This window comes from Amblyomma americanum, chromosome 4 (assembly GCF_052857255.1).
Source record: "Amblyomma americanum isolate KBUSLIRL-KWMA chromosome 4, ASM5285725v1, whole genome shotgun sequence".
NCBI classification, from domain to species: Eukaryota; Metazoa; Arthropoda; class Arachnida; order Ixodida; family Ixodidae; genus Amblyomma; species Amblyomma americanum.
Window position 1 is genome coordinate 125,380,643 of NC_135500.1, and position 60,948 is coordinate 125,441,590.

The 60,948-nt window shown below is 44.4% G+C and overlaps 2 protein-coding genes across 2 annotated transcripts in view; both read left to right on the forward strand.

Annotated features, from left to right (window-relative positions):
* LOC144128314 (uncharacterized) overlaps nt 1-12,646 on the forward strand; it is a 14,474-nt gene extending 1,828 nt beyond the window's left edge. Inside the window, exon 2 of the mRNA XM_077661633.1 lies at nt 10,316-12,646. Coding sequence (XP_077517759.1) covers nt 10,316-11,410 — 1,095 coding nt within the window. The 3' untranslated portion in view covers nt 11,411-12,646. The remainder of the gene's footprint in view (nt 1-10,315) is intronic.
* A 20,259-nt stretch (nt 12,647-32,905) lies between these two features.
* LOC144128316 (clavesin-1-like) lies at nt 32,906-60,503 on the forward strand. Its single transcript, XM_077661634.1, has 7 exons — nt 32,906-33,156; nt 41,840-42,100; nt 44,462-44,587; nt 48,362-48,610; nt 49,196-49,389; nt 53,476-53,589; nt 58,584-60,503. The coding sequence occupies exons 3-7, from the start codon at nt 44,491-44,493 to the stop codon at nt 58,758-58,760; spliced, it is 831 nt and encodes a 276-aa protein (XP_077517760.1). The 5' UTR covers nt 32,906-33,156; nt 41,840-42,100; nt 44,462-44,490; the 3' UTR covers nt 58,761-60,503.
* The last annotated feature ends 445 nt before the right edge of the window (nt 60,504-60,948 follow it).

Consider the following 60,948-nt stretch of genomic DNA (forward strand, 5'->3'; position numbering starts at 1 on the left):
TAACATTTAACCCTTCACATGTTTGCTGGCGGTATTGTCCGCGCGCAAAGAAAGATTTGCTACCATTTCATTCTAATCATTCTAAGACGGTCAAAAGGGCTATCGCTTTACAATGTCTTTCATCGGCACTAACGAAGTCCTGTCACCACGCTGTGTACGCTGGCTTCTTGTCACAGGTCTCAAGGCTGGAAAAGGCAGGCTTCCCTGATTCCCTCATTCTTGCTGTGACGCAGTCCTTGGTCAAAAAATTGAAGGGCAGCAAGCAGAGCAACCCGAAAGACCCAACGAAGTGTTCAAGGCCGGAGGTGGTACCATACGTATACAGAACTTCCGACAACATCAAGAAGGTGGCCAAGAAGTACGGAGTAGAAGTTGTTTTTTCTGCTCCGCGAAAGTTGTCCGGTCTGTGCGCACGCATAAGAAGAAAAGAAAAACGGCAAGAGTGTGGCGTAAAACACCGTAAGCCCCACGTAACCTGCAAAAAAGGAGTTGTGTATGAGTTCCCGCTCACTTGCGGGAAGGTTTAAGTTGGGCAAACTGGACGCTGCCTCAACCAGCGCCTTCTGGAGCACAAAAATTCTTTAAAGAAGACAGGCTCCCATCTCCCGGACCATTGCCAAGAATGCACTAAGGAGACTAAGGTCGCCTGTTTTCCCCGATTATCGGACTGTAGAGTATTGTTGAGAAGCCGCGATCAGATTGAACGGGAACTGGTGGAAGCCTATTACATCAGAAAAAAAGGAGATAACTGCATCAGTGATTCGTCTGTAATGCTTCGCCGATCTGAAACGGTTTTCTTAGATAGATTTCTGTAATCGTCTACCTTTCGATTTCTTTTGGTGTTTTCTGTTACCCACGTGCTTGTGATTCGCACAGTGGCGCTTGGGTAGGCGAAAGTATATTAACGGTCTACGTCAAATAAAGCCTGTTGATAGTAAGCGCTCGTCCCTGTCTACTTCTTTGTCCGTGTGTTTTTGTTGCGCCCCTGTGTCCTCCTGAAAAGATATGAACCAACACGCCCAAATTCAAGTACTTCTGAGTTATATTTCTTCTGCATCGGGCTCTTTGCTTTGTGTTCAGCCTTCACCTACCCATGCTCCCCTGCTCATCGCAAGCATTGTGACCACGACCTGCCGAGCCAGGCTTCTTGGGTTCTACCAGCGAAAAGGCCTCATTCCAAGTGAGGTCACTGGCCTGTTCGGTCTTTTCAAACCGTCCTTCGGTCATGCCGAAAGAGTATGCAAGATCCTCCGGTCCGAACTATGGAACCAAGTGAGGTTACTTCAAGACCTTCTACGTGCGGCATGCTATGCCCAAAACCAGGAGTGGCTCGCGGGCATCAGACACCGCTAGTTCATGAAGCTCGCAGTCCAGACAACGGAAGTTTGGTGGAAGTGCTCCATCAACCAGGCGATAAGACGCCTGGAAGAATTGAGGAAAGTCAAGATGAAGGCACCGGAACGCCAAGATGTGCTAGTCTTGGGAGGAGCCGAAGTACCGGAAGAGTTTGCGTCCGTCCTAAAGGAGGGGCCGAAATTCAGCGTCCCAGCCATTCTCAAGCCTCACGAATGGCTGTCCCTGAACCGACGACTTGCCAACAGAACGGAGCAAGAAAACCAGGAAAGGTGCCTCCTGGACGGCATCGACACCATCACGAGGTCAGTCAGTAATAGGAGTACTCCAAACCACCGATCCGATCCCACCGCAAGGGTTGTTGCTTTTTTCAAAGCCAATTCGCTCGAGCTTATGGAGGCAGACAAAGAAAGCGGTTTCGTCATTATTCCGTCAGGCCTTTTCAACGAAAAGGCAGTTGAAGCCGTCACCAAGTCATTTAAGACAGTGGAAGTGAAAAGATCTTCAGTGAAGAAAAGTGCCATGACACTCTGCGAGGAACTTCAACTGCACAGACTAGCCGGCGCCATTTGGAAGGCTGAAGGGAATTGTTTATCGTTTTTTTTCACCGCAAAAACCCACAAGAGCGGCATTCCTTTTCGGACCATAGTTAGCGAAAAGGGCACATGGCAAAAGGAAGTCAGCCAGTTCCTGCTCAAGCACCTCAGGACACTGCAAGATGCGGACCCTTATGCCACTAAGAACTCTGATGAAGTGATAGCCTTTGTTCAGTCTGCGAGGAATATTAAGACTGGTTTCTCAATCGATGTTAAGGATCCTTTCTATTCTATTCCACACCAGCCCCTGTTCACCGCAGTGCGTGATTGTATGGATAGAAATGGTATCACCGCGTTTCAAAATGCCACTGGTTTGAACGTGGACAACTTCATGTCATTACTAGAGCTTTACCTGAATGCCACTTTTATTGAATTTAATGATCGTACCTATCTTCAAAAGCAAGGTATTTGCATAGGCTCTTGCGTAGCCCCGGTTCTTTCTACTATTTTTTTATCGCAAGTTGACCGCTCTTTGAGTGAAACTTTTGACTCAGGCCGTATAGCTCATGTCTTCAGATATGTAGATGACTACCTGGTTCTGTTGAAGGAAAGTGATTTTAGTTTTGACGAGGCCGTAGCTGATGTTTTAGATACGTTTGGTAGGAAAGGCATGGGGCTCACCTTTACCCATGAAAAGCCAAGCAGTGATAACCAACTGCAGTTTTTAGATATCACCTTAACATTTAACCCTTCACATGTTTGCTGGCGGTATTGTCCGCGCGCAAAGAAAGATTTGCTACCATTTCATTCTAATCATTCTAAGACGGTCAAAAGGGCTATCGCTTTACAATGTCTTTCATCGGCACTAACGAAGTCCTGTCACCACGCTGTGTACGCTGGCTTCTTGTCACAGGTCTCAAGGCTGGAAAAGGCAGGCTTCCCTGATTCCCTCATTCTTGCTGTGACGCAGTCCTTGGTCAAAAAATTGAAGGGCAGCAAGCAGAGCAACGCGAAAGACCCAACGAAGTGTTCAAGGCCGGAGGTGGTACCATACGTACACAGAACTTCCCACAACATCAAGAAGGTGGCCAAGAAGTACGGAGTAGAAGTTGTTTTTTCTGCTCCGCGAAAGTTGTCCGGTCTGTGCGCACGCATAAGAAGAAAAGAAAACGGCAAGAGTGTGGCGTAAAACACCGTAAGCCCCACGTAACCTGCAAAAAAGGAGTTGTGTATGAGTTCCCGCTCACTTGCGGGAAGGTTTACGTTGGGCAAACTGGACGCTGCCTCAACCAGCGCCTTCTGGAGCACAAAAAATTCTTTAAAGAAGACAGGCTCCCATCTCCCGGACCATTGCCAAGAATGCACTAAGAAGACTAAGGTCGCCTGTTTTCCCCGATTATCGGACTGTAGAGTATTGTTGAGAAGCCGCGATCAGATTGAACGGGAACTGGCGGAAGCCTATTACATCAGAAAAAAAGGAGACAACTGCATCAGTGATTCGTCTGTAATGTTTCGCCGATCTGAAACAGTTTTCTTAGATAGATTTCTGTAATCGTCTACCTTTCGATTTTTTTTGGTGTTTTCTGTTACCCACGTGCTTGTGATTCGCACAGTGGCGCTTGGGTAGGCGAAAGTATATTAACGGTCTACGTCAAATAAAGCCTGTTGATAGTAAGCGCTCGTCCCTGTCTACTTCTTTGTCCGTGTGTTTTTGTTGCGCCCCTGTGTCCTCCTGAAAAAATCATGTGTGAATGTTTCACGTGTCTCAATGATCGTATAACCTGGCCACACCTAACTGTTGAGGCCTGTGTGGGTCGTTTCTAACAATGCCAAACAGTTCTCCCCGGTTTAATAGAAAACGGTTTATTTAAGCAGCACAATCAAACACGGCAGGCCCATCCAGAAATAACGTCAGAATTAATTATTTAATGGAGAGAATTAAGCAGGGCCTGGGCATGTATTAAGTGGGGAAAGAACGTATACGAGAGACAGGTATGAAGCTCTTTGGGGCTAGAATTGTTGCTACGCTCAGCACTAACTCCAAGCGGCCAAATTTTTGAAAGCGCCATGCTGCGCAGACCAACAACGTGTGCTCATCCACTTGTGGGTCACCCCGCTCCAGACGCCGAAATACGACAGCTCGGTGGCCACCATGTCAAGGCAGCCGGTACAACAGCGAAGCCAACGTAGGTCTTACGACCGGGGGTGCAAGCAAGAAGCAAGCACCGGCTACAGCGCGGGCTTGAACTGAGGTTCATTTGGTCTGTGCATGCGCAGCCGACAGCTATTTCTAGATCAGCGGCTAATATTAGACGGCACGGCCTTGCCCCATAGAAAAAAAACGGCGGTGCGCTCTAGAAAAGGCTGCTGATCCCTTTACATGGTTTGTTCAGTGTGTTTCGTTTCGTTGCACACGAAGCTTATCACTATATAGCTTATCACCTAACCTAACCTAACCTAACCGAACAGAAAATTTTTGGCGGATATTTTTAAAGATTACCGTATTTAGGCGAATGTAGGATGACAGCCATTCTAAAGGTAACGTCGGTTTTGGGGGCGCTAAACTGAAAAAATGAACCGCGACCTGCATTTCAGAACTTAAGAGCCGAAAAGGTTTGATTTTGGGCCATTCTGTGCGGTTCACTATGCACGGCTATCGTTCTAAATCTGCTCAAGCTGAGCGTAACTATCCTCATCACCGCTCCGAAAGTTAGGACTTCCACGAATCCTACAAGAGCCCGACTGCAGGGTGTACAAGCAAACCCCCTGGTGTCCTTACATTTGCCAAAGGCTGTACACGCAGTAATGTTCGGTTCGTGGTTCTTACGGCAGCGGATTCGCCAATTTCATTGCCACGAACTGCTTTCCGTTTCAAGACGGTGTCCTATACTCACTGCGGAGGCGCCCGATTTTTGATGTACAGTACTCACGGATTGAAATAGGACATTCGGAGCGCCACCCTTGCAGTGCCACGCAGGCATGTGGTAAACAACAGGCCAGCTCCTTGGCTACTGGAAGGAACAATTCTGCTTTGTAGATGTTCTCCCCCTCGCGCCATACCACAATGCACCACCTTGGTTCCATGAGTATCTACGGGCGGCGCTCCATGAAGCGACGGCCACGCGCTCCGAATGTCCTATTTCAATCCGTGAGTACTGTACGCAGCAAAAACCCGATAGCAAGGCGCAGTAAAAATCGCGGCGGCGCGCACCACTGACGCTGCCATTAGGCCAGGAAGAGAACTTCGGCAGATGCCCCCGCTCTTGCTGATTTGTTCACAGGATTTCAGCGGTGGGGCTAAATGTAACCGCAGTGGTTTGTGATTTGCTTTCGTTAGAAAATCAATATTTCTGCTCGCAATAAACCTCTCCCTTCCCGAGCACCAATGACGTTTCGATGAGGAAAAGGGCGTAGTTTGGCGTGGAGGGCAAAACAACCCGCTGCTGGCGGCGTGGTGCAATAGACTTGTTGTCGTGTGGTAACAATTATATGTGTTTTAAGGCGAAAGCCCATAATGGCTCATCCTTGTCTGCCCGCCCGTCCGTCCACGAAGTTTTTCACATTATGGCGTCATCATTAGCATAATTTCTATGACCCATATACTCTTAGCAATTGCTAAGTAATGGTTGATTAGTAATTAGTTAATCAGTCATTAATCAGTGATTAGTAAAAACTAAAGGTTAGTATGAATAAAAAGTATAAAGCCAACGAATATTAAAACTTATTAAATGAAAAGTTGAAAACAAAAATAAAAAGAAATAAAATATAAAACGAGAATTAAAAATAATAAAAAGCTAGAAAGTAAAAATATAAAACGAAAAAATTCAAAACAAAGTTAGCAAAGGTTAAAAGAAGTATAAATAAAAAAATTTAGAACATGAAACGAAAAAAACTAAAATAGAAAATAAAAAATAACTAAACAAGAAATTGTACAAACATAAAAATGAAAAACAACAGAAACAAATTCAATGTCTATAGGGGCCGGGGAAAAAAAACAGCGTTCTAGAAATTTCCATGCTTTCGCACTCCTGCACGTAAGCCGACTTAAGTGCCCCCAAAATTTTTCTCATAGTCGTCGTGTGCTTCCGTGGTGGAATCGCTAATCGACTGAATATGACCAGAGGCATCTGTTTCTTTCGCTTTCCAAGTAACGAAAAGCTGCAGCAAAAAACGGAGTTTGGAGCCGTTCATAGATCAAAGTAACATACGTCAAGTGCTATCACGATCTACAACGAGTACGTGATTCTACTTATCGGTGTGTACTCAAGCGACCATGTATTTTTCGGTCAACATTGCAACACTTGTTTTGCCTTACTATCTTTCCGAACGGGCTGCGCTTGAATAATGACCGATCGAGCGCTCAGGAGCCCGGATGGTATGTAATTGCTTGAAGTGCTTTTAAGAACTTCTTGCTAACCATTTTGTTTATTCCAGTGTGCACCAAATCATCTTCAAGAAGCTGCCTTCTGTCACAAGACGGCCCGCAAGTGCAAGCCAGCAGCATGGCCGCTCATTACCGCCGCTTTCCAACCCGGAATCGCAACATACCGAGCTCGAGCGCTATAGTGTCTGAGTCGAAAAGCTGTTGAAAAGAGTCGAAAAAACTTCTGAATATTATTGTGCTCTGGATGAATATTATTTGATAGTGCACAAAACGTGCTTTGTTGGCTTATTTTGCATGCGCATCGCATTCTGTGTTCCGCACTAGACTTACCATACTTGGATGGTACACGTTCTAGCAATAGTATCATGTTCTTGTCAGGCAGAACGTAATTTAAACGAGACAAACAAGAACTGTCCATTCCTGAAAGAAAAATCACCCAGCCAAATATTCGGGGCTCGACCGTGTGCTGCTGTCTTCGCTCGCCAGAGCACACACCTCATAGGGCTCGGCAGACGCTATTGTGAACGGTCTTTAAAAAGCGGAAACCTGGTGCCAAGGTCCGAAATTACCCCGTTGCCAACATGCCCGCTTTGTACGACTTCGGTTCTTGAGAATTGTACCGGCTAGGTTTATTCTAGCTAGGTACGCGAAAATATCTCCGAAGTGCACTTGTGCCTGTCACTTGAGGTCATTTTTATTTATTTATTTATCACATACTGCGGACCAAATACTTTACAAGTAGGAGAGGCACAGTACAAAACAATAGAGTACAAAACTTCGAGCTTGAAAGAAAAAAAAAAGAAACATGACGACGAAACAAGTATTAAAAAGGACGACCAACACTTATACAACGCTAAATAGGCACAGGATGAACGAAACAATACGCAGTGTCAACAACACAGCGCGTCATAGGCAGCGCCAACCGACGGTTGAAATTACTCAGAGCAGGCAAGCAAAGGAGAATCATGAGGCAGTCGTTGCAATCAATCAATCAATCAATCAATCAATCAATCAATCAATCAATCAATCAATCAATCAATCAATCAATCAATCAGTTGGAAATTACTAATAAGTCCCGGTACTGGACTGAAGCGTGCTTGGACTTCTTATAAATATCATTAACGCACAATTTCAGGCAAAAAATACACATCGACGGCCAGCTCCGCGACGCTCCGAATAGCAGGAAGACAGAACTGGAAATCACGCTCTTGCCATCCAAGCCTGTTTTATTTCGCCGCCAATGTGCTGCCCTGACGTCATATTGTTTGCGAGCAGAGAGAGGTCTATTCATAGATGGCGCTACCAGTCGCCTCTTTACAAAAGCAAGTAAAAGAGAGGGCTACACCATGCTTCGTGATATCAAGTCAACATAGCTAACACACCTTTCTTGAGGGAAAACCAGCACTGAATGATGATGAAAGACTCACCTTTGAAGCTTTACCGCACATTAAAACCATTAAATCAAGGAGAATTTTTTTATAAGCGTTCAGTTTGTTCCTGGTTTTCTCTTTGCATCTACGTTATTTTATCTTGTCTTCACAAGCGCTTTCGCCGAAGATTCAGTTATAACACGTGTCATTACCTTTAATTTCCGTCATCAGCAGAATGTGAAACTTCCCGTTATATTCAACTGAACATTTGAGATTATTATGCCTCGCCTAAGTTTCAAAACAATTATTTCGTGTATGTTGTTTGTTAACTTTCATTTTGCTTGCAAATAACCAAGCAATCCAGGAGCAATTCGCATTTTCCTTCTCTATGAATTCCTTCATCTACTGCATTGGTCAAAATGCCGTCCTTTACAAAGCATTTAATATAACGCTTTTCCGGGTATCTACAAATTCATTCACCACAGATCTTCGTCATACGCGTGTTTGAACATGAAAGAACACGTTGATTATCTTCAGCACCTGTATCGTGTGATCTGAAGGCGTTTACCTGACGCACAAAAGCGATGAAGTCTACCATTCGTTTCTAAAAAAATAATAAATATTGGGGAAAAATTTGCTACTTAATTCACTTGCCGCCACCATGCAGCAACTACTAATATAAAGTTGCCTTCAACTTAAGTTTTAGTTCAACGTTACCCAAAACGAAGAGCACTTTTTACCAACATGTGAGGTAGTGTGTCCTCGTGTCTGTACGAAGCCGTCAGCGTTTTTGTCCTGATGTGCTGGCTTCTGTAGAACTGAACAGGGTATTTTTCTTTTCTAGTGACAAGCATTCAGAACCCCATTTAGAGAGATGTATTTCAATGCTTGTCACGTTCTTATTATGGTTACACTCTGAAGCTGCGACTCAAATTTTTAAAAATTCCATTCTGAAAGCTACACGTTGCAATGAATTTGGGCTGCGACCTTGTACTGTACTCACTAGAATTGAAAAGTGGTTGCAAAAGGGCCCTCCGCGCACGCACTGTTGCGTCAGGCTGTAGTGATGCACGGCAGGCTGTAGTGATGCACGGCCGCGGAAGCCGGTAGCACTATGACAAACTCTAATTCCGGGGGTAAATACGGTCATCAACTTTGATCTATCAACGACGCGATGCGATGAAACGGAGCAGCCTTGGTGTCGTGGCCATTTATACTAAAGTACTGCTGGTGACCCGTCGCTTTTCTTGGACGGAGCTTCGAAAAACTGAGACGAATTGCACCACTTTCGGAATTACTTGCGTCCTATGATACGTCTGAGCGGTCGATTCATTCCGGCGAAAGTACCAAGACAGGAGGCTCATGGCAAAAGGAACTCAGAGGCAAGAAAATTAAGCGAAAGGACAACGTAGGCTCAGCGCTGACCTTAATTATGTGGACAACACTCAGTTATGAGTTTGCTAGAAGCAAAGCACAAATATAGCCGCAGAAAGCAAAATATAAGTGCATTCCTACAGAGACATTATGTAAAAACTGAGGGTCAATTTGAGGAGTTAGGCCAAGTGCGAATTAAGTGCACTAGCAATTCGGTTTTCACATAGGTTACGGTGCGCAGATTCAGTGTTCACGGGTGGCAGTTGTTCGCATAGCGATAATGGGATAACGTCCACGTAAGCGGAACTGGTCATTCTCTACATTCGTAGATCCGTGGCAGTCTTCGTACCACTGCTGGCGCTGTTGTGCAGCGTTGAAATGATGCGCCACTGCACTTATAAGCAGGTTTGCCGTCGGTGGGACTTGGGTTGCTTGGGCTGGGTAGCGATACAGGTTGGTCTTGCCGAGCAGCCTGAGCTGCCTTCTGACACGGTGGCCAGGCTGCTCACGTTCCCACCTAGTAATTGGCAACTGCCCAGGGGCATACGCAGGGTTTTTCCCGAAACCCCTACAAAAATGGTCTATAGGCAGTCTATAGACTTTGTATAGACTTTATTGCCTTCCTATAGATATTTCTTTTTGCGTATTCATATTATAAGACTGTCTGTAGACAGAAGTCTACTGAAAGTGTATAGTCATGAATCTATACATTGTCTATAGACGGTTCATAGGATTTTTATTGCCTATATACTGTTCTCTAGGGCTTCTCTATAAAGAGTTGCTATCAGTTGCTAGTGCCTCAGTTTGCTAAAGACTCTCGTTGTTGTCGGCATTTTTTTTTAATTTAACATATCGCTTATATACCTTTTACTCAGCAACCCATGGGCTCGAAAAGTTATTTTAATTCCACCGAAATATTATCATCTCTTCAATAATAAACAGAAATAATCCTACATGCAAAGCAACAATCGAATTCCAGTTAAATTACTCTACGAAATACACACCAAATTCGCCGTTTCTAACCAACAGGCTTACAAAACGGAGCGTGCTGCACTCCATCCAGCGAGTTGTTACAGCGTTGCTCACAAATGTTGACCCAGCGTTACGAGACGAGGGCACAAAGAACACACATACCAAAGGATGGGCCCGTTCTGTGGTATATGCTTCCTTTGTATTCTCGTGCCGCAGCACTGGGTCAACATTTGTGAGCAATGAACCAAGAAGCCCAGACCAAAATCCTCATTTGTTACGACACACTGGAACAAGTTTTCAGCCCCTGCCTGTTTTCTTATTCGCAGGTTCACTGCTGGAACGAAGAACATGGCTGTGGTGCTGTGATGGCTGCCTCGGAGATCTCGCACCATTTCCAGCGTCAGTGCGGACACCACCCGGCTCACTGCCCCAAGTGCTCAACCACGGTTCTTTGCAGCGACGTGTGCGCGCACCTGACATCGAACTGTGCAACGCCTGGCTCACCTCTTGCGTCCGGAAGTGGCCGTCCGCCCAGTAACAATGAAGATGCGGTATCTTCAGCATCCCTACGAGAAGCCTTAGAAGAGCAGGCGGGGGAGATCAAAATATATCTGGAGCGGTTGGTTGCCGATGTCGGTACGCATGGGGATAGACTCAACGAAATGTCGCACAGCATAAACACTTTCAAAGAAACGTTGACGCAAGAGCTGACACGAGACGTGAGGCAAATTCGAGAGAGTGTGACAAAGAGTGAGCGCGAAATCAGCTTTGCGAATGAGCAGATGAAAGAGCGTTTGGTGGCGTGGAATAATAATCCGGCCAGTCTAAACGCGCTAGAAAAGACGGTCAAAGATTTCTCGGTGCACCTGAGAAGACAAAGCTCTGACAACTGTTCACGGATCGTAGCAGTCATTCAAGAGGTCAAGGAAGATTGCCGCAAGACACTGGACCGCATTATTACAATACAACGACGCGATGAGCTACGAGCAGCGCATACTGTCTTCGATGTAAGAGGAATGAAATCACTCCGCGATAAAGCGCTGAAGAACGGCTATGCAGAGTATGTGAGTGAGCCGGTGTACCTCTGCGGCTACTGCATGTCTCCAGGAATCGCGCTGGAAAAACCGGACAGCGTTGTGAAGTTATGTGCGCTCCTCTGTTTGCACAAAGGTGAAATGGACGACGTTCTACTATGGCCTTTCGAACACAAAATCAAGCTCAGCATCATACATCCACAACCAAAGCCAGAACGCCAGCTTGAACTGAAACCTTTCCGCACACTTGAGAATTACGTAAAGCCGATCAGTCCAAGCAATCAACCAGCTTTGTTTCTTACTCCTTCGCTTAATTTCGCCGATCTCTGGCGCGACGGCTACGTGAGTGAGGATCAGCTTCGAGTTAAGTGGGAGGTGCTGCCGTGAGCTACAGTTGTGCGAGGCGCGTTTTCTCGGAATTAAACATGATGTCATCAGTGCATTTTAGTGCGAAAGCACTACTTCAATAGGTCTAACCGGCTCACAAAAATTGTGTGAAGCTTGACCTTAGGAGTGACTTTGGCAGGACCATAGATAAATAAACAAACATTCGCGCGACTTGGATTCACACCCGCGGCGGCGCGAAGAGATGAGCTTCGCAGGCCACCGCACGAGAGCACAATGCTATCTCCGCAGCCGATCACACCTCGTGTTAAACACCAACGCCCTCCCGCGCCTTGCACTGCCCATCGTCTCCATCATGTAATACTACTATCGAACTGGTATCGTCACCAGACGTGCCTACGACCCAGCAAAGCAAAACCATGAGCCAGTCAGGCTGAACACATCCTTTCTCTTGTCTACTCGTTTTAACTGGGTTAAAACCCTAGTACCTTTTTTCACTCGTCAACCTTACCAACTAGCCTAACTTCGCTCATTAATTTCCACTGAAAAGGACTGGAGATGATGCAAATTTTAGACTAAAACAATCAAATGAACTCCGCTCTCTACATCGTACCTATTTAGTTGGCCGTTAATGAAGAACATAACTTTATGACTCATGTGGGAACTTGTGCCCTGCATTATGCCCTTTCGTTTGCTTCTCCGCGACACCTTCCCCTCTTCCTACTTACCTTAACTAACAAAGGAGGGCGCTCGCGTCGCAGCGAAAAAGCGCCACGGTCGGCGTGAGTGCTGCGCGCACGCGGTAGACAGCTCTCTCTCTTTTCGGCTCGAGAACTCGACACGCGCTTACGTTCCGGAGCGGCGTTCCGCTCTCCGCCAGCGGGGCGAGGCCACGGAGAGGCGGGGGGGGGGGGGGGGGTGGAGGGGGGGGGGGGATCTTTCCCGCGAGCTCGTTCCGTCCGGCCTAGGGTGTCTGCCTTGCCCTAGCGTGGGAGAACGTTTCGCCCGTGATCTTGCTGGTGAGTCGGAACACCATGATTCCTTAGCATTTTGCTGCTAGGTGGAGTTAGTGTTGTTGCAGCAATAAACGCCTTGTCTGTGTCAGCCAGAGTGTCGTTCCTTTGTTTCCCTCAGAGCAAAGCCCGCCGTGATCAGCAGCGCTCGCGATTATGGGATAGAGTCGTCGGTTTTGCACTGTTTCAGCCGTGATCAAGCGGTAAAAACGTGTTTACCCTCCAATTCAAAACCCATGCACAATACAGCTCTGATGCTGAGTACAGTGTAAATAGAGTGAGGCTAAATACAGAGTGTCCAGGTGCTACAGAGTGTCCAGGATTAAGGTGCTCCTTGGAATTTGGCGCGAAGGGAATCATGTCATCCAGGTATACAAGACGTATGCAACTTCAGATCGGCAAGAGCAGTGTCCTTGAGTCTTTTAAAGGTGGAATGCGCGGAGCAAAATCCGAAAGGTATGTCCTGGAACTCTTATAATGTGTCTAGCGCGATGAAAGCGCTCTTCTCGTGCTCCCTCCGGTCGACCTCCATTTGCCAGTACTCCAGCTTCAGGTCCATGGTAGATATATATCTGACGTCACAGAGGCGATACAAGGCGTCATCGAATCTTGGAAGAGGATAAACAACCTTGTAATGTGTAAGCATTACTTCGCTCATGCGTGCCATCCGCGGAAAGTGTGTACTGAAAGCGTTAAGAGAAAGCAGCCAATGGGAGGAATCTCGGGTAAGTTCGGAGGAGCGTCGCACCAGCTGCAGCCAATAGGAGGAAGCTCTGCTGAGTTTGGTAAGCAAGAAGTTCCTCGGGCAGATCAACATGGGCTCCACAATTCCTACGGGAGACTGAAATAACCACTTAACCGGTGCGCCACTGCGCTGGTAGTGGTATGAGGACTCGCCGCCATCTATGACTGTTAATTTGAGAATGACAAGTTCTGCACATATGGGCATTAACTCACGGAGCTTCGAATGGCGTGCTTTGGTGATCAACACGGAGGAAGTTACACAAACAACAAACGCACAAAGGGAAACAGTAGTAGTGCACAATGCTTTCGCATTCATAGTACATAAGCAGACATAAGTGCCCGCAGTAGTTTTTGTAGCGATAGCTACATTACAGTAGCATTTCGAGCCTTCAGCGTGGCGGCGGCGCCGCGCTGTCCAGTGGTTGATCACCTGGTGCGGATCAGCTGCCGGCGTCGCAGCGCTGTGGCTGATCATGTGGTTTGTCGCCTGGTTGGTCACGTGACGAGCCACGTCATGCGGAGCAGCTGCTGCTTCCGGCGGCGCTGCGCGCCGGCGACACCCAGCTGCCAGAGCTGTGCGCATGCGCCGTGTCAAGTGGGACGAAGATGAAGAAGGAACGCCCAGCGAAACAGAGCGGCGAAAGACTGACTTTGCAATTCAACTGAGCAAGTTCCACTCGGCCAGCTGTAGCTGTCGCGTCACTCCAGGTTTAACCAGAGATAAACCACCGCCAATTTTTTTTTTGACGTTGTTCAGTCGAAGGTAGTCGGCGCAAAACCGCGATGTCCCGTCATTTTTCTCTACAAGGACAACTGGCGCTGTCCATGGGCCTCGATATGGTCGAATGACGTGGGCATCCAGTCCTGAACTTGAGTCCTGATAGCAGTGCGTTCCTGACAGTGTCATCTGCCCAAGGAATTACTGCAGCCACATAAACCCACTATACCCCCTTGTCATCTCGCATACAGGTCATAGAAGCGTTTGCAAACGGCACTTCATCATGTGGTACCTAGTCGCATCCCAGAAATCTGCCAAGACATCCATCGTCTAGCGGCACGCATCCCGCAGCAAATCCGTATTGAGTGGGTCCCGCGTGACTTCCTGAGCGCACAAAGTCGCGCAGATTCTGCGACCCGCCTTTCGATCCCAACCTCGTCTTTGCCTCGAGTCTTCACTCTGGATTACATCACCCTCCTTTTAACTAGAAAGGAACACCTCCGGCGCAGCATACGTGCTCTAATCATTCCTGCGTGCGGTAACCCTCCCCCGTGGTCTTACCCGTGCAGAGGAGGTTGCGCAAGTGGCCGCATTTCAAAGATTCATATCCCTGCCCTGGGTATCCAGTCTGCAAGAGCAGAGACTGTGAGGCGGATATCCACCACCTGTTGTGGGACTGCCCGGCGCTGAAGCCGACGAGAATTCGGCACATGGCGGCAGTGGAACTCTCACCGTACAATCCGGATTGCTATATCGCCTGGACACAGGGTCCATATCATCGTTCACTTCTTGATTTCATCAAATCAGCACACCTTCTTTCATTTATTTAAGCATCTTACTCTTCTCCCACTTCATAGTTTTTATGCCCTTAGGCAATAAACATCGCTTAAAAAAAGTGCGCCAATAACAACAGCGTTGCTAAATACTGGCTCTATGTTCGTACTGAGGGCAGCACAATGAGGAAAGCAAAGATTTCCGTCTATAAAAGGCACCGTACGAGAGAGTAATTTTACCCGCTGGACACCAGTATCCTCATGAGGTGACTATGGAAATACTCTTTGGAAAAGTGCGAGCATTTTGTGTTTTTGAAACGCGCAGTGTGTCTTTCTTTGTTGCGCATTCTCGGTTGTGTTCAAGCACAAGTACTTAGCCTCCCTTGCACACCATCTTGTCTAAGCTCACACATGTCTGCAGTGTTCGCGTTTCTCTCTTGTAGTCAGCTGGTTTTTGTGTGCCTCTCTCGCTCGCGCGTGCGCGAAATGTCTATAAAAATGCTTCTGCCAAACCTAGCGTGCTCGTTCCTTATATCCGCCAGACCGGTCTCACTGGAGCTCTTCACACGGTCCGAAAGTAAATGAAATCTGAAAAGCGACAGGACGGTTGTGTGACAGAATACTACAGGACCACTGTGATAAGAACACTGTGTAACGTGAGACTGCGTTGAAGTAGAAAATTTTGGAGTGACCTCATATCAGACCTCACGGCTCGATATGGAACATTACAGTACGGGTGAACCTTTGTAGGGCGATTATCGATGACTGGAGTATTGTAAATATGGCGGTGATGAGGCAACTTCTTCGATGGCAGTCTTGATATTCACAAAAGCTTGCGCTTTGTGGCAGTTTTGTACTACCAATACAGTATACTAACACTGGATCTTTAATTCTCGCAAAGTAACTGAAAATAAACACATACATTATAAATTTGCGAACATGTCATAATATAGTAGTCTGCATGGTTGGGCGTTGTATTAACATATGCACTGAATAGTGAAGGCCGCTGTTCTCAGTCCCTGATACGCTGTAGAATATTTGGAGAAAAGGGAACGGCACGATGTTAGTTGCGAAAAAAATGTTTCATAAAGCACAAAATCAATTCTTTTCATCTCAAGAAAGTTTTGTGTATTCCATGAAGCTATCGTGCCGTACGCAATATGCAGAGCAAACAGGAAGATGCCCCAATGAAGGCTTGAACAAGCATCCTAACATTGTGCTACGTGAAGCGATGGCCAGGAACCTTGGAATACATTGCGGGGATTGTCACAGAAAAAAAAAACATGCAAGTCATACATCACTGCAACAAAAGTGATAAAACGGCGTAGCAATCAGCTCGCTCGCAAAATTCTTGAAGCCGCAGAATTCAAAAGGGAAAAGGAAGCATGCGTCGGCAGTCCCTCTGTGAAAATGATAGCAAGCGAATTAAGGTTTTTAGCCGCAGCGAATTAATGCCACAGTTGCCGCCGTAAACAGTTGTTAGTATGTGTCTTCTGCAGTGATTGCCGAATACTTTTCATTTATTGGTTGAACGTGTCGTACATGTATATTTCCGCGGGCCAAGCAATAAACTTCAGTTGAGAGTCAGGGCTCGTCCTTGTATATCTTCCTTTGTCCAAATCGTAATTTGCGCGGTTCCTAATCAGTGCCTACGTGGCCCAGTCTTTAACGTGCCTGTTTGGTGACTCAAGATATGTGGGTTCGAATAAAATTAAAAAAATATACGAATTTTTCTTCACGTAAAACCAGTTATTTCATGAAATTGAGACCTTTGAGTCATACATCAGCCTTTAATTAACATTCCAGGTCCGCTTTTGTATTGTTTTCATTCCACGCATACACCAGTGACGATGGTTGTCTGCAACAACGAAGCCGGTTTTCCCCTGAACTCAAGCCTGAACGCTGCAGCGTTGAAATAAAAATTATACTGCAGAGTTTGGCAACTAGATCATACTGTCTAGTTGTTTCAACTTCTCCAATGCGTCGTTTTATTTATTTGTTAAGACACTCAGGGCTAAATGGTTTTGCAGAGGGAAGCGAGATGTTAGTAGACTACTAAGTAAAGAAAGGCGTTAGTATTTAGGAATCAGTGGATTACGGAGGTCATATCCTGTACTCCCGAGCCCGCCTCCACCAGAAAAAAAAAAGATGTTGCAGGATAAAGCATATGGAGAAATCTCTCAGTGAGAAGTGCACTAAGGGTAACTGTAATGAGCATTTCATTTCGGTTAAACGGGACGTGCTTAGGAATTTATAAAGAAATAAGCACGAATAATTTGTTTAACAATTCCTAGGGTTTTGTGCGTAAGGTCTGGCGACCCAAATACATGACTGATTTAGATTGGACTGATGGTCCATATGCGAGCAATGTTATTGATTCAGAAGGAAGAGTGAGATTTCGGACGGATACGCCCTTGTAGGCACTCAGCGTTATTAAAATTGCCCCAATTCAGGGTGTCGAACCGGTGTAGAACTGAACAGGGTGTCGAAGTGAACCAAGTCGAACCGAACCCATATTTTTTTTTTTTGCCATCTTGGAGCACAACCCGAACCGGAACGAATCAAAGGAACCGTTCTGAACCAGTTCGAAACTCGGTTCAACCACACTTCTTTTGCAACCTAGAGTACTTTCTTTTCAGACAAAATTAGATGTCATAACGCATAGATTTACCTACCGAGAACTGTCTGCGCTATGCAGTACTAAAATGGTACTCAGTATATGCGACAACAAACTATTTTCTCTATCAAGAAACTTATATGGCTCATCTGTAATGTGCTTGCCAAGTTAAACTAAATTTTTTGTTTATTAGTATGCCCCGTTAAAATTTTTGCAGATAGTTTAAATCGAATAGTTAGCACTCCTCAGAAGATTATACTGCTAAAGCAGTTATAAAATGAACTACCAATAGACAGACTGTCTTTATACTCCCATTTTGCTCTTCCCTCTGAAACTCTACCTATCCTTCTCCTCTCTATCTGCACGCCGGCAGTGGTGGTGGTGCGATAACATCAGTCACAGGCCCGTGCACTTTCCTTTCCTCTTACCCTTTCATCCACTTACTACTACAGACGTGTCTGTCTGTATATACCTGCCAATAAAGGACAATTCCTCCCTCAATAGTGTGCGATAGCGTAGAGGGCGCATGCGGTGGTCCTGACGGCGCCTGCGTAAGTATTCTGCGTCGGGCAAATTTCCTCTTGATCTCGTTTTGACACTCTGGAGGCTAGAGCTTCAGTAGATATAGAAATGGATTACTCCACTGAGCGCTAATCTTGCGGCGGTTCTAAAGAAAGTTACATCACCGTGTGCAGGGGGGCGGACATCCGGCCGGGGGAAGAGTTGTTGCACCTCTTGGAGCGTGTCGGCGGTAAGGATTATAACGCATGAATGCACATGTTTCGCTACTTTTCTTGTTCTGCGCGAGTGCTCTCGAGACGATACTCCGGGGATGGACCTCCTCGAGAAACACTGCACCCCTATAGACCTCCGGAATTTTCTAGCGACGTTTTCATCCGAAATGTCAAGGTAAAACATTGACAAGGTTGGTTCCAGAGCCGCACTGCGTGTTACTTATGATAACGTCACACTGGCACCTCGCGGCAGTAACACATCGGGCACACCAAACTGTCGCGTCTATTGCCTCGCTCGGGCACAGCTTCGGAGCCTCGACAGCAAGACGTCTTCCCTTCCTCAATAACGCTCGGATGGAGGAGCTCGTCCCCAATTTCAGTAAGGATCATTGCCCCATTTTTGCGCAATACAGCCTTAGCTTACTTCAACCATGTTAAGAAAGCTAATGGTTGCTTCAAATGCGAATAAACCACGAGTAGTGCAGTTACATGGAACGCAGTAAGCTACTTCGACATAATCTCAGCGCTTATGCACGAAGAAATCAGGCAATCGCAGGTACTCTTGATCGAGTTTAGTGGGTGTTTTATGACATCTTCTTCGGTAGCTGAACTGTACATCATTAAAGAACGGATCATCATGCTGGAAGGCGTCCGACTGGTCCATCAGCCGCCTTACCTAGTGTTTCCTAGAGAAAGAGAGGCGACCCAAAGATAAGTCAGACAATTCCTTGACGATGGCGTCATTCAAGCTACGAACAGTTCGTGGCCGTTTACAGTTGTTTGCGTAAAAATGACGGAAGCCTACACTTATGTGTCTAGTGCAGGAAGCGCATAACAATGTGACAAAGAAAGACGTGTGTCCCTTGCCGCGTATCGACGACTCAATTGAGAGACTTAGGCGAGCAAAGCACTTTACTTATGTAGCCCCTAGGAGTGGTTTTCGGAAAATAGAAGTCGATGAGAGGGGCCGGGCAAAAACTGCTTTCGTCCCACAGAACGGGCTCTAAAAATTTTGGTTTCCTTCAGACTCTACTGTGCTCCTGCCACGTTCCAGAGAATGGCGGAAATTGTACTCGCCGGTTTCAAGTAACAATCTTGCTTTGTTTTTCTTAACGACTTAATTTTTTCGGTGCATTTTACGGAACATATGCAGGAACTGCAAACAATAGTAGAACCCATTCGCCCAGCTCAGCTCCCTCTGAAACAACAAAAATGTCATTTTTGTTTCTCAGAATTGTGTTTCTCGCGTACGCCGTCAGCGATTACGAAACACCGGTTGACCCTGAGAAACCTGCAACTGTTGAGGCCTTTCCAGCTGCAGCAGTCAATAAACCCCGAGGAGCTTTCTGAGCCCCTGCTCGTATTGCAGTCATTTCATTAAAAGCTTCGCTCAGTTCACCCAACATCTTCACTAAAGTTATGAACCAGCGGAAGCGGGTAGGCATACTCAGTGGTTAACCCAAGAATGACGTTTAATTACCCAGCTCAGTCTAGCCCGTGCGCCCCTGACGGGACCGTGCCGTTGCCAGACACAAGTCGCAACCTGGATTAGTTGCGAAGCTCTTGCCAGATGCGCTGGCGTGTGTGTAAGCCGTAAATATCAGTACAACTGCTGTGCTCATGTGGAGTGATTTGAGGCTAAAGCTTGGGAACGAGACATGATTCGGAAATCCAACACGGCTGTCCAAAAGATGATTCGGCAGACGCGCTAGCCTTGTGCTACGCTGCTTTAGGCTGCATAACACGTTCGTGCGAGTGTGCTGCTTTAGGCAAACAAGCTATTAACGCAGCCAGTGTTGTGTAGTGTGTCTTGTAGATATGCAAAATATAGTCGGCCACCGCAGAAGCCCTCGGTGCTCAAGCACCACATGTGCGATATAAACGATGACCCAGGTGTGGCTCGTCTGGTACGCAAATTATTTTGCTGCCGATGGCGTGGTGAGCCACTAATACCACCAAGAAAGAAAGGCGGTGAGGTAAAGGCAGACACGTGCGCCAAGAGCAAATACGCGTATCGAGAAAATTTTCAAACCTTATAGGATTCATAGCACTCGTGGACGAGCGTCTCAAGATGTCGCACTCAGTTCGCAGCCATTGGCACCGTTTTCCACTTCACTTCAACATCCAGCTGTCTAGGCAACCTCAGGTAACAACGCACAATGTAGACGAGGACACGAAACGAGAAGACGACACAACGAGCGCTGACTTTCAACAGCGTTTATTTTGAAAAACATACAACATCATAACCTTTACATAATGGCATCATACGTGCCACAGACACGTGAATTGCTCACCATGCGACTATCGTCAGAGACTGTACATCCTAAACTTGCGTCGCAGAATGCAAACGATGGTAAGTGCTGGGAAAACCCACTGAGATGATGGTCCGTGAGAAAATCTAGGCAGCTAAAAAAACCAGATTGCGTTACCAATGACCAATGCTTCAAAACACCGTCAAAAAGGAAAAAAACTTCAGCTGTTAAACGTGCACCGCTTTCAAGAGTGTGCAGAAGCCCGTGTGTCGCATGGCGTGCGATTCACATGCCTGTCGCAGGTTTGGTGCCTTTATGCAAGGGAGCATGAAGCAGTGTTTCTGAAAATAAGCGCTGTTTAAAGTAAGCGCTCGTTGTGTCGTCGTCTTCAAGGCTTGTGTCCCCGTCTACACTCTGTACTGCTACTTAAAGATAGAAAACCAACAAGCCCAAGCTACTGTTCTGTATACATAAGCAAAAAAAAAGAATTTCCGCTCATTTAGCTCTGGTTAAACCTGAAGTGGCGCAATAGCTACAGCTGGTCGAGTGGAACTTGCTCAGTTGAATTGAAAAGTCAGTCTTTCGCCGCTCCGTTTCGCTGGGCGTTCCTTCAGCTTCGCTGTGGCAGCTCGGATTCGCCGGCGAGCCGCGCCGCCGGCAGCAGAAGCTGCTCCGCACCAAGCGGCTGATCACGTGAGTAACGTGACTAACCACGTGATCAGCCACGGCGCCGCGCCGCCGGCAGCTGCTCTGCACCACGTGACCAGCCAAGTGACAGCGTGGCGGCTCAGCCACAGACTTTCGGCGCAGCCAAAGGGTGGCAGCGCAGCCACCGCCACGGCGCCGCCACGCTGAGGGCTCGAAATGCTACCGTAATGTAGCTATCGCTACAAAACACAAAAATCGAGGTACTAGGCGCGAAAAAGAAAGCAAGAATGCCAATTAGCGCTGACGCTCAATGGTCAGTATTTCAGTCCCCTGACTCCTTTTGCAGCATTACAGGTAAGCAGCATTTATTACTATCGCAAACCGTGAAGAAGCCTGCCGGAAATAATTTTCACCAGTGATCGCTTGACAAGCGAGAAAATCCACTCTTTAAAGGAATGCAGTGCTACTATACTTCCTCAGTGCCACAAATGCTACTTTGTGGTGGACCCGACGGCGGATATAGCTTACCTCGTCTCTCGGTAAAGATCTGTAGTTCCGAATTTTGTGCGCTTTTGGCAACTACTGACTGCAAGCATCGCATGCACTGAAACGAGCAAGAAAATATTTTTTTTTATTTCTTAAAAAGTACCCGTACGATCAAGTGGTCGCTGCTAAAACTGTAGCCCTCAACGGTGGTTAGTAATTCACATCAATCGAAATCATAGCTCTTAAAGTATTGCTCTATAAGCCGCCATTTGGACAGAAATGCGCACTGCACACTGCCGTAGTTTCGGTCACGGGCTTTCGAATGCGAACCTTGATTGGGCTGCGTATTAAAGGGAGAGCGATTAACCGAGCGCGATGAAGGAACGCAGAAGCAACCAGACTGTTAAAGTGCTAATGTTGTCTTTTGTGTTTTGCTTCATCGTCCCCGTTTTACTGCGCTGTTTGTTATTTTCGCGATGAGCAGCCGAACTATCCAAACCGTGATTTTAACTGAGCTTATTATCCACCCCTTGAGTCAAGAATATAGATGGAGCCCATGCAGGTGTATCTCGCCTTTCAACCCGCAGTTTGAGCACCGCTGCAGGCACGAAATCCAGTTGTTTTTAGGTTGTCTGCCCATGCTGCGTGTTTTACTCGCACAGAAGTATATAATATTAACTATTGTCTCTGTGAGAAAAACGCGACACGAAAGGCGTGAGACGCCGTACCAAGAGGCGCGCTGTCCGCCGGTATCATCTTTAGAGCGGTTCAGGAGACGGCAGCCTGGCGGCGACACTGTTAGCGAAAGTTACGAATTGTCGGCGCTGAAATAAAACTTGTTGTTTACGCATCTCTGAAACGTGTAATCCCTCCTCAGATAAGCCGAACGTGCATTTCAGGAACGAGGATTGTAATGGCATTATATAGCTTGTGTACCTTGTGAAACGCGCGTAACCTGTAAGGTCCATCCTAACAGCCCATGAGTCGGAGCTGCTCTCCCATACCGAGGTATCATATCGCTAAAGTTGGCCACCTGTTCAATTCATCATTGGTATACAGGGTGTTTCACATAATACTTTACACAACTTTTAAAAGCTGGGTTTTACTTGACAGGGGCGCTTTTTCCGGCATAGCATTTTCAGCTGTGTAGTACATCAGAATACAGCTAAAGCGTGCTTACTAGTAGGCTGGTTAACTAATATTGGGTACTGAACTTTTAACTGCTACTGTTAGGCTCCTTAATAATAAGTAGTATTGATATCAATTTTTAGAATTTCAAAAACGCGGCTACCGCCGGCGCTATGGCCCAACAAAATCTGAGACCGCAGGGGTGGCCTGGTCGTTTGAGCATCCGCCTCGCAGGTGGGAGGTGCGGGTTTTGATCCCCAGTGCCGCCAGGTACACACCGGTGATGCAAGGGGTACAAGCTTTCACCTTCCTGGTGCTTGGCTTCTTTCGGGTGAATTGCTTGGGAAATGGGTCTTTCACCCCACCTTGAGTAGAAGAAACAACCTTGTGTCATTGCGCTCATTGGCCACAGAAGCCCTTGCGCCATAAAAATTCGTCGTCACCAACAAATTTTGCCCACATCGGGCCAAAATACATGCGCTTTCGAGAAGCCTACAGGCAAAGCAACCGCTCCAGTGCGCATAACTCGTCTAAATAGCCTAAATTTGTTCGGCCTCAGCGCTGAGGAAGCCCGCGTTTTCGAAATTCTGAAAACTGGTTTGGCTTGGTTTATGGAAGTTTAACGTCCCGAAGCAACTCAGCCAATGAGGGACGCCATAGTGAAGGTCTCCGGAAGTGTCGATCATCTGGGGTTCTTTAACGTGCACTGACATCGCACAGTACAGGGGCCTCTAGAATTTCACCTTCATCGAAATTCAACCGCCGCGGCCGGGATCGAACCCGCGTCTTTCGGGACAGCAGCCGAGCGCCAAAACGACTTGAGCCAACGCGGCGGCTCCTCTAAAAACTGATATTGATATTACTTACTGTCGGCTTCACGTCTCTCAATAATTAAGGAGCCTAACAGTAATAGTTAAAAAGTTACCTATTCAGTATTAATTATTCAGCCGGCTAGTTACCACATCTTTGTTGTATTCTGATGTACACCACTGAGAATGTTATGCCGCAAAAATCGCGCTTCTAACTCAAAAAGCCTATTTTTAAAATTGTGTAAAAGCTTAGGTGAAACACTTTGTATATTGACGCCTCTGTTGCATCGGTATGCAAAACACCAAGTCTAGAGCTCCTGAGTTAATTGTTTTAGCCACTGCATGAATCGAGGCTGTCTTCTAAATTTAAGCATGCAGTTTTATGGAGGGATTCATACAGAGCGTTTGACTTTTTATCAGGGATTTCGGGCACCTCATATGAACACTGCATATATCATTTGAACTGATATGTGTAGTTGAGTTCCTATTAGCGCGGTATTCAAATTGTTCTCAACAAAACAAGATTTTGAATTAGGGTGATGCGAAGTACAAAATGGCCGAACAAATGACGTAAAATAAAGTGTCGCCAGTTGAATCTGAACTGTACGCACCTGAAGTTCCTTGTCGGTTTCTTTGGAGCAATGCCTACGACTACATGACCACAAAACCAGCGCGTATTGATATGCCTGTAATAATTTGCCTGAGGACTAATTGTGTAGCTTTCATATAGTTGCACCAGATTTATATAACGAACTATAGTTACTCCAGTAGGTTACTCGAGCCCTCTAAAAAAAGTGCGCATTCTGGGACTTACCTTTGGCGTTAATGAAAGTGTATGGGCACATAACCGATGCGCACACCCCTCCTCAGAGATTATTGCTCCCACTAGCATCGGCATAGAGCATCAGCCTACCTGTCACTGGTAATCGCCATACTGCAAGAGAAATTGTGTAGTGAAGGTTTTTAACTTTTAAAACAAGCACTACTACTGCTGCTCTCGGCTGCCGTAAAGATATTGTAATTTCTACTAGTGAGGGAGCGGCTAGGGGTCCAGAAGTTTTAATTGTTATCTTGCAGGTATTACGTAAATAAATGTACACGTAGAGAATTCGCTGCTTTTGCTAAGACTGTGTTACACCTATAAGTAATTTCTTTGTCTCGGCGATTTAAGTACCCTTCATGACGCAGATACGGTGTTCTTTATGTCACTTGAAAAACCGAGTAAATATTATTTTTCTAAACACTGCCCCTGGTAGCCTGTTCTTAGCTATTTTCATACAGGCCCGTTTTTCCAATGTTGATATCATTTGTGTTTTCTTGGTATGTAGCGTGGGGTATGTATCCGGAGCGAAAAATCACCCTGCGATGCCAGGCCAGTCGTTGCGCGAAGCGACAGTCAGCGGACAACTCATGAGAGAGAGAAAAACTTCTTTCTTCTTGCACCAGGATCTAGTCGCTGATTCAAACTGGACCGCCCAACGCTCTGTAGATGATAGATTAAGCACGAGCAGCTCGAACTAAGAAGCTTTCTCTTTCGCCTCTTTTAACGCACACCCACACGCACACACACGCGCACACACAGAGGTGCACACAAGCTCCATGTTAAAGTTGGCGTATCTAAATCGTGTCCTGTGAAATGATATACAGGAAAGCTGAATGTTATCAGCGATTAACGATGAGCTCTGATACAGAAACAAACATTAAAATGCCCTAAAAGCTATGCCAGAGGAATATTGAGATGGAGAGTGAGGGCAGGATTATATACAAGTGCTATCAGCAATGCGCACGACCACAGAGCGGCTGCAGCGTGTCTCATCTGTTCTTGTGCAAAGAGGAAATCTCCGAGCATATTTCAGTCGCGTCGGCTCGCTCTAAGCGTAGCCAAGAGTACCTCATTGTAGCGCCTATTAGGCAGGCCGTTTGCATAGAAGGATCAAGGAAAGAAACATAAACGAGAGACGGCGCCAAGGAGAGAAAGACGGAAAGAGTTACTCGGCAACACATCCGCTGCCGCCGTAGCTGTTGCGCTCGCTAACGATCTCGCGTCGTCTCGCAGTTTAACCTGTTATATTTGCAGATTTGACAACCGTATTGCTCGCAGCTGTACGAATCGACTGCGATGCAGCTTGTCGCTGTAAGCCGGCTCCGTTGAAGGTGAACGACCTCGCCACAACAGCCTTCTCTTCTCTCCTGAGTGGTTGCTCCACACATGTGTGAAACTAAAACAGTGAGCATTATTCCTTTCTTTAAACGGCCGGTTTGTGACCCATATTGGTATGTGGTGTTTAATGCCTTGAAACGGTACATGAGCTGTGAGGGGCGCCGTAGCTGAGGGCCACAGATTAATTTAGACCATATGTTGTTATTTAAAGTGCACTGGCACCGCAGGTTAAACAACAGAGGTCACTGAGCCACAGTGTCGGGTCCTAGTTCATAAATACTTCACCGTTCCCGTGGATAACACCGTCTAGTAGAAGGGCGCATTTGTACTTTGATCATTCCTGAGGGATGAAAGAGGACCCTTCGTTTTCACGTAAAATCAAATTTTACCCTGTTTTGCGCCCCGAATATATTTCTTAAAGTGTGGGTTAAACCCCATTTTCATCAAAATGTGGTTTCTAAAGAACTTAATTTTCCAGTAAAGAAGACTGAGCACTGTGCATGGAGCTTAACTAATATATTTTGCGTATTTCAGTCGGGGTTTTAAGTTGTCCTATTTTTCATGCTTGTTTAACGCTTTTTGCATATAGTGGATTATACTACACAATCGCAAATACTATGTAAGTTGTACCTCAGGGGAACACCCTGCGTAATAGTCAAATCTTTGCAACATACATTAAAACGCCACCAGAATGATTGCCAATTTGTCTGTTAAACATTTTCCAGAACATGACCTCCACAACGCGTTGTATCCGGTGAACTTTGGTTAGATTTCACGACCTCAGAATGACTTATGCTGTCTAGAAGCCTTCATGCCACTTTATGAAAACACATATCACTTTGTTGTCCCCCACATTCCATATCTCATTTATACATTTAGCTTATTGCAATAAAAAATTTGCTTTTTGTTCTCTGTAGCCCGGCAAGGATTCACATGGACAGTGTTCTTGTGTAGGTATTCTGTAAATCATTCACTTGAGGCTTTACTGCGCGTGCAAATCCACTAGTATTGTGCGGATACTGCATTGCTATGAATTTTAAATTGAAGGTTTTAGTAAATGCGATAATGTTCTGCAAGTCAGTGTGTTGAGACTGCTGTTAAGCAGTGACTGGTATGCTTGAGATTGTCGAGTGCCATAGGAAGGTAGAGTAAACTGTCGACAATAAATGCCACTTCGCACTTACTTGAACACTAGTTCAACGCCATTACGATTGCGACGGTATTATGAGCGAATGAAATGTGTGCATTTTTACTACAGTAGTAAACTCGATATAAACAGTAACATTTATCCCGAGCCTCTTACGCGGCGAACTACACGTGCAGACCATCAAAACAAAATTGAAGAACACATGTGCAGAACTGGAGCATTCAAAAACTCACTTTTCTATTACATATCTACAAGTAGTACCACTTAGCAAATGTTTATACGCTGTAATTTGATGGCAGCTGAGAGGATAACGTATTGATATATCTGTAAAATCGATCATTAATTTTGATGATGCCCTTTCTTTATTGCAAGAAGCTCACTTCATTTTTGCGTTATGATATATCACATATGGGAAATAACCCAGAACTAAATAGCATGTGGACGCACATCAAATCCAGAAGCTCCTCCATGCCAATCTGGCACCACCCTGCGAGAGAGCGATGCACACCTTTCGGCGCTCGTCTATGCATATCCGCCGCTGTGTGTGTGGACTTGCCTGCCAGGCGTGCGCGCTACTCGGACCTTCTTCGGAATAAAAGACCTTGTTTCAGGAATGCAGTGCACGCCGATCGTCGCATCCCGTCTGTCCACGCGGGACAAATACAGGGTTCGTGCTTCGAGTGCATAAATTTGCAGCCCGGCGAGCGGCCGCATAGGTGATTGACGCTAGAACTGTCGCTTATCGCAAAAGGCGTGCAGTCCAAGATTGAGCCATGTGCTACTATCCATTTAAGAAACACAAATGCGGCGAAAAAAGCCAACAGTGCGAGGTTGCTTCTCTGCACCCACTTTGAATGACTAAATTAGAAACATGAGCTTGAAATTCGCTCTGATCACAGTTGTCGCTGTTGTTTATGCGTGCCGACGTTGCGATGGCAAAGGCTAGTGCGAGCACAAGGGCAGCACCGGACTTCCGCATGTTAGGAACCTTAGGAGGAGATATTGTCAACATTACATACCAGGAAAGACGAGATCGTGCCCCCAGAACTGGCGAAAATAGTATCGTTGGCGCGACTTTCATCCCGATCCGCGTAGATTCGCAATGAACCAAATCCTCCAGCTCTGATTTTTACAGCACGAAGGAAATTTATGAAACGATGTGTCACTGTGTTGTCAAGCACTGCGGAATGGTGCAAAATTGATTTATCGTTCGTTTTTTTTTAATTTCTCGCGTCTCCATAACCGCTGTGCTAACGGGCTTCCATCAGGCTGGCGAAGGGAGTCTGATACTTGGACCTCCAAAGTTCGTTTCTTTCCTTCGCCGACAGCTGCCACATTGGTTGGTCAATTCGCGAATCGTCGTATAAAACTCAAGAGCGAAGCAGCAAATGCTTTTCAAAGGGGGCCCTCCAGTCAATGGCGTCGCACAGTTCTCATGGCGTCTTGGTTAATCCCCTTCGACCTTCTAGCGTCAAATCGCAGAGGGTGTCTAATGAAAGATGCTGGTCACAGGCACCATGAAAATTTGCCTACGCATTTGAAGAGCCTGATTTTAACGGCGCCTGCCGCTTTCTTCTTGAGCTGCATCCTGATATAGAAGGTCATCTCTCTTTTTTAGTGCTTTAAAACTAAAAAAAAAAGGATTTCAGGCATACGTACGTACGCATGTTCCGGAAGCCTGCTTTCGGGAAGGAGGGAAGTGTGGAGGCCGAGATCCAAAAATATAATGAATACTTTAAGAAAAAATGGCGCAATGAGGTAAAACAGTAAGCATAACTCACAACTGCACTGTCTGCAAGCGTATTCACCCCCCCCCAAAAAAAAAAAAAAGTAGACATTATACAAATTCAGATATACGCGCCGAGCATTGAAAACTAGATCTCCTAAAACCAGCAGTAGACAGGAACCAGACATAAGGAAGAAACACACAGACGTGGACGAGGCTATTTCTATTTCCTTGTGTCTGTTACTTCTCTGCTGCTGCTCCTTTTAAGAGATCATGCACCAACTAGCTCAACAATGCACCTTTTTAAAAACTAGCGTACGAAACAGCAGGTCCCACATGGTTTAAAAGGCAGCCGTTACTAATCATTGCGTAATTATAGGAGTGGCTTCGTACCCTAGGATAATGCTTAACATTGATTTAACATTTTACCTGCAACGTTTACTACTCCTTTTCGCGATGATAGTGCCCGATCTTTACGCAAAGAGAAAAATATAATATGTAGCCTAGCCACTTGGTACATGCATTCTAGAGAAAATAATGTGCGAAAAATGGACACAGGCCAGAGAACCATAGGCACGACTCGCGTCTGTCTGTGCAGTCAACGGCAGCCACAAGTGTTGTATCTGTTTTTTTCTTGTCTGTCTTCTAAGCATCGAATCAAAAGAGACCATGATCCGTAAGAATGTGAACGCCGAGATTATGAAACGAATTGAAGGCTTTCATCGGCACAAAGGCACAACAGGCAGTAGAGGCCACTGTACAGAAAGACAGCCCATTGCACTCTAGGCTGGCGGGGGAAGGGGGCTGAGATGATGGTTCAGGCGGGGCTTTGCTTAGCTTTCAAATGGCCATGCGCAATTCCGACGTCACATCTGGCGACTTTTGTTTCTGAACGCTATGAACGACGAGATGTAAAAAATAGGTGGAACACGCTTCTGCAGTGCTCTTCGAGAAATCCGCTTTTTCTTTGGTGGTCGAGTGATTTGCCGGTTAAAATATTATAATAAACGCTGGAACGGATGTTTATTAGGAAAGGCTATAAATCGTTTGTGTCAACTTAACTTTACGATTTCTGGCCTCATTGATATTCATTCACTCGTCGCATGCACTTTACGGATACAAATTGCGTAAGAAAAACATTTACGGAGGTTCGGAATCACACTCGGTTTAGTTTCTATTTCAACTCATTCTAAGGTTCCGTTCAGCTCTGTGCATAGTCTACAGGAAAATGTTGATAAAGTTGTGGACCAGCTGAACAACCCATGGGTAGGTTCCAAATAAAATTTCAATTACTTCCATATCGCGTAGAAAAGTGTTTCGTCTCGCCCTGTTACAAAAGCTGTTTCATCATCCTGCTTTATGTGATCACCTCATCCCCCAGCCAATTTATGTATCCCGCCGTATTGATCATAATCTCAAAGTTGGAATTGTGTAATGCAACACGAAATGCTTCTCGCAGTCATTCCTGCCGCGAACCTCACGTGACTGGAACCACCTTCCCACCACCATCCTTTATAAAAGGATGGAAGTAGGATGTTAGCTTACGAACGCATTGAAATTTTATGGGGGCCACAATATGGTAGTGGTGAAAAAGTTTTATTTTTAGCAATGGTGACTGCACTGGTCCTCGTCTTAAATATTTTTAGTTTTCTATTGCAGTAAGTAATGGAAATGAAAATTGGTTTTCGAGGAAAGGAAATGGCGCAGTATGTCTGGCTTCTCGGCGGACACCTGAACCGCGCCGTAAGTGAAGGGATAAAGGAGGGACTGAAAGAAGAATAGAAGAAAGAGGTGCCGTAGTGGAGGGCTTCGGAATAATTTTGACCACCTGGGGATCTTTAACGTGCACTGACAGAACTGTTATTAGCATTCCAAAGTTTCAGGGCTCTAGACAGCGTCTTTTTTCCTAAATAAGCTATTGAAGCTGAGGCCGCTAAGCTAGTTTCACCAATGATGGCATGCTCCTTATAACGCCATAAACCGATGCTCCCACAGCAGGCACACACAAGTTACCGACACGCTGCACGAACAGTGTTCGCACTCACAAATGCAAATGCGGTATTGCGTATAAGCCACTGGTTTAATGGTATATTGACAGGCCTGGTATAATGACCAGTCGTCAGGTTCGGCATAAGAGCGCAGTGAATGTATCGCTCTTGCTCAACATCCACCTTGGGCGCGACCACCGCAATCTACAAAGAAGACAGCAGCACGAGCCAAACATGGCAAAAGCCATAGTGATGGCCGCAGATTGGAAGTATTCTAAGGAACATTCTCCCAGCCGACAAGATTGCATGTGACGACCAACTATTCGGAGAAGTGTTAATTTCACGAAATGCTACCAACCTATGTTAACACTGCGTGAAATTCCAAAGGAATGCGAAGTTTGCTGCACTGAAGCTTGATGTCATATACAGGGCTGTGATGCAAATCCGCAAAGCCGACGCGAAGGCATACGGCTTAGCAAAAAGTTACTTGTTAGAGGAACTTTTCTGTTGATCTTTCGTGCCCTAACATAAAATTTCCTCAATTAGACGTAATGTTTCCTATTTCAAAGCCCTTGCTCCCTACAGCGGATTGAAACCATTGTCTATTTCTAAAAACTGGTAATTCAAGTACCTAAACTTCTCTAAAACTCAGTACCCATCTTCGCCGCCAAATTTTTGCCCTCAGATTTAAAACAATTAGAGAAATTTCTCGAAAGGAACATCATCGAACCTTATTATGCTCTTTTTTATGTTGAGGAAGTTTGCTAAGTGTTCTGTGCTTATGCCTCCGCTTACATGCCCTTTGATTAGTCACTTATTCTTGAACAGAGTATGCGTGAGCAGAGCCTACAAGATGAACGCTCATGTCAAGGAAAGGTCGTAGTGGCATTAGCTGTTGGCTGCTAATCGGCTTGACAAAATCATCGCATTAGTAACAGTAATCGAGGGTTTTTCCCTGTACTGACTACAATATTTTTGTACCCAGCAGCAGTTGCTGTCGTGGCGAGGTAGCTTACGGACACTATGGTAGTGATTTCAAGTTCAGCCTAAGCATTAGGATTTTTACTGTTGCTTTTGCGCTGTTTTTTTTTTTTTGAGGAAGTCATTCCTAGCAGCTAAGGCCTAGCAATAACTACCGAGGGGGTACGTGTTAATCAGCTACGTCTTGCCTGTGCGGTGTTATCTCAATTGGTTTATTCATTCAGCAGCCCTCAGAACTCGCGTAGTGATGGCTGGCAGGATCTTCGTTTAATTTTTTCTCTCACTGACAAGAAAATCTACTATCATAACCAAGTAAGCGTGATACTGTAGTGATAGGAAAGAACATTTATTAACACACATCAATAATTGCGCACTTCATGAATACATTAAAGCTGATAATTAGCGCTAATTCGTTAAGCTTTTAGCTTTGTGGCTGTTCAGTACACGCATGATAACTTCAATTTCGTTGTAGTTTGATGCAATGTATACACGATATTTGTTCCCTGTTTCATGTTTCTCGTACCTGTACGCACGGAATACGTAGTTAGTACGCTCAAGTAACTAATAATGGAATAACTATTTCCTTATTATAAATCAACTCCATTTTGTATAATTCCCCTGAACGTTTTACTAACGTACTGTCGTGAGCATTATGAAAGGGAATGCGGGAGCACTTGGCAAATTGTCTCAAACCATACTTTTGGCGATACGTGGCGGCCGCATTTCGTAACGTGGTGGAAAAGGTCTCACTGCCTTCCCTGTTTCTAGCAATGGACACCTCCCTTTTAACTACACTTCTGAAAGCGGTCGTCACGCACCAAGCACTTTGGGTTCCAGGCTATCTGCCACGCGCTCGCGTGTCCCTTTGTAAAGCTCACTACAGTACTTAGTACACTACCTGGCTAGCTCCAACAGATCACTACAACATGAAGGCTGGCATGTGTTTCCTCCAACTCTTTTGTACTGCAACGTGTCATGCTCCCACATGACACGATATACTAGTTGAGGTGCGCTTATCTTGACCTGACAGTACAGTCCAAATGTTTGATGGCTCACAGTGAAAGCCTACGCGTATAGCGACGAGCCTGTCTGATTGGGCAACCTTTTCTGCTTATTTCATGAAGTGACAGTTACACTAACAATAGCTTGATGTAATTTTGACATTTTAACCACCGAGTACACGTTGTGCGACGCTCGGCGATCGAGGGCACAGTCTCCTGCCACCCTCATTGCGCCACGTATTAGAGCAGCTAAGCAGAGAATGTGCCGCGTCACTTGGAAGCGTGACTCTAGACAAACGGATTTCATAATAACGGAATAATACAAATTTGTGATCAATAACATTACATGTAGCGAATGGTTCAATTTTTGACAGCCTCAAGATGAACAGCGCGAACATTCAGACTTCTAAAGTGTCACTAAAACCTCGCACACTATGATGCAGGCATACGAAAAGTAAAGATTAATGACTGTTAGCCGAGTTAACTACGAAGCTTTACAACTCGTCTTGGGCAGCAGCGGTGCAATAGAAAGGACAGATCTGGCAGCAACCTTCTGTATTTTACAGCACTGTTGCGGTACGGACGGCAGGCGCTGCTTCGCACTATCATGAATGACAAGAGCAACTTTTCACAGCGCGCTCTCCGAAATTGGTGTCGGCGCTTTCTTTGGATCGACGGCTGATATCCGGCAAGGCCTCCGCGAGCAACCCGTCGTGCTTCGAACCAAGCTGTACGCACAATCGTCGCAACCGACGTCAGTGACACCGGGTATAAAGGCAGTCCACATCGACGCAGTCCACACTTGGGCAGCAGCGGATGCACAGAAAGTAGAGCTATCACAGCAACCTTCTGTATTTTTCAGGTTCGTGCGTACGCTGCTTCGACTAGTTATTTTAGAATTGTATTACTGCGCCTTCGATCGCTGCCCTTAAAGTTTTGAAATATGAGTATCGCTCCTGTTGGATGTTATGATTGTGGGTTGCCTATTGCTTCTGAAAATGACTGCATGACTTTCAAATAATGTTTGCGCTAATAGCAATTGGCAAACTGCTCCGGTGTCTCAGAAACGACATACAAATGTAAAGATAAAGAAGCGAGAGCGAACTGGTGTTGTCCTGTGTGTAGGGATACTAAGCAAAGGACAGTAGTCGACTGCCGTAACGTTGCTCTAGTTGCAGAAATCGACGAGGTAGCTAAAAATCTTAAAGACACCGTCGCGGTTGTTCAGACAAGTGTGCAAATGTCATCAGATAAATATGATGCAGTACTAGCGGGTCTTGGCGAAAAAAGAAAATGAGATGGTAGATATAAAATTGAATTAACCATGCTTAGCATGACAGAAATGATGAAGCGATCAGTGCTGCGAAAGCAGATCTCAATGAGCTTGAATGGCACGAAAGAAAGTTAGACTTAGAGTTGCAAAGAAACCAGAAAACTAACACTGAAGGCCTTCTTTGGAAACGCAATGCAATTGCAGCATCCCTTGAACTTCCGGAGTTGACAACACCAAGGCGCTACTGCCATTCGTCGCCTCCCTTCAAAGAAAACGAATACACTGGGAATCATTGTACGGTTCGGTACGCAATCTGACAGATCTGCGTGAGTGCAAAGCCGCATGATATTGATGAAACATACTACATCGAACGTGGTCATCCAAGAAAACGCGTCGAAACTAACAAGTGCACATCTACAGGATTCCAAGCAGTCAGCACGTGACAACGATTTTCGATTTGTTTGGTACTGCAATTGGAATGTACTTATCAGGCCAAAAGAAGGTCAATCTCCAACTGTTATCAAGAGCAGGAATGACTTGATGCGCTAGCCTAAGCGGCAAGAAACCTTGTGGCACTCATTTATATTTTCTTCTCTTCTCATGATAACTGTTCCACCATGCAGCCTAAGAAAAATACTAGGTAAAAAGTACATATCAGGTTTAACATTTTTGCATTTAAACTTTCGTTCAGCCGTTAAAAAACTTGCAGGTTCAGAGGTTCTTTTTATCAAATAGGCTTTGAATTTGACGTCGCCATGTTAGTGAAGACCTGGCGTACGAATGATTTTGATGTCGTTTCAATGCCGGGATATAATGCTTCCTGTTTGAATCGAGTCAATCGCCGCGGTGGCGGGGTGTTGCTGTTGGTAAAGAAATTTCACAACTGAAGCTTGTTAGAAGAATGCACGTTCTAAAACAATGATTTTGAAGCCCTGTCAGTAATTGTGGACAACTACGTCATTTCAACGTTACATCACCCGCTGAATGGAAGCTAGTCAGAATTTGTAATGAACCTCCAAACTTTGCTTCACAACATTGTCATTAATAAACTAAAAATTGCATGAGGCTGTGATTTTAATCTTGATATGCTGGCTGAAAGCCACTCATGAAATGGCATCGCTGTCTGAGAGTTTTCGCATTATTAATGTTATTAGTCTGCAAACCAGAGTTAACGTCAATACAGCAAGCTTGATAGACTTATTTATTACTAATGCTAGTAATGATGAGGTCAAAGCTGGGGCGACTGCTAGTGATCTCAGTGGCCATCTCCCTATATATTTAGCCATAAAAACTCTGAAAAAAACGAATAGCTTTTACTTCAACCCATCATATATTCTCTGAAAATCTGGAGAACTTCAGTCAGAAGGTAATGAATGTGTCTTGAACAGAGGTACGTTCGCATAATGCAAGTGTGGAGTTCGATGTCTTCATTCGCCAATTTAAAACCACCTATGATGAGAACTTTCCATCGAAGACTTTGCCTGCCAAAAAATAAGAAAATCATGAATCACTAAAGAAATACTTTAAAAGATTAAAGCAAGGAATTTTATGTACCAGCATTTTCTTTCCGATAGAGACCCTGAACTGTTTATTAACTTCAAGAAGTTCTATAATCGTATATATAGAAAGAAAGAGCTTCGCCATGCAAGAAATAGCTACTTTTACCACTAACTAGCACAATCGTCCAACAACGCCACTGTATGTGAAATGAAATATACTCCCTATATGAGGCATCAAACACCAACAACTCAGTTACGGATATTGTAAATAATAAAATAAAGCTTAAAGAAGATAAATTGGCAGAGACGTATAATGGCCACCTTTTGAATATAATTTCTTCCCCAGTAAAAGGAGGCCATTCCGCACACATGACAAGGCCTGTGAGCATACGGTACTTTTATAACCAGTTAACGAAGCAGAAGTCACTCCGACAGTTATCGAATTCAAGAACACTACTTACTGCGATTTTTATGGTATCGAGGTGCACCCTGTGAAAGTTCCAGATGTCATCAAACATCGACTCACTTATCTTGTTAATCATTGTCTGGTGAACGGTGGCTTCTCTGAGGTATTGCAAAAAAGCGAAAGTATGTATCTTATATAAGAAAGGTGACTGAAACAACCTAAATTATTACAGGCCAATATCGATCTTGTCAATTTGTGCTAAAATCTTCGAAAACATTCTTCTTTCACAACATGTGCGGTTTGCAGATACGTAGAACTTGATAACAAACTCACAGTACGGTTTCCGCCAACAACGCTCCACTGAACTTGTCCTGCTTGACCCCAGACAATTCATCTTAAAAGCTATCGAACAATAACACTCTGCATTGTGAATTTTCGTTGACTTAAGCAATGCATTTAACACTCTCGATCGAAGTTTACTTCTATAAAAGCTAGGATTTACGACATGCATGGCACTGCTTTTATTTTTATTTAGTCATAGAAAACTATGCGTTAGTTTAAATACTCCCTCGTCCTCTATTAAACCAAATTTTATGGGAGTATACCACTAGGAAGCATCTTAGGTCTAAATCTCTTTATTATGTTTGTAAAAGATATTGTCAATTTGGACTGCTGCTTAAAATTTTGCATTCTTCGCAGACGATACGAGTTATTTTATTGCAGATGATAAGAGCCAGAGTCTATTCTAATAAGGAAACGACATATTGCAGGAACTACACGACTGGGCTTCCAGCAATGCACTGTTCAGTGATACTGAAAAAAACTGAGACCGTAATTTTTATAGCGAAAGGAAAGCAACTGAATTTCAGTTAACCTTTATCATTAACTATCAGACCCATTGAAATAGTCCTTACTGTCAAAACTCTAGGTCTATTTTTGCTGGAAAATATGTTATGGCACAATCATATTGATTATGACGTAGCCAAATCCGTATGTGCAGTATGCCTAATGGACCACAACCGGCAATTACTACCTACAAGAACTAGAACGATTATCTGCCATTGACATCTTCTTTCGCCTATACCATACTGCAAAATCAAACATTTATGGGGACCCCCCAAGGTGGAGTATATTTGCATATTTGCTGTTTCGTGTGGGGAGATATGACGAAAATAAATATGTCCAGGCTAACAAAACTTCAATAAGGGTTTATTAAAATAATTTCTGATAGCCATTCAACATAAAACTCTGACCATTTGCAGAAAAATCCGCCGCTCGGTGGTTGTGGCGTTCGGCTATTGACCCGGAAGACGCGGGTTCGATCCCGACCGCGGCAGTCGAATTTCGATGGAGGCGAAAATCTAGACCCGTGTACTGTGCGATGTCAGTGCACGTTAAAGAACCCAAGATGGTCCAAATTTCCGGAGTCCTTCACTACGGCGTTCCTCATTGCTTGAGTCGCTTTGGGACGTTAAACCGCTATAAACTAAACTAACTTTTGCAGAAAAAGTTTGCTTCCGTAGCGTTACCCATTCTATTCAAATACCGCCAGCGTAAAACATTCAGGAACTAACAAAAACAAGGAATGAACTTACTAACACACTTGCACGTTTAAGAGAAAATACGTTTTCTTCTCAAATACGGTATCCCGAATCCTGGTTCACGCGTTTTTTACGTACTATTGATGGCACGGAAGGTGAAATTAATATTGAAAATTTATTATCAGGTAAACTTAAGCAGTTGGTTTCGCAAAGGTATTATTTTATTTATTTTTCTTGTTATTTTAGTAATACTGACATGTCGAATGGTTAATATTTCTATGATTCATTTGTTCGTGTCCTCTTGTGTGTTACTGAGTGCGTTACTGATGCGTATCTGATGTGTGTTACTGAGTGCGCATCTGAATGCTTGTGAACATTTTGTTTCTCTTTAATTACAGTACAAGAGGCGCTTAGTTCTTTTCTGTGTAAAAATGTACAAGTGCTGCGCCTTTCTAAAGAGAATAGGAGGGGGTCAAACTGCATAAAAACAGCTTTTTCTTCTTTTTCCTGATCCATAACATGTGAAAATAATTACAAATTCAAATTCAAATTCCAGCCGACCACGGCGGGCCTGCCCGGAACATTGCGTAAAACATGCAGCAGACGACGCGATGGGCGAAGGGATTCATTTTGCGACATCATCATCACGACACATGCCAGACCAGCAAGCTGCTTACAAAGAAATATTTAAGTTTGTTTTAAAAGTATCTGCGTCAGCGGTGAAGCTGAAAATTTGAGTAATTCATTATGGCTTGTCATACAGAAAATAAGGTGCAGTAAAGAGTTTGGTTCTAAAATTTCATGTCATGCCCTTTGAAAGAAAACTCGGGACAATTTTTAGTTGGTTTGTATCGATAGGCTACCGCATCGTAATTACAAAGAGACGACTGTTCCAGAAAACGGAACCTTTGTAATCTTCAAGAGACCACCAAACGAAATGAACGTGTTGCCATCCCCGACTGATTTCAACAGTTTTTGGGCGAGCGACCTATGGAATAGGCTAATCCGTCATTGACTTTAAAACGGCGCAGCCTGTTTTTTTTCTTTTTGTATTAACGTGACGGCTTTATCCCTTACAAAATTTTTTAGAGGTCTATAGACTGTCATTAACTTCTGTCTATATATTCTATGAACTATCGATAGACAAACCTTAGATAACAGACTATAGGCAATACGAATCCCATAGATAGTCTATAGACAATTAATAGATTTATGGCCGTACACGTTTAGTAGGCTTCTGTCTAAAGGCAGTCTATAGACTACGAACAGACAAAAACAGATATCTATAGGAAGCAAATAGAGTCGATAAGTTTATAGACTCTCTAAAGACCATTTTTTGTAAGGTATAAATTGTATTTCGCTGTCAAATAAACGCCAACGTACCAGAAATACCACAGAATCAATTTTTTGCGAAAATAAATACTTGATTAGTATCCTCTTTTATGGTCCTCAGGATGTCTCTTCATAGTTTGATTTTATTTTATTGGGTTCAACGCCGGAAGCAAACCAGGCTTTGTAGGACGCAGCAGTGGAGTGCTCCGGATAGTTTCGACGACCTGAGGTTGTTTAACGTGTACTGACATCGCGCAGTATACGAGCTTCTAGCATTTCGCCTAAATCGAAATACATCCGCCGCGGCTGGGGTAGAAGCCGCGTCGTTCTGGCCAGCAGCCGAGCACCATAACGACTGAACCGCCGCAGCAGCTGATGTCTCTTTATGAATAATCTAGAACACACACGTGAAACGAGCCCGTTTAATGTCTTTGTTGTCCGCGTCAGCAGGCAGTCACTGCTAAGAACCACTGAAAGGGGCACTGGGGACAATTACATTCAATTTCTGTTTTTAGTAAAAGTTGATGCAGTGGCTCTTTTTGCTATGCTGATAGTTGTGGGTATTTATTAGAAAGGAAAGTGTAATTAATAGAATTTTCCTACACAGCATCCAAACGCGTGACGTCTGCGCCGCAAAGGACTTCGTGATCGCTGGTTCGGTGTGAATGGCGGCCCTACTCTTCGAGAACCACACCAACCGAACCGTATCAAAGATGTAGACGCGCCGAAGCTTGCTTCTGACATTGGCCGGTAGTGGCGACATCTGTATTTTATTTTTATGTTCATTTTCTAGCCAAAAAGAGCTCAGTTATCAGTCAAACCAGCGTGTTTCCCGTTGCTATGCGGAAATCTACCGATGCAGTCCACCTTCAGTTTATCTAGTTTCCCTTCATATCACACACGATGAAGGTTTACCAAAAATGAAAAAGAAACATTTGGCTATAGAAGGCACAGTTACGAAATACCTGTCATAATTAGCAAGCATAATTATTATTAAGAAGTACGAAAACATTGGTTTACGAACAATTCCAAAAAGCATGCAGTGCAAACCATAAACAACACGAAGAGAAGGAAGGCTACAGGTTTGACTAAGGCTATGAAATGGAAGTACATTGTCAAAAGCGGAGGAAGCGTTTTCATACTGCTCGCCACAAAACTACACAATTGAACTGCATTACGTTCACAAGAGTAAATAATTGGGCGAGTGTGTGAATCATGTCTGGATAGTGTTCAGCGCGATTTCCAGAAACGGACGTAGGAAGAATGCGACAAACACAGAATTGTCTTTGTCATATTCATTCTACATCTTCCTTTTAAATTTTCTATACGCCTTTCTTAACTGCAGAAAACAAAAGCTGCATACCTTTGTAGAGATAACAATGACAGAATATATATGGACACTGTAAAAATATTGCATAATTTCCGCCTCAATAGGAAATTTTCGATTGTTTTTCTAATCGGAAATCATATAACTGCGGTCTTAGCGAGCCTATTGTGTACATAACTGAGGCCACCTTGCAATTTTTCATATTGAAGGTTTAAAGTACGTGGGTTACCTTTACCATTTCGCGCATGTCTTTTACGGCTGAACTCAAGAGGTATGCAGTCAACTTTTTTGAACTGCCAATTGCCTGCCGTCCAATAAAACGCTGAATTTTAACATTTGGCTGGAAAAAGAAACAGTGGTGCCTTATTGACGTTTTTCAGTACCTAGAGGCGGCGCCTATATTTATCCAATATGTCAGCGTTACGCATGATTGCTTCCGGAATAAGCCTTGCCCAACTCGCTCTTGTTTTAAAATTTCACGACAAACTAGCCCTTGTTTGCCGATCGTGGCAACCTTGTGTGAGAGAAAAAATCTTCTCTTTTCAAAGTTGTAGAAAATAAACGAGAGACAAATATGAAATGGGCGTCTGGCGTTTGAAAACGTCCGGCTTGAAAGCTGAGTGGTAGATGGAAGACGCGGGCTTTGGAGAGAACTTAAAATCAATGTAGTTTACGATGAAAACACTCGTAAAACGTTTAAATTGAGTAACCGGTAGGCGCAATACCTTCATTTAGGAGTATTGTTAGGCAAAACGCAGTTATTCGCATTTCTTGATGCTGCTTCGATGAAAAAAAAAAAGCTCGAAAAGTTTGCCAGTCATTATAGTGGGAGTTTAAAACAATAAATTTGCACCCGTTTTTGTTTTTGTGCTTTAAATTTTAACGACCATGTATTGCTTCAAATATGCAAATCGATTTAAAATCATGAGTGCAAGTACGAAGGGCGGGCAATGACACCTCCTTTTTCAGTGCCCTGTCTTCTCCGAGCAACCGCCCATAGTGCTCCCAGTTTCTTAGTAGGCAATGAATTGCGGGCTTGCAATTAGTAAAAGAAAACTACTACAATACAATTCTTTACGTCTGATTCTGCACGATTCTTGCCAGGAGTTGGTCACTCAGGCCGATTCCAGCGAAAGCGAGAACAAGCCGGAGTCGAAACGCTTAACGAATTAGAATAAAACGTAATTCCAAAAAATTCATTGTCGGCCCCGCCCCTAACTCATTGGAAATTAAAGTGCCTTATCACCATCCGTACATGGCGTTATATTAGAGTGACAGTGACGAAAAAATCGTTACGCTTGAAATGTGCCCAGCAGTCATGTGTGCTCATCGATGTTTCTCACTAAACAGCACCTTTTATTTATATAGGCCCTCCTAGTCTAGGTAAATCATTTTTAAAAGAAATTTTGGCTGAGTGCCTAATAAAAATTGCGCTGCGATTGCCATGCAAGCGTTCTACTACAGAATGAGAACCTCCTCTCTCCATGCTGTGTCTGCGTTGCTGGCGCCAGGAAATTCACGCAGTGACACTTACCGGCCCCTACATTCCGTTGCCGTGAAAATATCCATGTAACAGCGCTCCTAAAATATATTTTTGCAGCAAAACTCCGACAGAAACATCTGAATATGTCCGCTCCGAGTCTTCTTGGACTATAAATGGCGTCGCCGACGCAACGTGGTTTCAATGTCGTAAAATCGCCAATACGTACCGAGCGTACGTGCGTGTTACATGACGCAAAAAAAAAAACGCCGCTGAGCGAACTTTACGCGTTTTTCTAGAACACATTGCAAATTCGTCATTTATTATCTGCTCGTTAAAGGAGAAAATCGCTGCTACACACGACTTTTCTGACATCTGCGGTGACCCTTGCTATTTTGTGACAATTTTGGTCACTCGTTGTTAAGGAAACGTGAATAACTGCGTATTATTGCTATATTCCCCCTTGATGTTCCTAGCGTATATTTAGATGAAGAGGAAAGTTTGAATGCGGCCGCCTGTCTGACCTTGCCTAGTAGCGTTAATTATGCAGATCACATGCGTAGGCGGTTTATCGCATTCGACAATCCGTCGCCTTATACTCTTACTTTACCTGGCGTTTTGCCCGCCAGATGTTCGAGTTACCATGCTGTGGGAATGAAACGCCTTTTGTCGTAAACATCCTAGCAGCCTGAAGACGTTCCCAGCAAACCTGTTACACGCTTGGAGGGGCACAAACCGGCAAAGCCTCTCGTTTTCACGCGCCCTCTGCAGTGCCGCTTCATTGTCTCCGGGAGATCAATGCCTCCGTCGTGCATAAACACGTCCATCTGTCGTCGTTAAGCGTCGCCCAGAAGTTGTTAAGCGTCCAGTGAAGAAGTATCGATTCTTTGCCTCGGGCCCGAAGATCCCCCACCGTTGCCAACTGGACATTTTTTTTCCGGAGCGCTGGTAAGGTTGCCTCGAAGTATCTTTCCTCTTGAGCGCAATGACAGCTATCAGATTCGCAGAATTTGCCCAGTTACTCTCGCTTATAATTTACTAGTGAATATCAGAAAAGCACGTCTTTAGTGTTATACTTAGGCGTAAATATTTAAATATTAAAGTTAAATAATATTTTCATGCATTTAGCGCCAAACACCGGTTGCCAACGACATTTATCGCAGTATGTATCGGGTCAGCAGAACAATCGCACTGAGTACCTGAAGACGTTGGTCGCACACAGTTATAACTTGGTGCGCCGGGATGTATGCAACTGAGAACTCGGGTTTCCTTTAGGTATCCATTCAGTTTCGACCGGCTCTTAAATGAAGGACAGCCCACAGCGCCGGACTCAAGCTGCTTCGTGAATTGTTGTTGAAACCACATTTGAGTGAGGTTCTACATGTTTAGACACTGAGTGATTGTTGAATTGTGCAGAAGTTTAGCCGCAGCCACACGCGGTGCTTACCACTACCTCATTCTCTCTCGCCTCTTCATATCGCCATCATTCCTTCTCTCATGGCACATTTCAGAGAGACAGTTACCGCGCCTCTGCTTTCCTCATAATGCATCACCTTGCTTTGTCGGTGTTTTAGCCGATGCTGCTCTGTTTCCTGCAAACTGTTTTCCTTTTTGTCGCAGACGCCTGTTAAAGCCATTCGGTTATAGCGAAAATAGACTACTCTGAGCCGACAAAAGCAAAACTAATGTTTTATCTAGAGCATGGCTTAAGCAAAACCTTTATAAATGAAAAGGTGCACTATGTTTTGTTCCACTACACTCAGTGGTGTTGCATTCAGAACGTCGGTGTTATATTGCGGTCACATTGCAGCACCACACAATTCCCTTACCTATACTACAAGTCAGTTTTAAGTCCCACTGCTATTGGCATCCTTCGCAAGTGCTGAATACTGCTGCAAAGAAATAAGCCAGCTTAAACAAATAAGATATGATGCAATGCCATGCAATGGCTTGAAATTTACTAAAGGGAACAGTGGAAAATTTTTCTAAAGGAACTCTGCAATGCTAAAACCTACCTACGTCACTCGTTTTCGTCTGCTAAACGCCGTTAACGGTAAGGTATGAGGCAACGCTATGTCCAGCCGGACGGGAAGGCTAGTTTCCGCGCCAGCAAAACATAGGCTCTACACTTACGCGATACGTTTCCCCAACCCGTGGTGCAGCGTCGCAGCCATGGCAGGTTCGGACAAAATACGCAACTGCAGAGCCCGCTAGGAAATTGATATTAACCTAAAGCCAGACAAAGCACACTGCAAAAGTATTTCTATTCGGAATTTCACTCCTACTGTAGTGTAAAGCTAGTCTTAATAAAAATAATTGCCCTATGGCAAAGCTGTCAGGATTGCAATGCAAAAAGGCATAGTGCTCTACAGGAACGACAATAAAATGGTTTATACCTAGAATCAGAACAAATTATGGTTACCAAATGTTGAAGTACACGCTCCCACATCAGTTAAATAAGGAGTCCGAATTGATGTAGAGCTAATGGCAAATTAGTTGTATTTTGTTGTTTTTCTCTCAAAGTGCTATCATGGTGTGTACCACTGCAATGCCTCTGTGGAGTGCATCCGCCTCGTCAAGCTTTTCACTGGCTTTTTGTCGTCGCAACCAACGTTGTCATGATGTCAAATGAACTCGATTCTGATTCTGATAAGAGAAGTTCCGTAGGCTCACCAAGTCTTCGTCGTGTACCGACGTCGGGCTCGTGGACCAGTGGGCAGGTAGGAGTCCTTCCGTGCCCAAAGGCCGCACGCAGGCAACAGAGAGTTTCCCGCAGTGAGTTCCTTTTTTAACCCTGGGGTATTGCTTAACTAGGAGCAGTCGGTTACTTGCGAGCTTTCTTCCCTAAGTGGCCAGCGAGCTGTCTTGACGTCACGTCAAGTTCGGGAGCGGGGCGAAAAGCAGGAGTCCCTTCTCTCCCCACTCCCGATGGCGGGCGCACTCTCTCAAGTGACCCAGTCCGCTGGCAGCTGGCTCGGGGTACGAGCGGGGTTTGCTTGTATTCCACAAAGCAGAGCTTAAAAAGATGCGCTTTTCGTAAATGAGGTTTACGCAATCTGACTATCACCTTGGTGCTTGGAACTTACTACGTTATTTCTTGGCCTCTCCGATTCACTGTCCTGCTAATTATAAGCAAGCAGGCCATACAAGTTTCGAAACATTTTCTTTCTTTTTTTCGACTATGGCCAGTGGCTTACTTCATTTCATCGGATCACCGTACCTGACCAGACGGATTACCGTGGAACTCTCGACTTTACAGAGTCAGACACATTGGAGTACTAATTTTTTCTTTATGGTTTTTCCATCAAGAACACCTGGCACCATCGAACTTGTTCGACATGAACAAGGAGTTGGAGGAGATCGCAAGAAACGAGCTTGGAGAAACACCGGAGGTGCAAAAAGAAGCCTTGGCGCAATTTCGCCAACGTCTTGAAGGTGCTGACAACTTCTGACAAATGTTTTCTGCGTGATTTTGTAAAATTTGCGTACAAGAAGAGTGCATTGATTTAAATAGATACAGCTTGTGTCTAGTATTCATAGCCACACAAAAATTCCGGAGAGAATGCTGTAAACGAGGAGCCGCCATAAACCGTTAGCCTTGGAAGGGGTGTAACATTGATGAGATTTCCGCCTTCCGATCCTGTACTCTGCTCAACGCCCGTTAGAAGCACGAACGTAGTTGTGCTGCGAAACACTTGCGTTATTTCTGGTATTAGGATTGAAGTACTTCTAGTGTCAGTTTTCGGAGCTGTAAAAAGTTGCGCTCATTCAAACAATCCGACATGATTGCACTATTCACGCCATCAATTTTCAGAAAAACATGGAGGGCTTATGTATAGGAAAACGCATAGGAAGTCCAACAATTTTGCTGCAAAATAAAGTAAAAGGTACATACACATTGTTTTACGGTATTTGTATGCCATTTTAAACGAAGGCATATTCAGCATGGCAGAGCGAAGCCTATTCTTTAATAGATATGTGCACGCGAAAAAATCAGAACAGTTGACGTGCAATAATATTGTGTTCGGCAAAAAACACATGAGGGATGCAGGTTAGAAGTGAATTACATTTTTTCTCCAGTGTAGTTATTTTAAGCAATATGTGTTTAAGCATTTTAAGCATTTTCTGTATGAACTCATTGCATGACTAAAAACAACGATTGCACTGTGCATTTCAGCCAAATACTCAAACCCGGAAAGTGGCCGGTAACATAATTAGCACACTGTACGCACATTCAGAGTTTTTTGTTTAGACAGACACTTGGCATTTATAAGTCTAGCTTTATACACAACATGATACGTGGGTCGTTAATAAGTAGCCTAACTGGGTGAATGAAGAAAGTCGGATTACTATATTTTTTTTCGATATCACGCTGTTATTCAAGCGTCCGCTCTTCTGCTTAGGGAAATAAAAGTGCGCACAATGTCAGTTTTAAAACTTTAACTTATTAGTGACCTTGCTAGAGCATGAAACCAAAATTCAAACTTAAAAATTTAAGCATCATAAACTAGGTGCATGAAGTATACTTCAGCACACGTAGATAACGTTCCGCAATAAATTATCTTCTGCGGACCCCAAGAATATGCTCAGAAAAGAAGCATTTTACTGAAGAGCGCACATTGAACTCTCTGTTCACTTTAGTCCAGGTGAAAAAGCGAGCTAGTCTTCCAGCAGCGGCGACGACAACCAGAAACTTCAGGAGTGGGTCTAAGGGAAAGAGTAGCCTATGCTCGATTACATAGTGACACATAGTATGAAATGCATGACTCAGAAGCTGACAAGCAAGGTTGTAGCCCCAGTCAAAAAATAAGTGCGCTGTTTTCCTGAGTACTTACGTCTTCATAGGCTTTCTGAAAGATGCGAGTATCAGTGGCCTCACTGCACCGAAAGTACCTCCATTAAAAGAAAATATAGAGGAAAACAAAAATTCGCTTTCGATCACATGGTGTGAAGCATCACATGTGTGTTAACAGAGTTTCTTTGACATTTCGTTTTTGCAAATACAAATCTGACCGCAAAATTTGCGACTAATCTGACCGTGGCGTTTCGGAGAATGATTCTGTTGTGTTAAAGCCCCACAACTTCTGGTTAAATAGCAGCACCTAGTGGAAAATAGGAGAAATTTTATGAGAGCAGATAAGAATGCTATAATAACCACCATTTCTATCGTCTCTGTGGCAGCCGCCGCGGTGGCTGAGTGGTTATGGCGTTCGGCTGCCGGCCCGAAAGACGCGGGTTCGAGCCCGGCCGCGGCGGTCGTATTTTCGATGGAGGCGAAATTCTTGAGGCCCGTGTGCGGTGCGATGTCAGTGCACGTAAAAGAACCCCAGGTGGTAAAAATTTCCGGAGCCCTTCACTACGGCGTCCCTCATAGCCTGAGTCGCTTTGGGACGTTAAATCCCTCATAAAAAAACGTTTCTGTGGCGCAACAGCATTTAATTCTTTTGCACCACAGTGGATTAGACCTGAATTTTTTCAACGCAGTTTGCACGCCCTCGTTCGCAATTTTTCTAGTGTTTGCGTTTTACTTTTCTGCTTTTTATTGCCTACAACCGGACACGTGTCGACGTCATCACCCCTTTGCGTCATCTGGTTGTAATACAGGCGCTAGTACCCCACGCGCTAGGGTCGCTGTGATGCAGGGTTCGGACACACGCGTACATACCACGGCTTTTTCACCGAATGAAGACGACAGCTAGCGCAGTAAAGAAGGTAGGACCGCACGCTAGGAGCACTTGATAAGACGAGTAAAAATAATAATAATTGGTTTTTGGGAAGAAAATGGCGCAGTATCTGTCTCATATATCGTTGGACACCTGAACCGCGCCGTAAGGAAAGGGATAAGGGAGGGAGTGAAAGAAGAAAGGAAGAAGGAGGTGCCGTAGTCGAGGGCTCCGGAATAATTTCGACCACTGTAGAGCATTCTTGCAGGTCACACTCTGTGGTGGGAATAATTTACAAAATGGAAACTGTGCGTCTTCGCAGCAGGCATTATCTCCAGCGTTTGCGTAAGGCGACATTTTAATGTAATGCAATGTAGCATCATGTAAGGTCGAAATGCTACGGCTGAATTAAAAATTATCATCGCTTGTCATCCAGTTCTAGGTCGTGTTCACACCAGCGAACCGTGGTTGGCGCGTGATGTGCCCACTAGCGGCGACAAGCGACAATACGTCCACAAACACGTCACTGTGGCTTTATGACATTGTGATGACGGCTGAATTAAAAATGATCATCGCTTGTCATCCAGTTCTAGGTCGTGTTCACACCAGCGAACCGTGGTTGGCGCGTAATGTGCCCACTAGCGGCGACAAGCGACAATACGTCCACAAACACGTCACTGTGGCTTTATGACATTGTGATGATGAACTGTAGGAGAAGTGAACATGATTTTCTTATGAACATCAGGTGCTGAAAAAATGCCCTAATGCTTAATGTAACTTCAATGGCAAAAAAATGCTCGTGTTCACGGGTAACTATCCTCAAGTAGACTGTGGGATAAATATATAATGCTGCAGCCTTCGATCGCCATCCATTCGCTACAGAACAAAAGAGACTTAAGAGGAGCACTACAACAGCGCTCGCTTTGTCCATGTCCAGAAAGAAGATAAAACACAACAATAATATCACGCGAACGACAGTGCGCTCGGCAATAACAATTTTGTAATTATTTTTGAATATTAATAAGCGTGGTTTTTATTTAACGGTGGTGTCATGGAGTGCTTCTTCGAGAACTGCTGACTATGGAAGCCTCTGTTGCAAGAAGACGGCTGCAGATAGAAGTCTTATGTTGCGTCGTCATTTCCTACTGTGCACGCGCTGATTGGCTGAAAAAAACTTGCGACTTGAAATAAGTCACAGAAATCGGTCAGCGAGCCAGAGCCGCAGGAGGATCGCCTTCTAATGCGGTGCTTCTGCGACGTGACTAAAACGGGCTATGCGATCTTTGCGGCCTGGCGGTGAACACGCTGTGCTAGTTACTACACTATTAGACGTGTGTGAAGAAAGCTGTGCTTTCGTTATAGCTGACGTTTTGGGAGGAATACTTGTAGTCTCTTTCATAAACATGACCAGTAAAGACCCCTTCTCCTACAGCTGCGTTACATTTTTTTTTTTCATTTTCAAAACGCATGTCAGTGCTCGTAAAAGGTGTCGTACAAGGCAACTGTTTTATAGAATAAAATGAAGGTTTATTCATTGCCTTTGCAGAAGAGAATGGTCTGCGTATTCCTCCGGATGACGTACTGATCAAGTTTCTACGAGCCGCAAAGTACAGGGTGGACAAAGCTTTGAAGACATTCAGGAATTTCTTTCGCGCCCGCAGGGACATGCCTGAGTACTTCAAAGGCTTAACTCCGTCCACTATTCCTTATAAGAGCGTATTCAGAGACCATAAGCTGCTAATGTTCCCGGAAGGAAAGGATCCTGAAGGACGAACAATGTTGATGATTAGGTTTGGTGAGTTCTCTTCTTCCGTTGTGCATTTGTATTCTCTGCTTGTCGTCATTAAGGTGTTTTAATATTCGAGTCCCCTCCACTAATTTCAAGGTTGTGGCGTTACAAATCTGAACGCTATTAGGCAGGTTCTGCCAATGCTAAGCCGACCAACATTATATTTAAGCCAAATGCAAACCATCTTTAAAAGGATAATTCGGAGCATGTCGATCGATCCTTGTCTTCCGTCTTTCTTTTAAAGACCGAGAAAAAATTGGTGGAGTAAAAACGTAGGTTTAAATTTGCAGCTGTGAATTGATTTGCAGATAGGCTTATAAAAGTATGGTTTGTACAACCATTGCCCCTGACTTTTTGAAAAAGAACTTGTCACCATTATGGCTATCGCCCGTTTATCCTTTTCTAGCGGCCAGAGTACGCAGCCGCTATAACATTATTTATCTGCAACCAAACAAGTGTACAACCAGATATAGAGGAACTGAAGCCAGGCTTTAAAACCCTAATGCTGTTCTGTGCAAGAATTAAATCCTGGTAAGAACAATTATCCCCTTTCAAAATAACACTGCATATCTTTCTATCGTGTCTTTACAGGCGCCTGGAAACATAGTATAAGCTCCATGGACGATTTAGTGAAGTGCTTCATCGTGGGAGCCGAATGCGCTCTCCTTGATGACGACACGCAGATACGAGGTTTCGTTGGTGTCGATGACCTAAAAGGTTTGGGCGTCCACCACCTTGTCGATCTGACGCCGGGATTCCTACGGAGGGTGGTCACTCTTGTGCAGGCAAGTGCTTGACTTAACTACGTAGGATCGCCTACGGCGAATGTTTGTCTCCTTCGCTGATGACACAGCACCTGTATACGCGGGCAAGGCAAGCTGAGTGAAAGTGCTATATGCAGTTAAACGTTTTGTTGGTTGAAAGTACTGAGTAAACACAAATCTTTTATGGACAAACTCGAATAAAACAAGAGCAACTTTATATGTGCTAGAAAAAGCATCACTTAAGGTGCATCAATTTATGTGCACGCGCAGAATTCATAGCAGTAACGCATTCTACCAAGAGACTTTGGTTTGTTTCTTGTTTGTGTTTTGTTCATAAAATTCAACTTCAGCAAATAACTTCAATAGCGGAAGGTCGGAAGTACTGACCGCCACTGGTATTCTTGCTATATTGGGTCATTTTTTTTTGTGTGTTTTGTTTCATGGGAGTTTAACGTCCCAAAGCGACTCAGGCTATGAAGGACGCAACTTTTTTTCTGATAGATTTAAAATTTTCAAAATTTAAGTACAACTACTACTTCTTCTTTTCATGCGGTCATAGAGTTTAAACTGGCGTTACAGATGTGTTCAAATTGGACTTATTTAAAAAAATGTACTGTTGGCTGCATAGCTAATTTATCTTTTTAGCTCCTTGTTCTGAGAATTTCGAACAAACATTGCATTACCTGTTACTATGCATATAGAATTGCAAGTTATGGCAAAGCTAATAATAATTTGTTAAAAAGAAAATTATTTTTTATTTTTTAGCCTCACTGCAAAAAAAAAAGTCGGCGGTGGTTTAGCTCTGGTTAAACCTGGAGTGACGCGATAGCTACAGCTGGCCAAGTAGAACTTGCTCAGTTGAACTGCAAAGTCAGTCTTTCGCCGCTCCGTTTCTCTGGCCGTTCCTGCTTCATCTTCATCCCACTTGACACGGCGCATGCGCACAGCTGTTGCAGCTCGGTTTCGCCGGCGCGCCGCGCCGCCGGCAGCAGCAGCTGCTCCGCACCATGTGACCAACCACGTGATGAACTACGTGACCAGCCACGGCGCCGCGCCGCCGGCAGCTGCTCCGCGCCACTTGACCAACCACGTGACAGCCTGCCGGCGCAGCCACGTGGTAGCGGCGCCGCCACGCTGAATGCTCGAAATGCTGCTGTAATGTAGCTATCGCTACAAAACATGTGACCACGACTGACGCCGCATAAACGGCGAAGACTTCCACCCACATCCTCAAAAATCCTATCACTCACAATAATTCAGCCATACTACCCCTGCGCTAAGCAACAACTGCGCTCGTTAAGATTCGCCCTAAAATGCTACATATTATGTAACTCTTTTTTCTCATACAAACTATGAAAGATTTCATTTAAATTTTAATCATTTATTTATTGAAGGTACCTTACAGGGCCCAGAAGAGCATTGAGAACGTTACGAAATAACTTTGCCCTGAGGATTTTTCGCGCTGATTTTATTCTTAGCTTTCTGCTGCTTTTTATTTCTGCAAGGCACATAGTTTTAGTGATTTTACCTTTTATGCACGTGTTTCTTCAGGCGTGCGCACATTTTATGAACTACATATTAAATGTCTGTCTTTTGAATTAACACTACAGCTCTTGCGCTACTTTTAAAATGTTGTATGTAGTGTAGTCTTTTTGTTTGAGTAATTGCTGTTGAACTGTCTCATGCATGCTATATTGAAAGCCTGTAAGGTTTCGGGAGGCCTGCCAAGCCTTTCACTGTTTTATTCCTGCTCCTTCTTTCCAAGGAAACAACGGAAATAAATATCTGCGCCGACATTTCATGATCACGCCGCAGAAAGAAATGTCGAAAATAAGTTACGTGGAGCTGCCGCTTAATGGATGTTTAAGTCACGCTGTTAGCTTTGTCAAGAGTAACTCAACTCTGTGCTACGGACGTCGTTGCTGAAAATCCCAACACGAGAAATATGTTCATAAATAACAAAAGTTAAAATTTTGAACTTGTTCATAAGTGTAAATTAAAGTATATAATAAAATTTTGGCGAATTAACCTCTATATCAATCGTGCTTTCTGCTAAGACCCTACTTCTGTCTTGTGCTATTCAATGTGTAACATTCAATATATTATTTTATTAACGCAAAATTTTTTATGTCTGGTGTTGATTTTTGAAAGCTGCCGGCACGCGGCTTTCTTTCTGTCTGATGCAAGACGCAACCAGATTTATCTCGATTGACTGCCCAGATGGAGCCGATTCTACGTTGTTCCAGACTATTAAAGTTGCTTTGCGCGAAAGTTTGTTTTCGGATTTAAATTGAGGGCAGCCCAGAGCGGCAGGCATTCTGTTCGACGACCGCTGAGCACGCTACGCCGCCGCCGAGCCATTCAGTTCTTTGCGTGAGCAAGTCGGCCCAAATAAATAGTTTTGTCCGGAAGCCATTTTCGCTGTCTTCCTGCTCGCGGGGCTCAAGTCAGCACTAGGTGACAATATAGACTACCTATAAATGATCTATAAATTATAGGGTTAAATGTTTCCGTTTCCCAGCACGCTATCTGCGTTGGGATTATGTGTCAATCCCGCCCTTTGGTTTGGCTATTTATTGAATAAAATCATGACTCATTGCTTCTGATGCTAGTTAAGCACAAAATCTCCGTACCGTTTGCTGAATAACGATGGTTCAGTGTGCTCCAGAACGGTTATTATAGTTGGAGGAGTGGAAAGCGGGTAACCCGGCTGCAGCAAAATTAATTCCCAAATTAAATTAATTCTAAACCAGTGAGATCAGGTTTTCCAAAATAAATACGATGTGCACACTTTAAAATACGCTTACTATGAGTGTGTGCATGTTTTTATACGCTCCTGAGGGTTAGGAGAAATACTGGTCACTGGCCAAAGTCAATAAAGATGGAAAGACGTCAGATTCAATAAAGTCAATAAAGGCCAAAGTCAATAAAGATGGAAAGGCATACCAAACGGCATGCCGTCAAACCCTCGACTACATCAAGCCCCTGTGGGTTGTTAGTACTAATTAGTCTGGCAGGAGTGAGAACCTTTACTCAAAGCGCCCAATATATAGTCACCAAAAAAAGAAAGACAACACAGGCAGTCATTCAATTAGTTGAGAACGGCATCTATGTCACGTTTCTCTAAAGTAAAGCTTTTTCCTCTCGTACACTTCAAAATTTAATTCAGATGCAGCTAAGACTAATTGTAAGTTTCAGATACGCACTATGGATGTGCACGCATGTATGTAAATTGAAAATCGAAGGAAATCTTGATAACACTTGGCTTTGTTTTTCTATCTACTTTCTATGATATCTGATAATGCACATGGAAAAAACGAGCGAGAAGTGAATTACATTGTTGAGTCATACCAGTGCTAGCCCAAAAATTTCCGTGTTCGGCGGAGCAAAGTTAAATTGCCAACCAACTTGTGCCCCTAACGTGCCCCCAAGTCAGTACAACTGTTATTGCGGCCTTCCAGTCGCGTGATCTGCATGAAAATTAAACATAAAATGTCACTAATGAAAGCCACCGGTTAAGTCGATTACTACAACTACAACACCATGCAAAACAAGGAACTGCCGCGTAACCGCTCTCGCTGTATAGAGATGGCGACAAAATCAGCATACAGATGATTAATTACTGCACGTGCAGTTTGTCACTCTTCAGCGCCTGCTCATACCCCCATGACTCCTTTCGAAAATTTCTATATGTGCTTTACTACATCTGAACTCATTTTTATGAAAAAGTCATGCATTTGTGATACTGCACTGCAAGTTTCTGGCCCTCAGATATTACACGCGCGTTATAACTGAGGTACTTTACGCAGTGATAAGCACGACGTTAGTTTTTCTTACGCTGCTTCTTGGAAGCCAAATTCAGTTCTTCGAATTTATTTGTACTCTCGGTTGCTGCAAGAAAGTATTATTATGGTGGTATGTAAAAAAAAATAGAAGCAAATACGAGCGCAGTGAATTATCACATGACTTGGTTACCTAATTTTTGTGTCTTAGGGCTCCATTGCAAATTTTGTAAAGAGTTTAAAAGCGAATGCCTGTTATGCACTTTCTTGCTGCTGCAATTGCCCTTTCATCATACATGTCACTCCTTCCTCTTTCTTTTTACAGGATACGTTCCCTGCTCGCATCAAGGGCGTCTACTTCATCAACGCCCCTGCTTTCTTTGAAGGCCTTTATTCCCTTTTAATAAGACCCTTCTTGTCGAAAAAACTCAAGAAACGGGTAAGATTAAAATCACACTATAGTTTACTTTAGAGAGTTCGATACAAGCAACAGAAAAACGCATTATTTATCAGCTCCATTATATAGTCTTGAAACTCGGAAAAGCGTTTTCAGTACTACTTATCTAGATACGCTCAGCCATGATTTATACATTTAGAGACTTGGGCAGAGGAACTTGCAAAGCATGAGCACCTTTTGCCGTTTCTCCATCGCCTCTCATATAATACATTTTCCCTGTGAGTTGGAGTCGAGTATCACAGCAGTGCGAAAGGTTTTATGACGCGCTTCATGTTGGAGAGAAAAGGAGTTGCCATTGATTTCCAAACAAGTCTGATGCATACGACGTACCGAAAATGGCTAAAGATAGCAAAAATTATATAACATTTTATATCACTGAAATCTACACAAATAAATTTTCTGTGAATACGCGGTCGAAATATGATAGATCAGAGTAAAAGCTTCATTAGAGTCCCATCATAAGGAACTATTTGGACACACTGAGCCACAGCCAAAAGCTATCCTAATGAATTTCGTCCTTGAGGCGAACATTTCATTATGGAAGTACACGAGATTTGTCATTGCCAAAGCAGTGGTAACAAGTTCCCCTATCTGCTGGTTTGAAGGGGAGGAGGTTTTCAGCACTTATCTTTCTCTCCCTCCGAAGGCCTACACTTGCAGCCCACGCAGCATTCCTATTTCAGGACAGGAATGATCCCATGACATCAGACTGCATATTCTGATTGGTGGTGATGTTGGTCGTTTAACACGGAACTGGAGAAGTAAATGGCCCTTGGCACTTTCACTGTCTTACAGAGTGGTGAGCGCCTGAACTGTCCCGGAACCCCCCCTCCCCCCCCCCCCCCGCAAAAAAATGAAGACCGGAAAAATAGAAAATGCCCCCCACCAAGCAACTGCACGCCCCTGCACGCCCCTGCACTGATTACTCCAATCATGCGCGGCGCTTCATCTCGCATTTATTTCCACATTATTTACTTGTAAATAGTGTATACTACCCCTATCCTTTCTTATTATCGCTCCCCCCTTTATTTCCCTCTCCCTGTCCTTTTATTCCCGCTAGTCGCAGCTCAGGTTCTTCAGGTTCCGATGGCTGATGCCGCGGCTAGCAAAAACATTTCCTTCAATTGTTATTTTATTAATAAATAGCCGCTAATAACAACAATGTGACTGAGTAAACTAAGGGTAGGTTGTGTAAAGAATAAGAGGAAAGAGGAGAAAACTGCTACACGCATGGTAAATCATTGTCTTGTTTTCATTATTTTCAAGTATGGAAAACAAATATAGCTGGATTATTTGCTATAGCCCACATATCGTGTTCAGTAAATATATAAAGGCAGCTTAAAAAGGAAACATTGGAATTTAATGATTTATACAACTCCTAATGTCGCAATTTTCCCCAATGCCTGCCGCAAAATAAATAATTCACGGAGCACAATAAAGCACCTATCCAAAATTCAACCATTACTCGCCCTTGCAAAAAATTCTCATGATGTTCATCTATGGGCACCAACATAATCGTTTTAAGCTTATACGCATGACAAGCATAGTATTTAACTCGACCCTGCACTGGTTTGCCCGATGACCCACCATAGACTACATCCAGGCTTTGCGAGTAGCTCGGCCTGCGGGATCCTCTTTAATTCCCCGCCTTCGCAATTGTTTCTATTTTACTGTCCCAACTGTTGTTTTTTCGCTTGGTCCCTATCGAGTGGCCATCGTACTTGGCTTGATTCTCAATACGAGAAGACGAGCTTTTGCATGTGTGTATAAGGCAGGCCTAAAATCTTTGGTGTAATGTCAGAGTGCGATGTACAAGTAGCCTTTGTTGTTAGCCTGAAAGAGGACCCACTTAGATTCCAAACTTTGCGCAGTCCCTACTGTTCCCATTCCCTCACTTTATAAATTATATCATGGCTGTCATCTTCCGAGACATCAAAACGTTGAGAGGCCCCAGCATTCCTCGTAGATATCTTCAGGTTTGCAGCACGCCCTTCGACAAGGGCAGATCGTCGGAGAGAACACGACAACCGTTATCATTGGTTTAAGACAGGAAGAAAACCGCAGTATCGCGTTTTGTTCCCCGCGTAACCTGCTGTAAAAAAGTACAGCCGATTTAGCTTACTTGGCCAAATTTAAAGCATGTGCGCTATCGCGTCGTGTTTCATTTCGCGTGCGGTTCGAGGCTAGGGTTTGAAGGTCAGGCTTCAGGCAAAGAGCGGCGAAATCACTGAGTGGGGATCTTCAAGCGCAGCCCTGAAATATTGGCCCCGACCATAGATAAGCTTCGCATGAGACTAGCTCAGTAACTAATAATTCAATAAAATTTATTTGGCTTCATCTTTACATATTGAGGATCAAGCCAAACTTATTTTTGAGGCAACAACAACAACAAAATTTGTTCACTCACTCACTGGGACCGTTAGCCTCTCCACTGAGACGTCTAGTTCCCTCTGTCTTTTTTTCACCCACCTTCCTCCCTTCCCTTAGTGCGCGGTTGAGGTGTCCACCAAACAGTGAGACAGTTACTGGTTCATTAACCCTGCTCGAAAACAACACGTTACTGCCAGTGCACTTTAAAATTCTGGGACCGCTTAAAGCATCTTAAGCGAGCATTGCGATAGCGGTGCGTTCTTGATCCATTGCGCACGAAGGGAACTTGACGAAGACGACGACATGCAAAGCAGAGCTCGAGATAATGGCAGTTAAACACAAGGGGGAATCCGTTTTTGATAATGTGGCTTTTCTGTCGGCTCCAACTGAGTATCTCGAAGCCCCATTAGAGAACTACAGCGATAGTAACCCCTAAAATAGAGGGAGGGTGTGGGAAGGCAAAACAAATGTCAGTGCGTTCTCTTGCAACAGTATGTAATTTGTTTTTTTTTTTCAGCAATGTGTGGTATGTAGTGCTGCTTTTCCACTGTTCGAGGATAGAAATGCATTAGCTACACAAGATATTTGCCGTGTTTATCCGGACTTCATCTTATGTAAAAACAAGTCGAACCATTCTTTCCGGCGCGTACGCTCTGGTGGCGTTTCTTTGTCTCAATGATTCTCGCGTTAAATTGCTAACCGGTTCATCTTCTTGCGAGATGTGGAGGATTCGTTCCAAAGCACTCTTTGTCAGGTTGGCTTGGCAGGAGCTTTATCGTCGTTTGTTGTATCAACTATTTATCGTGTCACCGCTAGAGCGTACGGCATTTCCGTCAAATTGTCCAAGCAACCCATTTTTCATGCGCCCGATTCTCAATGGAATATTTACCTTATGTTACCGAAAAAGAGCTTTACAGTGATCTTGCCGAAGTAACCTTGCCTGTTCCTGTGTATCGGTCATTGTACTCTTTCCGACCGGGGCAAAATTTATTGAAACATGTAAACTTTCTTGTTTAAACTGCATGACGGGGTTCTTTGCGCAAATACATGGATGGTGGTAAAGGGAATATTTGTTCCATGGGTTCTTTTGTGCAGAAAGGTGAAGACTGTTGAACCGGAATTTATAGATTGCAGGGATGGGGTTTTCTTTTAAGATATCTTGCAGCGAGCTTTGATGAAAGATTTCCCTGTACATCTCCATGGAATTCGGTACGTCGCAGTGTTGGGAATGATGACGGTTTGCAGTATGATATGCCAAAGCTAGTTGGTTCACACAGCGTGTGGAAAGGCGGAATGGCTTTTAGGTATGTGGATATTCATGCCAAAAACATTTGTCAGTATTTCAGTGATTCCGTTCGTGAAATCGTATAGGTTTTGAAAACTCAGCTATACGTACCTGAGTTGGTGAGTGCACTGGAGAAAGAAGCAAACTTGACTCATTTATAGTTAGCCAAGCTGCCCTTAAACCGGATAACCGTTAAGAATCGTTCACTCGATATTTCATCTTGGGAATTAAAGCAATGCAGAAAAAAATGTGCGATAGCGTACTGCTCTCGTGCAGTGGGCATCGAAGTGGATCTCTTCGCGCCGCCGCGGGTTCGAAAGCTAAGCGCGGCGCAGTTGTGGCCATAATAATTTGATTTCTGCAGGTATTATTGCCTTCAGACAAGCATACAAAGCGTTTCTTCGAGATTTTAAGTGCGCACTAATAAAGTAACATAAAAACAAACGGAAATAAATTTACATAATCTAGTACTCTTCGTGGGCTGAGTGCTCATTACCGAAAAAGGCTGACATGCTGAAATTAGCGCTTTTTCGACCGCCTTTTGGTTCACTAAGGATCAGTTCGCAATTGTTTCTCTCTGCTTACATAAGGCCACCCTAGTCACTTTGAAGACTACTTGCAATGAGCGTGTGCCAGCTCAAGCAGTAAAGTATCCAGCTTAGGCGGTAAGCCGTTTAAAAGCAGGGCGGCACTAAGTAACAAACGATCTCTCTTTCTCCCATGTCAGTTTTTGCCTTCCCAGCTGGGCTGACCGCTGACCTGAGTTGTATGGATTGACGAATGCACTACCAATGCATTCGATCATTCTAGCGAAAATACCACCACCTTAAGCCGGGCAAAATAATGTTGATGCAGTCATCACTGTGACACATTGTTTTCTTCCTTCTGACTCTGCATTTCTTGAAGATACTGTAGCATTTCCTGCGAACAAAGTGTTTTGACCCATGAAACAGAAGTTGCGGAAGTAGCTATTCCTATAACATACAGCTGCAGCTGCACAAGACTAACCCCTGGTATAAAATATTATTCGAATTAAGAAAGTTTCATGCTCGTATGCTCAATTTGAAACAATGTGCATGACAGGACTAATAGGTCATATCAGTAGGTAACGTTTCTCATGATGTATCCCAGTAAGCTTGCGTAGCCCATTGAAATGAAAATTCTCGCCAGATTGTAAGCTGTTAGCTTCCTATCATCTCTACAATATTGTTTCAGCAATCAAGCACCTGTTCAGAGAATTTGGCTAGGCCAAAGAGATCGCGAAATCAGATTAGCGACGAGCGCAAGTAACTGTTCGCGTCCTTATCGCGCTTTATTTCAGGTTCACATCACCAGCGGCGGCTTGTCGGAACTTATTGGCCTCATATCTCCCGAACTGATACCAAAGGAGTTTGGTGGGACACTTGAAGACTTCGACTTCGACGCTCAGGAACGGCGATTCCACGAGAAAACTGCTTACTTTGAAAACATACAGCAGTACGGTTACATGACCGCATGAACTGCCGCAGAAGCCGGAGACAAGCCAGTTCACTTCATGGTGCTGTTGTGTCGCTTAGCAGCGTTTTTTTGTGAGTAATTTTTCAGCGAAAAGTTCCCACGCCCACTGACTTGTTGCTGGGCTGAATAATAGAAGTCTTACGGCGCCACGTTACAACGAAGCTCTAGAGGGTTGAGCTCGCCAGTGTTTCTTCCTTCATTGATTTTGCGTGCTGGAGGTATAACTAAGCTCAACAACACTCCTTCTGGTCTTAAGACTTTCGGCTTATGGCTATGCATGCAGACTGAAGGACTGCTATTCAAGTTAGCGCGAGCAACCAATATCGTTAATTTTATGGACACAAGAGCGACAGCTGGTTAAAGAATGAGGGACACAAACAAGACGTAGTGCAAAAAGTATCTACAGGTTGTGCTTTTTGTACCGGCAGTTGTGCTGGTTATTGAATGCGATATCATTTCCTGCATGTGTAAACTTAAAACGATGACTAGATTCCGGCCTTTCGAGAGTGCCTTCATAAACTGAACCAAGAGCGGCAGAGCTACCATTTGCACTGAGGTAGCAATGAAAAAAACCCCAGGAACATACATTTGAAGAATGGTCTTACAGTGTCGTTCAATTGGCTTGACGACTTGATTTTAGAGGGGTGTAGGCGTCTAGTGCAGAAACTAGGGGGAGGCAGAGGAGAAGGAGCAGGACAGGCAGGGACAAAGTCAAAAATAGTACAGCTCCTAAGACCTGCCTGCAGAGAGTGCATTTGTACCATGCAAAAAGAAACCGGAACGATGTGTCACTCCGATGGGGTCATCAATCGACGTCAGGGCTCTCACTGTGAAGTCAAATGGCGCCTTCTAGATGCCTTGCAAACAGGTTCAAGTTTAATGCGAAAGATAGTGCGATGGCATCTCTCACTCGCAAGAGCAAGTCGATTTAGCTCTTCTACGCTCTCAATAAGCAGGGCATTAGAAGGCAATCTGTGGTCCGTGAAGTAGGCGTCCTACTAGATGCCAGGTTACACATTTGTCCTCACATTCTGGAGATCATGCGCATGTTTTCGCGCGTACTTGGCATGGTTACACGAGCCTGCAAAGCCTTACTTAGTTCGCCATGCTCTGTAGAACTGTACTGGAGCAATATGCTCTCTAGGCGCCAGCACTCAATCGCCGTCTGAAATGCTACGTGCTACACATTTTCCCTACTTCTCGAGGACGCGTAAAAGCAGTTCATCAAGAACGTCAAGTCTCGTCGCAACTGATAACCAGCTACCCGAGGCGATAGCAGTGCTACCCAGCACACCCTTGCACAAAGCGATTAGAGGACTGGACGGCTGGCACAAACGCTTGTTTTGCTGTAAAGTCCACTAAACGTCATATTGACTGCATGCATCTGTCATCGATGGTTGATTTCCTAGTGACTGGATAAACTCAACTACGAATCAGTGTTTGATGCCTCCCCTTGCAAGCTAAGCCTTAATGTGCGAATGATGTCTCTTTACAACTACCTGATGGCAATAAATATTGCTATATTTCATCGTGACTTTGCAACCTTCATACAAGGCTCCGAGACCTCATTGGGCTTCAACCCTTCTTAACAGTTTCCCTGCCACTTCCTGTTATCATCTTGTTTTTTTCTGTTCGCTTCTTCTCGTCTCCAGTGATCACCGCATGTACCATTGTATCGAGCATTCAGCTATTGGTGGGCACCTCATTATAAATACATCAATTAAATAACTGTTTTTACTTATCAAGCTGCCCGTCACATCTTTTTATTCAAAACGTGCGCTGCACGAGCACGTACCAGAGTTAAGGATCACATTGTTAGCAGCGTGGAGTATGCTCCTGATTGAAGTCGAAAGTGTATATACTGGCATTCAACTTTGATGCCTTCTACTTAGTGGCGAACGGTAGGTGCTAAGATGTATAAGGAAGCAAGTTATGAAGTGGCATAACAAGGATATCGGTTTCGTTAGCTACTTTTGTGCCTTTTTCACAAAGCAGATTCACTTTGAGAAAACACCGTGGATAAACCAGCACTGTATCGATTAAATGTTTTGGAGTTCCGGGATTTAGCCGCTAAATGTCGTTGCGCAGCAGATATACAAAATAAACCCATTGAATCTCTTATAAAAAATTTTTACTGCGCAACTAGAAATTGTGGCTCCAATCCACGCTGTGAAGGTGGTTGGACAGCG

Excerpts from the sequence above, each read along its gene's own strand:
- LOC144128316 (XM_077661634.1), top strand. The coding sequence starts at position 44,491 with ATGAACAAGGAGTTGGAGGAGATCGCAAGAAACGAGCTTGGAGAAACA. Across the intron at positions 44,588-48,361 it reads ATTTCGCCAACGTCTTGAAG|AAGAGAATGGTCTGCGTATT; the intron begins GTGCTGACAACT and ends TTGCCTTTGCAG. Across the intron at positions 48,611-49,195 it reads AATGTTGATGATTAGGTTTG|GCGCCTGGAAACATAGTATA; the intron begins GTGAGTTCTCTT and ends GTGTCTTTACAG.